The sequence below is a fragment of the Drosophila bipectinata genome, chromosome XL (assembly GCF_030179905.1).
Source record: "Drosophila bipectinata strain 14024-0381.07 chromosome XL, DbipHiC1v2, whole genome shotgun sequence".
Classification (NCBI taxonomy): Eukaryota; Metazoa; Arthropoda; class Insecta; order Diptera; family Drosophilidae; genus Drosophila; species Drosophila bipectinata.
In genome coordinates this window covers 11,836,951-11,907,195 of record NC_091734.1, presented here as the reverse complement: position 1 = coordinate 11,907,195, position 70,245 = coordinate 11,836,951, and the positions used below count along the sequence as shown (strand labels likewise).

Here is a 70,245-nt window from a genome sequence, read left to right as displayed (position 1 = left end):
TAAAATCCCTCTTTTTAGGGGAATCTTGTAAAAAATGTTAAAAAGGTTAACAAAGCTTCTATATTATGTTCTGGGTCCTAAATTTCATTATGCTATGGATACCGATTACTAACGATTCTTTTCATACTTGACTCTCTTTATAAACTACTTCTAAATTGCTAAATATATCTTTCAAATGCTAATCTTATTGTATTTTATTATAAAAAGCTTGCATATTTTTTTTCAAGGTAATCCTGAAAAAAAATAAAATGGAATAAATATAATAATGCTGATGATAAGATATCGGGTACTAACGATGTTTCTCCTACCATGCTTTCTCTTTAAATAATACTCAGAATAGGTTTTCTATATCTTAAAAATGTATATATTATTGTATAATATCATAAAATACAATAATCTTATTTTATATCATATTTAATAGGATATACCCTAAACCTACCCCATACCCTATGTCCTATCTAGGACATACAATAAATGCCTATATTGGCATTGCAAAAAAACTATGTTAATTCAGAACCTATATGTTAAAATAGTTTTCTCTTCTAAATTATCTTTATCTTTATAAAAATCCTCAGAATCAGCTTACTATATCTTAATATATATATCTTCTTTTATATCATATATCTTATCTATTACATGACCCTAAATAATCCTTGTTTCAGGACACTGTCTTTAGGTTTGAATGGCGCAAGGACTGCTGTGACGGTGATGCCCTCTCGTCTAGGTATTGAAGCTTGCAAAAATTGCATGGCGCTGCAATGCCGTTCAAGTACCGTTACCCTAACTACCCCATTCCCTCCTCCCAACCCTTAAGTCGGGTGGCAGGACCCTACCCGGCTCCACCACCGCCTCTGGCTGCGGCAGCCATCTTAGCCAAGAGTCTAAAGGCTGAAGGTTTATTCTCGGCCTGTTTTTCCCTCGAATCTGCCAGTCATTCACATGCATTCAAGTGGCCTAAGCCCCCCCTGTAACCCCCTTGTTTGTCATCACCCCAGCATCCCCCTTTCCACCCGCCCTCTTGGAAAAGTGGCCCCCCTTTTTACGCCGCCTCTTGGTTCTGTCAACAAATAGCATTCATGACATTTTCTTGCATTGACTGGGCCGATCTTAATGGGGCGGGTAGAAAAGGGGGTTTTCGAGAGAGGGGGTAGGGGATTGTTGGGGACTGTTGTTGTTGTTGCTGTTGTCGCTGGGACCGCCATTTGCCTTTTTAGCCGCTCCGAAGGGTTGCTTGCCTCAGATTTGTAATGAGCCGCAGTATTTTTTGGGGTAAAATCAAAAAGGAGGGGCGGGGGGAGTGCCACAGAATCCACTGGATGAAAAGGGGGGTTTCGGGATGGGGTCGGTGGCTATATCCAGGAAATGTCTAAGGGCTGGCAGTGGGGGGCTTTGGCTTTGGCGCACTTGACGCGTTTTATAATTTCCGCAAATAACAAACGGCTTAATTTGCGCATATTTCCGTTTGGATTTTCACGACTCGAGTGCCGTTGGCGGCGGGTTTTCCTTCCATTTTTTTCCCTTTTTTTCGATCCATACCCCTGGAAATGTCAGGGGACTGTCAGAGGTGGGCGTGGCCAAGAGGAGGCGGTGTCAAGGCATTTTTTTGCTGCATCCCAAGCGCAATATGCGTAATTAAAAACGAGCAAGATTTGAAAAAAGAGAAAACCAATTATCAGGCTCTTCGCAAGTTTCACGAAAAATCCTAAATACTTAACTTTGACGGTTCTTTAAGATTAAATAAATGTTAAAGTGAAGTTCTTAAACTGTTCTAGATTGTGATGATTTTTGGATGTTTGGACATAGCTTTGATAAAATTTATTTTTTAATGGTTTCAAGATTTGAAATAGGAAACAGTTCTTTGAATTTTACAAATATATACACAAACAATAGCTTCACTGTAAGGACATACATATGTACATACTGTTGATGTCTTTATTTATTTTTTTTACAACTTATAACTATTATAAAAAATAATAAAAAAATAATTTTCGTACATGAAATAACCTTATTTTGTCTATGACTTAAAATTAAGATCAATAATTATAAGTTGTGTTTCTAAAGCTTTAAATTTAAATTTTTATAAAGACGATAGTTTTATTTAATATATATTCTATAAAATTCTTAAAGAAGAGGTTTGGAATATTTTTTGATGTTGTTTGAAGAAAATTCTTTAATAATCTATTTAAATCTCAATTAACATCTATGAAATCTATGCAAAGTGAGTGAAATCTATGACTCTATTTAAATCTATGAAAAGTTAAAAAGTTTGAATTAAATATAATTTACATTTATTTTTAGAATTTGTAAGACTCCTTTTAGGCAAATACACATAAGTTCATGATATTCTATTGTTAAAATACAATATATGTACTTATATTTTCAGAAGTTACATTAAATTACATTATTATTATTATTACTAAACTGATAAAACTACAATATTATATTAATAATACAAAACTTCATAATCTAGTCTTAAGGTTTTTCAAAATAGGACTTTTTTGTTTTCTCCAAAAAATCAGCTAGTTTTGAATATTTTAAAGATTCAAATAATCATAGGCACATATGTATATAATTAATATTACACCAAAATCCCTTAAACCAAACAAATCGATTGTGTAAATAAGAACTCTTATTTGATAAACCATGTGTGATGAACATCCATTCTCATCCTTTTTTCGCCTTGTTGTTGTTGTCGTTCCTGTTTTTCGTCCTTTGGATGCTTATGACAAAAAGCTTTTCAACGTCGTTAGCTTAATAACTGTCAAGTTGATGTACGAGGATGTCATATGTGGGCGTGGTATAGGTGCTTAGGCAAAAGGGGCGTGGCCTGTACACAGTCTTTTTTTTTCCCCTTTTCATTCTTTTTTTTTGTTTTGCAGATATCCTTTAGCTCCTACAGCTTTCGAGCCACATAATTACAGCCACATGAGGAGACGGCTATGGAGAGAGGAGGAGGCAGGCGGGGGAAGTGGTTATCCATTCAAAGGACATGTGCCAATATGACGAATTGCGGTTGCAAGAGACAGGACCGTGCAAAAAGGATATTGAAAAAGGAGTTGACATTTTCCATACCGTGTTTTTTCTATTTTGAGGAGGATTTTTATTGAGTTCGCATAATATATATTTTCGTAAAGAAGGTCCTTCATAAAATCATATAATATTTATAAATTCTTAAGACATCTTAAAAAAAAACAGGAGCGAAGGATAACTCTCTTCCTATAAGTTACATCTATGGAATACTAGTTAGTTGTAAAGATAGTTGTATATCTTTTACGTTAGTAACTCTTATTTTCAAATAAACTAAATAATTCCTAAACATACCTCCTCTAAACTATTTCCAGAGGTACCACAAAATAAAAAGAAGACGTCGGAAAAATTTCCAGCCAGTCACTAGGAATGTGTGAGTGTCATTGATGTTGTTCCTGGGTCTTTGTGGGTGGGTCTTAGACCCACTCAGACCGCCGCCCCTTGTCCCACCTAATCCTGACGCTGCCACCACACCCCACCCCCTGGGGCAATCGACGGGGCGACCTCGACGTGCTCATTTCCTCGAGTGGCAGGCCGAAACAAAAGATTTCTACTTGCTGCACCTTATCATCTGGCTTGCACTTTATTAAACCCACATCAACGAAGCAGAAAAGTCAAATGCACTGATGATTAGCCTTGTGGTTAGTCAGGGAAGGGGGAAAGGACTCGGTACTGAAAAGGACCGAAGCTTGACTAAGGACTTTGGTCCTTGCGGTCGAAATTGTGTTGAAATTGGCGCTTCAGAGCGGGCTTCTTGTAAAACATCTAACGACATTATCTCGACACTTTTAATTTCTGAATAAATTGGTGAAGAATATTTCGAAATTTAAGGACATTTTAAAGTCTCGCCTGGAAAAGAGAACCAAAGATCCTGTCCCAAAGTTCTGGTAAATTACGAAATGATTTCGCCAACCGAAAAAAAACCAACAAACAAACAAACAGAAAATGGAGCAAGCAAGAGTAAACAAAAATAGATAGAGATTCGGAAAAAAAAATTTGGAGGATTGGTGTGGATAAAATGTCGCAGGACCAGGCAGGACAACTGAAACAGCAACGATAAGGACCCGGACCCGGTCCAGGGCCAGGACCAGGCCACACCAGAAACCCAACAGCCGTTGTATATAAGTCATACCATCCAGTTTCTATGTACTTCTCCGAAAGCCTCGCCAAAAAAACCCCAAAAAAATATAAATGAAGGAACTTTGGATAAAGATGAAGTTTAAATACTCTTTTTTAAGTAATATTATAAATAAATACTAAATAAAAAATATCCAGACTTAGAAACTTTTAAAAACTTGATCATATAGTAACCATGAATAACTATAGTTTTAATTTCAAAAATATGAAATTATAATGCTTTCTAATATTCTTTTATTGAGAATTATTTCAAAATTGAATAATATTGAATCTGCTATATACTTTCTATATAAGAGGGCCTTTAAATCTACATTACTTAATCAATTAAGTTACAGATCATTTCAAATATACCTTTTATATACCTCTATTTAAGAAAACCTAAAAAATATATCTATACCTTTGACATCTATAAGATATAGACACTTAACCATTGGGACTTTACCATCTTGTAAAAGACTTTACCTAATTGTTAAAACCATATTATGAGCCATATTTCAGATTTATTTAAAACTAAAAAATCGGTTTAAAAATTTCCGACGGTCAGGCAAAATAACAAGGATCTTCAAATCATAAAGTAATAAATATCAGAGTATGTAATCCATTTAAGTACCGAAATATCCTTTCCAGAAAGTGTACAAAAGTAAATAAAACAGTTGTAGAAGGGCTTTTTGGGATTTTTGGATGGAGGCAGGGCTGGGGCGAAAAGTTACCCAAGAGCAGAGTAGCGGCAGACAGGTGAGCACAACAACACCTGAAGGATCCCAGCGGAGGACGAGAACAGGAGGCGGCAGGCGACAGGACACGACACAGAGGAGGCAGGACGCGACAGGACAGGACAACAGATGACACTAAGGCGAAAATAAAACAAGGACATACCAGTCGCTACACAGAAAGAAATACCATAATTAATGAAAAAGTAAAGTAATATTTACAAATTAGTTTCTAATAATTTGAGAGAAGCTAATAGTAAAAATCATTTAAATAAAAAAGTTCTTAATATTTTTCAATATTTTCTATAATTTTCCAATTTATAAAAAGCAAGAAAAAAAGTTTAATATTTTTATTAAAAATATTTAAGACAAACTAAAAGATTTTCTTTGTGTTTTTGGGCTGAAGAGTTTTCGCTTCAGGTTCGGGCCAAAAATTCAGTGGCAGATCCACGGCCATGGCCAAAAAGCAGCAGGCCAAGGACCAAAGGACGAGGGGCAGGCTGATAAGGACGATGATGGCTGAAAAGGTTGGGAGTAGCGTGACAAAGGGACGCCCCGCAGCCACCCCAGACATGTACGCTATATATGTATTACAATATACAAGCTCATCTATATATAGAGTATATAACGGTAAAGGAGGGTTGATATATAGGGGAGGGTTTTCTGGCAAAAAGCGAGGAAAAGTAAAGCGCTATAAGAGCAAATATGGCTGCCAACACCCGAATTCGACACGTAAAGTGACGCGTTATCCTGCGTTGCTATGACAACCCTGCTACGTCCGTGCCGGTGTCCGTTCCACCAGCCATAACCCAGTCTGAATATCCTGCCATATCCAGTCATACCCTGGCATATCCTGCCAATCCTCTGCCCCACCGAAAACCAAGGCAAAAAAAAAAAGGAAGCCTGCCTTTTCCTTTGAACTGCGTCCAAGGAAAATCTATATTGCTGGGTCAGTGCAATGTTACGCCTGGAATCATCGGATTTCGTTTAATGAGATTTTTTCTTAGACATGCACGGAAAACACACAGAGAAAAAAATATACGAGGGAGTGAGAATCCTTGGCGGAAGGGGGCAATGCTATGACTACGGGAAATTCCCGGGAGAAAGTTTCTGTTAACCTCCAGGGAAATCGGAAATATAAGTTAATTAACACACACTTCATTGGAATTACACAAAAGATATACAGATACCTTTCATGGCTTCTTTGGATGAAGATTTTGATTAAAGATTATTATCTGAAAGATTTAATTGAAAGAAAATAATACCAGGGGATCTATCCTGGAAAAATACAAAAACAAATGAGATAATTTTATTTAGTAGCATATCGAGCCCTATTTGCAAAAATACCGTAAGAGCTATTTTTTGGAAGAATTTTCTTTTATGCAAATGTGTATATAATCACCAACCGCAGTCGTTTCCAAAATATTAAGAACTAATTGCATATATTTACTAAGATATCAACTTGTCAAGCGACAAACGCCTATGTTAGTAGACGAAAAACTAACTCGAAAAAAAAGGACTCGACATAGTGAAATAGCTAAAGCTCTTAAACTATATTTTAAATTCATGTTGCTTAGTACAATATGCATCCTTTTGCAGGTTGTCTATATACGACAGCTTACAACATCTATATTTTCTCAAAATGTGAACCGATTCTCCAAGCTATTTGTGGATCGATATTCCATCCTTCTGTATCAAAACCTTAAAACAACTTGTGTTTTTTTGGAATTTTTCTTATTGTTGAGGGAGATTTTCAAGTTGCTTCTTACTATTTCTATATCTTTTCTAATTTTCATCCTATCCAAAAGCAAAATAGCTTAAATGATTTTAAGCTATATTCTCCAATACAGTCCCTTAAAATCTTGCTACAAAATATTTTTAAAACTTTTTATCATATTTTCTAGAGGGTACCATATAAATTATGAAAAAAGGTACGAAACCTCTATTGGACCCACAGAGAATGCTTTATCTTTGTCAAAAATGTGATATTTTTATTTTTCAAACAATTTTTTTATTGGTCTATCTATATCCTGAGCACAAACCTACCTTTTTTATCCATAAATATTTTATATTCACGCTTCAATCATAGTCCTGGAAGTAACCCAATTTGTTGAATCCAGGATAATTGGTGGATATTTTTGGTTGCAGTTCAGTGCCCTCGTCGGATTTACTTTCTCCCTTTATTATTGTTTATTTATTCCGCTTTTTTTTGTTGTTACCATTTCGGTTTCGGTGTCGGCTCCCTTATACATGTATATATGTACATTTTTTTTTTATCAGCTATCATCTGTCTATTTGGTTGAATTGAAATCGAGGCAGGACTCACAGGACTCGCAGGACTCGTCGGTGCTTTCAATCTCCCTCGAACACAATTGTTTCGATTGCGCAAAAACGTGAAACGTGAATTTCGTTAGCGATCCAGCCAGCGGCAGGATAATAGCTCAAGGCTGTATGGCTCTATTGTTCTGCAGGATGCAGGGACCTGGAGGCCTCGATTTCGATCTGGTTCTGGATCCTTGAATAAACAGTTTGTCGGCTAAGCAAACAAAGTAATTGGGTTGCCAAATATTGCGCAGGATCTCATTGGGCTCCTTGGGCTCACTCCCTCGCATTTCTACAAAGAATCATCCTTCGATGATTTCAAGATTTCCGATAATGAGCTGAAGGTGCTTCCTTTTCTTCTCATTTTTTTTGTGTGAGTCGGCGGAAACAGACAATTGGCTTCGTTTCGGGGGAGGGGGGGAATGCTAGACAAGGGATTCCGATTGCCGACGTCGACGCCGATGCCGAGAGTTGATATCCTTGCCGAAAGGATGTTTAGGCCACCATTTAAGTCTAAGCCGAGAAGCTAAGTAGCTGCGATTGCCGCTCTTAGATAGACGCACTTACAGATACAAGATACGAAAGAGTTGTCCCCGGATTACCCGCAAATCCTCCAGGATCAATCGCCTCAAATTGTGCGTGCAGCCAGCTGTCGAGGATCCCGCATACAAAAAAATAAACAATAAACAAAAACAAGGACTAAGTACTAAGGAGTAAGGAGCAACGACCAACCCGCCGGAATTCGTCCAAGAAGTTGGACAAAAGCTTGGGCTCCGACTTTTTGAAGTGGCCGACGACTTTGTCATAAAAAACATTCATACAGCCAGGGAGAAATATTACTAATAGGTTGTATATTTATTGGATACAATTTTATATTATTTAATAAATTGGGTTTTATGTTTTTGCAAATTTAAAGTACATTTCAAGAAAGTAATTTTTTTTAATAAAGTTCATAGATTCTTCTTTGAATTCGTTTAATAACAAAACTTATACTTAAAAAAATCTAACAAATTGAAATTCATTTGTTAAAAATAACCTTTAGCTTCGTAACAAAAGTTCTCTCATTTAAAAATACAACAATTCATTGCTTATATAATTTCTAAGTTTTCTTAATATTTACTTCCAAATTACTTTTTAAGAAAAATCCCCTTTTATATCCCCTAAAAACCTGTTAAAAATTAAAATACTTTCGTCACAAATAAGGTATAAAAAGCTTTTTAAATATCCACAATTTCTTGAAAAATAAAACCAAAATATAAACGATGATATTCCTCCACCCTTCGAGCTATAAAAACCCTCTCGCGTTTTCAAGCACTTTCTGGAAATAAATTAGCATATCCTGCTAATATCCGATTGGCCTATTCAGAGCCATAATCCCAGCGAACATTTTCCCTTGGGTGTGTTTTATTGTGGAAAGGATCCTGCCGGCTAAAAGGGGGACGCCTGTCATAACTGCACAATGGGATCACAGGACTCGCGGGCAGCGGCTGGCAACTTCCCAACTTCCAACTTCCTTCCTTTGTTCATTCCTTGCCGGTCCCCGGATTCCCCATATAGATTTCATTCCATTTTGTCGGCGGTAACCGATACGGATGGCTGGCTGGATGCTTGTTCTTTTAATTGCTCGCAAACGTTCCAAAATGACAGGCAATCATCATCGGCAAGTCTGGAATCAGGACATGGATATGGATATGGATATGGTGCTGCGAGGAGGGCATGAGCAGGGGGAGCAGGGCCAGTGCGGCGTCCATTTGGCGGTCGGACGGTCTCGGCGGCATTTTGATTGTCGGCTTTTGCGGCCAACACAGAACTATATCGAATTACATATCCAGCTAGCACATTGACTGACTGACTGACTGACTGGATATCGGACAATATGTACACACATTTAATATATATATCACCCTCATTTTAGCCACTTGAAACGAGACAGCACCAAGGCCAGGAGAAAGAGATAGAAAAAGCAACAGGGTCTGCACAAAACTCCACAAGTTGCAGTTAACCAAATAATTTAAATAAATATTTAAATTCTTGGTCTAGCATTTAAGCCGCAAATAAATAATAAATAAAAGTCCTCACCAAACCTATTTATAATTTAATTTTGAAATTTAAAATTAAACAACATATAAACAAAATATATACACAAAATCTTAAAAAGAAGTCCATATTAAAAACAAAAACTTAATGATTATACAATATCTTTCAAATTAAAAACAACAAATTAAAAAAACTAACAAGGTTTGTTCTTAAATATTTAATAATTCTAAAAGATAACATTAATATTTTCAACAAATAAATTTCAGATAGTCATAAATACTAAACAGAAAACTAATTAAATAACAATTTGGCGCAAAAATTCAAAAAAATTTGGGACAAACGATTCTGTCTTTGGACAACTAGCGCCCTCAAGCGCTAGGTAGCACTACTAAAAGATGTCCTGGCTACAAAAGAATCCTGTAACAAAACCAGCAACAAAGTTTCAAACCCTAAATAAGCCTAAAACGCTACTCTTTTTAAAGGACAAGAAAAGTGCTGTGAAATATTCTGAAAAATAAAAGGATTACATTTAAAAAATTATTGATTGATTATTGTTTCAGTTATTAATATTTAAAAAAATAAAATTGTTTCGAAATTAAAGCCCAGCAGAAAATCAGTGCTTGAAAACGCTTCGCTTTATAACTGTATTGCAAAACACCGAAAAACAAGGTTGGTAAATGTCGTGCGAGCCAAAAAAAGCTAAAAGGTTCGCCCCAACGGAAATCGCAGAAACGCAGGACGCGAGCCAAAAAGGACACAAAATATAGACGGAGCAAAAAATAATTATAAAAATAGTGTCCCCGCCCCGTCCGTAAATTCAATTAAACGAAAAAAAATAACGAAAAGTCCGGAAAACTAAATTCCCTTTGTTTGTGCCCAAAATTTTGTTATTTTTTTCGAAGAACAAAGGATATTCCCCTTCGTCCCTGGTCCCCCTTTAGCCCCCGGAAACGGAAATATCACAAAACACCTCTCCAAGACATATATATATACGCATATATAGAGTCGCCAAAATCGAACAAAGAGCGACTGGGAGAAGTGAATTAAAAAAAAAGTCGGATAGCTATATTCGGAATATATAGCTTACGTCTCCGATTCGTGGTGGGATATCCTTTTCGTCCTGTGAGTTGTGTTGTTATTGTATTATTATTATGTAAGCCTGTGTTTTTTTTTTTGTTGTGTGTGATTTTGTGCCCCGCAATGAACTCCGTATTGTCAAAGGCAATTGAACGTCGTTGTCGTTGTCGTCGTCGTCCTGCCGCCCCCTCCGCCACCCCTCTCGCCAGCCACTATCCCTGCAGCACTTGAGCTACCCTTCTGGTATCCTTATGCCACCCTTCACCAACACAAGCGAACAAAAAAGGCAAAAGGACTTTGTCTACGGGCCGTGTTGTTGCTGTTGCATTTATTTGATTTGATGACTAAGTGCCAGGGTCCTGGGAGGTGGCATCTGGCAGGTAGCAGGTGGCATGTGGCAGGGGGCATGTAACACAGAGAGGGGCAGGGGTCTAGGGTCAGGGGCGAGCTTATCGATCGCCGCACAGGCAATTCTCGATAAGTTGCATGACGTGAGCTGCAAAATTCAGTTCAAGGCAACGCCTCTGTCTTCTTGTCTCTTGTCTCCTTTCAATTTTCTCTTGTTCTCCTGCCTCACCTCCCCTCCCCTCCACTCCCCACCCCACCACAAATTGGCCTTTTCGTCCTTTATTATCCTGCGACAAAGAAATTCAATTAAATTAAAGCCGATCTCATCTCGGAATTTAATTATGAAAGCTATTAAGTCAATTAATTTAATTTTTATTTAAAATTTAGTCCTTGGTTGGGTTAAGTTTTTATTTTGATTATTTTTTAGGAAATAATTTGATGAGCTATTCAAGGTTTTTTATGTTTTTTTTAATCTTTTTTGTTTATTTCTTTCGTTTTTTTAAAGAAACTTCTTTCAAAAGATGAGCCTCTGCGTTAGAATTTAAAGATATAAGTTCTTAAAACATATGTTTATTTAAAGATAATGTTTAATAGTTAAATACTCCCTTAAACAAAAAAAAATTATTTAAATGTAAAGGATAAACTTTATTCACATTTTTTTATATTATTTTAACTAATAAATGGGTATTATTTATATACTTTTTAACCTAAAATATATATTTAACTTAATTTAGAATTTATATTATATTTTATTATTATTAAAATTATATCCCTTTTTAGAATCCTGGCCAAGATGCTGTCGCTGCTGCTGCCCTTGCTCCTCTGCCTCGTCAGGAACGGAGGCGCCACGGCGAACTCCAGTTACGCGGCGTCGGAGAATGTGACGTTGGCGGCGCTGCCAGCATCGGCGTTTAACGCATCGGCGGCATCGGTGGCGGCTCCGTTTCCCGTTAGCTTCAGCACAGCTGCCTCGGCGCCGACGGCCTCCGACCTGGAGAATCTCACCCTGAGCAGCAACAACGAAGCCAGCGACGAGGTGGCCAGCAGCAGCAACACCAACGCGAACCACAGCACCATCAGCATCAGCAACTTCAACAGCAACCTGAGCAGCAACTACAACGCGAGCTACAACAGCAACATGCAACAACCAACCAGCAGCAGCAGCAGCAGCAGCCCCTCAACAACGGCAACATCTGCTGGGGCGGAGGAGTCGTCCGGCGGAGTGCAGGGTATCCTGGCCACGGCCACAGCGCCCAACGGGACTCATGAGCCGCAGATCATAGGACCTGCCCCGCCCACCAAGGGGGAGCAGGAGGCGATACTCCGGGCTCTGGACTGGCTGAAGGAGAAACGCGCCTCGGACTACGGCTGGGGAAACGATACCCACGTGGTGATCCTGGCCAAGGAGCTGTCCGGCGGCAGGGACCCCAACGACAGTGTCGACGGGCATGTGCAGATCATCCAGGAGCTGGAGGACACGCTGTCCGTGAAGGAGATGGAGATCGAGATCCTGGCCATGCTGGATCGCCATCACACGCTGCCTAAGCCCCTGGACCTGGACAAGCTGGCGCGGTATGTCCTGGCCCTTGGCTCTCTGTGCAAGGATCCGAAGCACTTTCACGGCCACGACCTGGTGGCCACTCTGCAGCATCACGAGCCGGCCCAGGACCTGGAGTTCGCCCTCACCACGCTCTCCGCCTGCAGCTCGGCGGCCCATGTCCGCAAGCGCCAGATCCGGCGGCTGCTGGACATCGCCAGTGGGGTGACGGACCAGAGTGTGGACGCCATTGCCATGGTGATCCTGGCCCTGAGGTGCATCGTCACCGATCACCGACATCGGCACCTGCAGCACTTCGTTCGCCGGCCTGCCCGGGGACTGGCCAGTCTGCAGGATCAGCGTGGCAGCTTCGGCTCCCTGCGCAGCACCGCCCTGGCCATGCAGGCTCTCCAGGATCTGGAGTACGACCCCGCCGGCCACTGGAACAGGACGGCCGCCTCCCGTTACATCCTCAGTCGCCAGCGGGCGGACGGGGGCTGGAGCGAGGAGCCCCTTCAGGATGGCCAGGAGCCGGACATCGGTGTCGGACTCACGGCGGACATTATCCTGGCCCTCGGCTGGAAGGGATTGGGCGCCGTACGTGCCCTACAGTGCGACCATGTGATACGCGAAAGCAGCGACCCCACGGGTGAGCTTTAAATCCTAGTGTTTTCTTTCCAATCTGTAATGCTCCTCTTCCCACAGAGAACGGCGAACCAAAGTTGGCCTTGCCCTTCGGCCTGACCTTCTCCGCCGAGGAGTCGGATGGCAAGAACATCTCCTACACGTACACCTTGTGGGTGGGCTCCAACGTCACCGAGGCCTTCTCCCTCTCGCTGGTCTCGCCCAAGAACACCAGCTTCTTCAAGGCCATGACCCAGGCGGCCGAAATGGATCCCAGGTGAGTTTCATACGAAGGGTATGTTATAACTTATCAACTATACGATACCCAATACTTTTTAATTTAAAAATATTTTCAATATTTTATCTATAAGTTATAATTTTAAATATAGAACTCATATAATCCTTTAAAACTCATAGATATGCATGAAATTCATAGAGGATCAATTTTTATTTCAATGTTTGATACCCGATACTTTTCGGTTACAAATGTTTCGAAGCTTTTAAAAATAAATCGATATTTTAGGATGGAAAAGATAACTTGCTCAACTTGATTATGCTTACATAAATACTTAATATCTAATAATTAATTCTAATATTAAAAATATCCATCGCATCCCTTTCAGATTCATTTTCGAGGCTCGTGAATGGCCAAACGGACACTATGTGCACACTCTCTACGGCAAAAAGGAGGAGCCACGAGGGTTTGTATTACCTTCTTATGTCCTTTAGTATCCTTCAGTAAATATATTTATTTAAATTTGTTCAGGTATCATTACTGGCTACTCTATCGTCTGCCAGAGCTGCCCGATCCCAACAATACGCCTGGGAATCAGCTTATTGCGCCTGTTGGTAAGTTTTAAGAGGTTTTCGAATAATTTGGAAGTAACTTGGAAGTTTCGTCATTGATCGAATATTTCCTAGAAATCATAAAGATAAAGATAAAGATCCTAGAAATCAATCGTACTCCTAATTTTATTTTAGTGTCCTTTTTTGGATATTGTAAAGGGTTTCTCACCATTCTGTTCTTTCTGTTGTTAGTATTAGTATTGTAGTAGTGCTACCAAGTTTTGTTTTTTTTTCAAGTGCTGCCAAGTTTGTCAATTTTCAAAAAAACAAGAGCGTACAACACCAGTACAGGACACAGTACGGGAGTCTTCTATAGATATTCTTTATTGGATTTTATAAGGTTTTTCTAAAATTTCTAAAAAAAAAGCTTTCCATCAAAAGTGCTACCAAGCTTTGGCTACTTTTGTCAAGTGCTGCCAAGTTGTTTCGTTTTCCGAATATTTGAAAATAATGTAATCAAATAAATAGCAAATATGTGGATCATAGAGATACTATCCTAAGGATTCTTATTACAATCCCCACCTATTTTTGATTCGTTAATTTTAATAATGCTAGTCATGTTGTTCTTTTTCTGTGCTTCTTTTAAGAAGTGTTACCAAGTTGTGCCTAGTCTGTTCGAGTGCTGCCAAGTTTTGTTGAATCTTTGATATTACATAAATTCTATAAAGATCCCTATTAAACTTTCTTTCCAGGTGTGGACGAACTAATGGTCGAGGACGGCGAGCACTATCTGTACTGGTACAAGAAGCTCTAAGCACGCGGCCTTAGACGGAGCTGCAGTTGAACCCGCTAAGCAAAGTCGATAAACACCTAGGGCTATAGGACCACAATATATTATTAAATAAATATATATATATATTTGGACATATAGCCAAGACACACACACACAGACACAAACACGACAAGCACACCGGCACAAAAACAAACACAAACGCACACACCTGCACATGAACACCTGAGGGTTTACGGGTGTTCATGTGTGCTTGTGTGATGATCACTTTCTATATAATATATATAGACATATAGATATATATATATATATTGCATATATATGTAACTGCATGATAATGGCGTAATCAAAAAAAAAAAAAGAAAAAGGGAAAGGAAGTAAGTCACCCACAGGAAGACACACACAGAAAAGGGGGTAAGAAAAAAAAACCACACAAAAAATACTGATCTCGATTAGGAGGAGCACCTCAGGCCATTACTTATGCATAACGATAACGATAGCGATAACGATAACAAAACGATAACGATAACGAAATGAGAAACAAAAACACAGAAAAACACTAAAAACAAGAACAGGCATCGAACGGTTAACCGTTACACCTAACGGTACCAATCCGTCCGTTTTAGGCTCCCCCGTTTTGCTCCGCTCTCAGTGCTTCGCTTGCCGCTAACGGTTATCGATTATCGATTATCGATTATTACGGCCATCGCCAGAATCGGCAAAGTTGTGCGATAAGTTTTCGTTGCTCATTTGAACACAGAAACCCGAAGAAAAAACCCCAAAAAACCGAAAGATAAAACCCAAAATGCTTTATATATATATATATATATGTTAACCAGATAAGGGGAGTGTAGACAAAGAAGGTTAGATTAAAGGAGGAGAATACTAAATGGAGAAACGGAGAAAGCCAAGAAAGTAACGGCCATCGAGCTAGTCCAAGCGAAGCATGTTATACCAAACACCGTACGTAACAATAAGTGATTGAAAATCATCCTTAGACATACACACCATACCGCATAAATCAATATATACATAAATAATACATGCATATACATTTAAAAACGAAACAAAAAACTAAGAAATCCAAAAAAAAAAACTAGTTTTATATGAAGTTAAGCAAAGCAGAAGGCCGTGGCATATTATATAACGATTATACAGGATAACGAGGAGAGGAGATAACGATACTACCCCAGGACACTACTAGATATATACATATATACAACAGCTCTATGCCTCTCATATTTACTCAAATCCCCCCATACATAATACTAGATATACATACATACAAGCATACGAGTTCCAAGCCTCGGAGGTCCTTCGACCTCCGATCCCTATCTGCATACATACCCCATATACAACATGCTATCTATATTCCATATGAGCATACTATTCATCCAACTATTAGTCATCTGACAACGATCATGCCCTCTCGCCTATTTCTTCACTTATCACTCGGAACCGCCGCTATCGGAACTTTCAAGCCGTTGATCTTAAACGAAAAAAAATCGATATCGATAACGATATCGGTATCGATATCGAACACCTAGCCTAACCTTAACCTACAAACTACTAAACTACTAAACTTGAATCAAAGCAATGAGATTTTTAAGTGCAGCAGCTGCGAATCCAAAACTAAACTAAACATTTACTAACCTAGCGATCTAAAACTAAATCGTTTATATGATAAGCATGAAATTGAGCTTTTTAATTGTGCAGAACCCCAAAAAAACCAAAAAAAAATTTAGTACACCTTAAAAAACACACACAGAAACACCTCTTACACCCGACACAATGACACAAAAACAGTGAAAAAAAATCAGCGTAGGATTTGAGGAATGTGTTATGTATGTTCTACCCAAATGTATGTCCCTTCTATACAATTCTCCCCTTTATTTCTAAATTGTCCCCAAAAGTTTCGGGCAACAGCAGAGTGATGGGCAAAAAATTACAAAAATTTGAAGAAAGGACATTGTGTCACACTTTGCTGTTGCCAACTTCTTGTATTCTGTTTGGTGAGTGGAGAAAGTAAGAACAACAAGCGTGAATAAACATCAAAATAATTGAGAACTAAAGAAAAGTTTCTTTTTATCAAGGAAGTCTGGTCGAACTTTACAAATAAATAGGGAAAATTTAGTTTAAATAACTCTTTTCTTTGAATTATTTCCTAAACTCCTTTGGTAAGTATTAAAAGTAAAAAGTTTAAAGCTAATATTATTATTTTTTTATTAAATTTAAATCCAGATTGTGAGTAATCTAAATAGTGAAGTGAAGATTCTAGATTCCGAAATTAAGTAGAGTGAAAATCAATATAAATAAAGCTTTCCTTAAAATATAAACCTCTGCAAGGGTATAATTAAATCGAAATCTTTTAAGATATCTTTTAGTTCCGTACTCATATAAAGAGGGAGTAAGTCCCTATTATTTATGGAACATATGGATTCAATTTTAGAAAAGCACGATAAGGAAAGGTATTGGGTTGTTAGTATAAGTAAGAGATAGGGGGAATTCTTTTTAAGGAATAAATATGGAATTTATAATGAAGTGAAGAACCCTTCGACCTCCGAGGCTCAACCCTTTAAGATTCTCGAGGACCATGATGCGTCCTGATCCATCGATTCAGAGGAGACTTTGTTTGAACTTCGCAATATGTGAGGTCGTGCACGCTTTATAATCGATCCAATTACGATCCAAGAGGCAAGCATCAGGGAGAGAGAAGGGAGCTTTCCAGGACCCACCCATTAGCCGACGAGACCTGGCCGGCAACCACGGTTAATCCCGATTCTCGCTCGATAACCCAGAGATGCCACCTCCGTACGTTAGCTCTTCATTACAAAGAAGAGTCTTCTATTTAAAAATACATTTTTATAACCAATTCTGACTTTAATCTGATCTTTAAGGGGAACATGTCAAGGATGTTACGAGCTTTGAAGCTTAAAAAAAAACGAAGATATGAAAAACTCTTATGAAACTCTATACATTTCTAAAGGGTCCAAAGGTGCATTGACAGGGCAAAGGCCACTCTCGAACGGTACGAACTTATGGCCTAGTACTGCCAATAGCCCTTTTTCACTATTTTTAGTCAATATTTCTACGTGGGCTCTTATCAAATATTTGAAACATTCCACATGATAAAGAATTTAAAGTTCCTTTAAAAGATACCATATATATACTTTCTGTTTTATTTGGAGGACTTTCTATGGGCTTTTGGAATAAAAATATTTTCACGATAAAAACAATAAAAGCGTCCTCACGAGTATCATAGATTGAGTCGTCCATAACAGTCCTCGTCTTCTGGAGGTTCACACCAGCACTCCATCCTATCGAATGGATAAACCTACTTACGTATGTCTCTGTTTTAGTTTCCAGATATCCTTCAGCTGACAATATAGCGAAGCTCTAGCTTTCTTGAAGAAAGAGTGCTGCTCGACTCGTTCTCCAGCAGTGGCAGATTTAAGGAAAAAGGCCCAGTGGGCAAAATTTTTTCAGGGTACATTGAAGGGTATTTTTAAGGGGACAGCCCAGAAAATTTGACAAAAAATCTTAAAAATATTTTGTTCCCAGATTTTGATGAAGATTTATGGAAAATCGATCCACAAATCGTTTAAAGTATTCCGCTCAAGAATCGGATGAATATTTCCTAAGATATGGCCTACGCAGTGGGTCATACGGGGCTCCCCATGCATTCTGCACATTTTGAAGGGGACAGCACAGAAAATTTGTCAAAAATTCTAAAAATATTTTTTTCCCAGATTTTGATGCAGATTTATGGAGAATCGATCCACAAATCGCTTAAAGTATTCCGCTCAAGAATCGGATGAATATTTCCTAAGATATGGCCTACGCAGTGGGTCATACGGGGCTCCCCATGCATTCTGCACATTTTGAAGGGGACAGCCCAGAAAATTTGACAAAAAATCTTAAAAATATTTTGTTCCCAGATTTTGATGCAGATTTATGAAGAATCGATCCACAAATCGTTTAAGGTATTCCGTTCAAGAATCGGATGAATATTTCCTAAGATATGGCCTTCGCAGTGGGTCATATGGGGCTCCCCATGCATTCTGCACATTTTGAAGGGGACAGCCCAGAAAATTTGACAAAAAATCTTAAAAATATTTTGTTCCCAGATTTTGATGAAGATTTATGGAAAATCGATCCACAAATCGTTTAAAGTATTCCGCTCAAGAATCGGATGAATATTTCCTAAGATATGGCCTACGCAGTGGGTCATACGGGGCTCCCCATGCATTCTGCACATTTTGAAGGGGACAGCACAGAAAATTTGACAAAAAATCTTAAAAATATTTTGTTCCCAGATTTTGATGCAGATTTATGGAGAATCGATCCACAAATCGCTTAAAGTATTCCGCTCAAGAATCGGATGAATATTTCCTAAGATATGGCCTACGCAGTGGGTCATACGGGGCTCCCCATGCATTCTGCACATTTTGAAGGGGACAGCCCAGAAAATTTGACAAAAAATCTTAAAAATATTTTGTTCCCAGATTTTGATGCAGATTTATGAAGAATCGATCCACAAATCGTTTAAGGTATTCCGTTCAAGAATCGGATGAATATTTCCTAAGATATGGCCTTCGCAGTGGGTCATATGGGGCTCCCCATGCATTCTGCACATTTTGAAGGGGACAGCCCAGAAAATTTGACAAAAAATCTTAAAAATATTTTGTTCCCAGATTTTGATGCAGATTTATGGAGAATCGATCCACAAATCGTTTAAGGTATTCCGTTCAAGAATCGGATGAATATTTCCTAAGATATGGCCTTCGCAGTGGGTCATATGGGGCTCCATATGCATTCTGCACATTTTGAAGGGGACAGCCCAGAAAATTTGACAAAAAATCTTAAAAATATTTTGTTCCCAGATTTTGATGCAGATTTATGGAGAATCGATCCACAAATCGTTTAAGGTATTCCGTTCAAGAATCGGATGAATATTTCCTAAGATATGGCCTACGCAGTGGGTCATACGGGGCTCCCCATGCATTCTGCACATTTTGAAGGGGACAGCCCAGAAAATTTGACAAAAAATCTTAAAAATATTTGATGCAGATTTATGAAGAATCGATCCACAAATCGTTTAAGGTATTCCGTTCAAGAATCGGATGAATATTTCCTAAGATATGGCCTTCGCAGTGGGTCAAATGGGGCTCCCCATGCATTCTGCACATTTTGAAGGGGACAGCCCAGAAAATTTGACAAAAAATCTTAAAAATATTTTGTTTCCAGATTTTGATGCAGATTTATGGAGAATCGATCCACAAATCGTTTAAGGTATTCCGTTCAAGAATCGGATGAATATTTCCTAAGATATGGCCTACGCAGTGGGTCATACGGGGCTCCCCATGCATTCTGCACATTTTGAAGGGGACAGCCCAGAAAATTTGACAAAAAATCTTAAAAATATTTTGTTCCCAGATTTTGATGCAGATTTATGAAGAATCGATCCACAAATCGTTAAAGGTATTCCGTTCAAGAATCGGATGAATATTTCCTAAGATATGGCCTTCGCAGTGGGTCAAATGGGGCTCCCCATGCATTCTGCACATTTTGAAGGGGACAGCCCAGAAAATTTGACAAAAAATCTTAAAAATATTTTGTTCCCAGATTTTGATGCAGATTTATGAAGAATCGATCCACAAATCGTTTAAGGTATTCCGTTCAAGAATCGGATGAATATTTCCTAAGATATGGCCTTCGCAGTGGGTCAAATGGGGCTCCCCATGCATTCTGCACATTTTGAAGGGGACAGCCCAGAAAATTTGACAAAAAATCTTAAAAATATTTTGTTTCCAGATTTTGATGCAGATTTATGGAGAATCGATCCACAAATCGTTTAAGGTATTCCGTTCAAGAATCGGATGAATATTTCCTAAGATATGGCCTACGCAGTGGGTCATACGGGGCTCCCCATGCATTCTGCACATTTTGAAGGGGACAGCCCAGAAAATTTGACAAAAAATCTTAAAAATATTTTGTTCCCAGATTTTGATGCAGATTTATGAAGAATCGATCCACAAATCGTTAAAGGTATTCCGTTCAAGAATCGGATGAATATTTCCTAAGATATGGCCTTCGCAGTGGGTCAAATGGGGCTCCCCATGCATTCTGCACATTTTGAAGGGGACAGCCCAGAAAATTTGACAAAAAATCTTAAAAATATTTTGTTCCCAGATTTTGATGAAGATTTATGGAAAATCGATCCACAAATCGTTTAAGGTATTCCGTTCAAGAATCGGATGAATATTTCCTAAGATATGGCCTTCGCAGTGGGTCATACGGGGCTCCCCATGCATTCTGCACATTTTGAAGGGGACAGCCCAGAAAATTTGACAAAAAATCTTAAAAATATTTTGTTTCCAGATTTTGATGCAGATTTATGGAGAATCGATCCACAAATCGTTTAAGGTATTCCGTTCAAGAATCGGATGAATATTTCCTAAGATATGGCCTTCGCAGTGGGTCAAATGGGGCTCCCCATGCATTCTGCACATTTTGAAGGGGACAGCCCAGAAAATTTGACAAAAAATCTTAAAAATATTTTGTTCCCAGATTTTGATGAAGATTTATGGAAAATCGATCCACAAATCGTTTAAGGTATTCCGTTCAAGAATCGGATGAATATTTCCTAAGATATGGCCTACGCAGTGGGTCATACGGGGCTCCCCATGCATTCTGCACATTTTGAAGGGGACAGCCCAGAAAATTTGACAAAAAATCTTAAAAATATTTTGTTCCCAGATTTTGATGCAGATTTATGGAGAATCGATCCACAAATCGTTTAAGGTATTCCGTTCAAGAATCGGATGAATATTTCCTAAGATATGGCCTTCGAAGTGGGTCATATGGGGCTCCCCATGCATTCTGCACATTTTGAAGGGGACAGCCCAGAAAATTTGACAAAAAATCTTAAAAATATTTTGTTCCCAGATTTTGATGCAGATTTATGAAGAATCGATCCACAAATCGCTTAAAGTATTCCGCTCAAGAATCGGATGAATATTTCCTAAGATATGGCTTTCGCAGTGGGTCATATGGGGCTCCCCATGCATTCTGCACATTTTGAAGGGGACAGCCCAGAAAATTTGACAAAAAATCTTAAAAATATTTTGTTCCCAGATTTTGATGCAGATTTATGAAGAATCGATCCACAAATCGTTTAAGGTATTCCGTTCAAGAATCGGATGAATATTTCCTAAGATATGGCCTTCGCAGTGGGTCAAATGGGGCTCCCCATGCATTCTGCACATTTTGAAGGGGACAGCCCAGAAAATTTGACAAAAAATCTTAAAAATATTTTGTTCCCAGATTTTGATGCAGATTTATGAAGAATCGATCCACAAATCGTTTAAGGTATTCCGTTCAAGAATCGGATGAATATTTCCTAAGATATGGCCTTCGCAGTGGGTCAAATGGGGCTCCCCATGCATTCTGCACATTTTGAAGGGGACAGCCCAGAAAATTTGACAAAAAATCTTAAAAATATTTTGTTCCCAGATTTTGATGCAGATTTATGGAGAATCGATCCACAAATCGTTTAAGGTATTCCGTTCAAGAATCGGATGAATATTTCCTAAGATATGGCCTTCGCAGTGGGTCATATGGGGCTCCCCATGCATTCTGCACATTTTGAAGGGGACAGCCCAGAAAATTTGACAAAAAATCTTAAAAATATTTTGTTCCCAGATTTTGATGCAGATTTATGAAGAATCGATCCACAAATCGTTTGAGGTATTCCGTTCAAGAATCGGATGAATATTTCCTAAGATATGGCCTTCGCAGTGGGTCATATGGGGCTCCCCATGCATTCTGCACATTTTGAAGGGGACAGCCCAGAAAATTTGACAAAAAATCTTAAAAATATTTTGTTCCCAGATTTTGATGCAGATTTATGAAGAATCGATCCACAAATCGTTTAAGGTATTCCGTTCAAGAATCGGATGAATATTTCCTAAGATATGGCCTACGCAGTGGGTCATACGGGGCTCCCCATGCATTCTGCACATTTTGAAGGGGACAGCCCAGAAAATTTGACAAAAAATCTTAAAAATATTTTGTTCCCAGATTTTGATGCAGATTTATGAAGAATCGATCCACAAATCGTTTAAGGTATTCCGTTCAAGAATCGGATGAATATTTCCTAAGATATGGCCTTCGCAGTGGGTCAAATGGGGCTCCCCATGCTTTCTGCACATTTTGAAGGGGACAGCCCAGAAAATTTGAAAAAAAAATCTAAAAAATATTTTGTTGCCAGATTTTGATGCAGATTTGTGGAAAAGAAATCGAAGGTGTAACTTTCAGCACGAGGGGCCCTGAAAGCCTTTCGTCGGGGGGGGCCCAGTGGGCAGGCGCGCCTTTGCCCACCTGTTAAATCCGCCACTGTTCTCCAGCAACACAACCTCTCAAGCACGTAACTGGTTGGCTTAATTTCTTGTATCGTAACTTTTTTTTCTTGGAGAACTACTCAGGGGTTTTGCAATAAAGATATCTTAAAAATAAATGAAAAAATTCCCTTAAATTTCCTTTCATATAACGTTTATTGGAGTTGCCTTATAAGTGGTCGCAACTTGGGTTGGAAAATTCGAAAGCTTTTCTCTTCAAAATTTTAAGCAGGAAAGCCTTTCTGTGAGATTAGAAAGGTTTGGAACTGGCAATGCTGGAGTTCTAGTGGTTGGTATTTCGCCTCTCGATGCAGGAAGGGAATTTTGAAGAACTTCTAAAGGAAAAAACCATCCTGTAAGTTTTGGAAGGTTTTTGAACTTGTAATACTTACAGTTACGACTTCAAGAAGACCTGAATTCTACTCCCCGGCAAGACATCTCAAGACTCTTCGGACAAGAAAACTTCAACTGGAAATTGAAAAAATGTTAGTTCGAAAATCATCCTGATTATGAACTTGTAATACTTGCCAGAAAATAGCTTCCAATGTACAACTTGCAGTTACAACAAGGGCATGAGATTCGCACACTCTTCGAAACTAGACAGCTTTTGAAAAAACGGTGGATAATGATGTACAATTTCCCTGATGAAGTTGACGCTATCTTCGGTAGACTGGGAGTCGGGTAGTTCTTTCCTGAGGACCATTTGAACGGTGATTACTAGCATCTGCTCCAGATACGGCTCAACGGCAGGTCGTGCCTTGACGAAGAGTACCCGGAACGCCTTTTGGACCGAGAGGTACTCGCGCGTCTCCACGCGTAGCGGCAAGTAGGACATGAACGCTGGGAGGACATCAACTAGGGGCACACCTTCCATGTGGGTGACCAATAGCCGGGCGAGAGCTGCTATAATGTGGTCCAGGGCAGCGGGGTCCCTCTCCGTGGCAATGGCATTCGAGAGGGCTTGCAGGATAATCGGATACGAAGCGAAAGACCTTCTTTCTGAATGCAAGACCAGCTCTCCCAGGCCGTAGTATGCCTTTTTGCGGGTGTTCCCTTCCGGATGAGCTGTTCCCTGGATGAACAAGAAGCATAGGTGGTCGAAGTATTCGACGATCCAGGTGCCCAGGCTCTGAAGGCAGTCGGTCAAGGCACCGTAAATGATGTAGCAGTAGTCAGTGGCACTGGGATCTCTCGGGATGTGCTCCACATACTGAAGATGCAGTTGTGCGAAGTACACGGAGAACTCCTTGGGCTCCAAGGCAAGGCCCAAGAGCGGCAGCAATCGGGCCGCATGCTCCATGACCACGTTCTCGCCTTCCACCTCGTCGTTGTCGTCGTCGCCATTCCCATCACCGTCTGGGCAAGCTGCCTTGTTGGTCATCAAGTCCTTGATGAGTTCACAGATAATCCCTCGCAACTCGATTGTGGGCACCACGCCACCTTTTACTTCCTGAAACAGTTCTCCGAGTGTTGCCAGTGCGGCAATTATTACCGACTGCTCCTGGTCGTCGCGAGCGACTTGGGCCAACATGGGTACGACCACCAGGCTGGCGCGAGCAACTCCCTCTGCATCCCCGATCCTGTAGAGAGCGATAACGAACTGGGTCAGAGCCTCCAACGCGGCCTTGCGAATGGAGACGTAGGGGCTGTCGACTACCTTGAGGACGCAGTCGAACGACGGCTGAAGATACGGAGCGAAAGCAGCGCCGGAGTTGGCAGCGAACTCCCTCAGCGCCACAATGGCCTGCTCCTTCTCGAAGAGGTCATCGTCCTCCGTCTGCGATTCGTTGAGTTCGGAACTCTCCCGCATCTCTTCATCGTCCTTGGTCCTCGGGTGGACCGATTCCAAAATGCGGTTCATGATCTTGGGGAAAACAGCACCCATTTCCTCGTTGGCCACGGTTGAGAGGGCTCCCATTAGGATGTACGCGTGCCTGCGCAGATCCTTGTCATCGGCCTTGTGCTCCAAAATCGACAGACAGAATAGCATAGTTTCCTTAGCCAGCGGCAGGAAGTTCTCCCTCCCGACGACGCGGGCAATGACCGCCAGGAGTTTCATGGACTCGAGCCGGATCTGTCGATAGTTCTCTGGTATTTCCAAAACTATGTACCGTGAAATGACGTTGTGCACCATTGGGAAATATGGCAAAAAGTCCATTTTGGCAGCAGCAGCCACTGACGCTATGGTGGACAAGGCCAGTTTACAGAGCCGGGGAGTGGTTTGGCCTACCAAGGCGTTGGAGAGACGCTCCATCAGGAGAACCAAGTGCGGCTTCACCTCGTCCTTCAGGTGTCTGATAAAGGTGTCCAGGGCGTAGAACATTCGGTCGAAGTAGACCTCGTCGTCGTCGCTCGTGGAGCAGCACATCACCTCCAACGTAATGTTAAGGACTGGCTCTAGTAGCTCCTCTTTAATCACCGTCTCCTTTTTAATTAGTACTATGCCCAGGACACAGGTAATTGCCTCGCAGCGGATGGCATCCTCCAAATCTTTGCTGCTGGCCACTATCAGGCAGCACTCCAAAGCGGGCTTCACATCGTTTAACAGCCTGGGGATGTGGTCCGAGACGCTCTCTAGGATCTGTGATACTGCCAGGAATTCTGATAAGTCATGCGACCAGGCGTAAGCTATCACGGTGTTGTAGATGTGGGGCATCAGTGCGGCCAGGGTCTTCTCCGCATCTTCGTTCCCCTTAATAATATGCATCAGATGGGTCATACAGCTTATGAGATTAGTAACCGTTGTAGTGACGAGGTTTCCCTGATTTGTCGCCTCAACCATGACCTTGGAAAACATGTGGCATACCTTATCCACTAAGTGGATGAACTGGTCGGGTGCCGTGTCGGCGAGGGTGCATAATATTGACGATCCGAGCTCGCTCTCTCTTGGATCCTGTACTGTGCACTTTTGCAAAACAAAGTCAAACAGTTCCGACACCCAAGAGTCGGTCTTGTCCGCCTCGTGGCGTACCAGAGTGCCCACTACCTGGCCGATGCCACTCCTCACAATCTTCTCCTCCTCGGCGATTAGAGCTTTCAGCATCATGTGCTTGATCTGGCCCTGCATATCCTGGCCCAGGAGCTGCCAATGTCGCGGCTTCGACAGTCGCTTGTTGAGGATCACCGCAGCGTACTGGCGGATGTCAGTCAGCATGGGGGAGACCACGATGTTGCAGAAGCCCAGCATCACCTCGGGATTCTCCATGGCCTGCGCCAAGGCTGCAGTAGCCGTTCGAATATTATTGGTCGCGGAGCTCAAAAGTCCATTTATTATATTCACTAAATCCGCTTCCATGTCGATTCTCTTTTTTTTTCTTGCTTTCTCGTTCGAGTTTCAAAATCAGAGTGAGCTCTACACCACTTCCAGACAGGTTAGTTTCAAGACGAATTGGAGCCTACTGGGATGGATATATTTATGAATATTTTGTTTTCACAAATATTGGCCTACTATATCCGATATTGGAGAATTATAACCGATCTTTAACTCCAAGGGTGTATCAATTTCAGCTCCGTCCGAAGTAATATGGTATTTATTTTCTTGTTTTATATGCTTCTCTCTTGGACATAAATATAAAGCTAAAGCTTAAAATATTGAACAAAATATAAACATGATTTATAAATTTAGGATATTATTAAATCATTAAAATTTATTAAAACCCCATCTCTAAGATAAAAAAGGGCAAATAAAGCTTAAATCCTAGAAGTTTAAAGATTCATGAAATTTAAAAAAATGTTTTAAAAGTCAAACAATAAAATTATAGAACAAAACTATAATACGATCTTATCACTTAATATAAATAATATGATTTAACAAGAAACAAGAAAACGATTAAAAATAAAAAAGTAAATTTTAAAACAATTATATTTTGTGATTTCATCTCTGAGATACCCATATAGATGAAATATATAGAGGAGGCATCCACTGGATGTACTAAATTAACTTTTAAGATTCATAACTTGTATTTATCGAACTCCTATTTTCAAGGTTCACTTAAAAAATTTAATTATTGTCCCTGAGGACAGATTGTAAATAAAACGTTCAAAAGATTAAAAAAAAAAAAAATCTTTGAGATACCCATATAGATGAACAACTTTACATTTTAAAACGTAAACTTTATATCTTTTGAGCATATTTTGCTTCTTTAAAAAAAAAATAAAGCTAGAGATTTATAAAAATTAAATTTTCTAACTCTTTCTGAGATATTCAAGATTTAAAATCAAGCTTTATTTACCCTTTTCTTCATAAATATCTTTTTTGAAAAACCATACGAGTACATCTAAAGCTCTTAAGATTCATCAAAAAAAATTATCGTGGATATAAAATATATAAATATAATATATATAAAAATATGGTTTTAAATCAAGCTTTAAAATCAATCAAGAAAAGGGTAAATTTCTTCCTATATTTCTTTCTTGAAAAACCTTTTAGACTTAATCTAAAGCTCTTAAGATTCATCAAAAAAATTAATGTAGAGAGCAAAAATAACATACAATCTATGATCTCAGCTCTAAAACACCCACAAAAAATAATCAATTTTACAATTTAAAATTCAAGCTTTATTTCTTCTTTTTTTTTGCATAATTTCTTAGTTGGGGGAAAATCGATTGCGACATGGATCTCCCTTTGTTCTTGATTCTGGCAGAAGAATGCATTATCATTTTGCGCTGTATATTATATGAACATAGTATATACATATGTGTATATATATATATAGATTCGATATTCGTTTGTCTTTGCTACGATTTGAAGAAGGCCGCATAGAGCACGAAGGCAACAGATTTACAACATCAAACACTTTACAAATTACACGTTACGTACGATTTCCACTCCAGAGTGTTACAAATATATAGTGCGGGCACTCATACATATACACACACCATCATAACTAACTAGGAAGGATTGGATTTGGAGTTGGAATTGGAATTGGATTGGAGTAGGATCAATTTCAGCTTTGTATAGGAATAGTAAAAGCGATAGAATCATGATTCATGTATATTTTGGAGGAGGCGACCGGAGATCCCTGGGCCTGGCGAATTAAATTCAAGGATCTTGTAGTGCCCGAAGCCCCCAAGGATCCCCATCGCTCTGTCCTTTACAGTATATAGTTAATGTCTATGGGTCAATGCTTAGTTTTACGTAGTGAGGCGGCTTCGCTTTTCCCTTCGGACTGTCTCTAGTGGACTCGCCATCTGCCATCTCGCTTGGTTTCACATTGGGTCGCTTCACATCGCGAAGCTGAGCTGCAGGGCGTTCCTCAGCTCGTTGAGCACCATGGAGCCGATCACCATCTTCTCGCAGTTGACCAGCAGGGTGAGGGCGTCCTCCGTCTGCCACTGCAGCGTGAGCAGCACCAGGCTCTTCGAGCTGAGCGTCTGGCCGGCGAAGCAGTGCAGCTGCCCGTTCGGAGAGCTGTGCGTGTGCGCCACATTGATGCACTCGACGACCTTCTGGCGCAGGGCGGACACGTCGATGAGGTCGCTCCTCAGGCCGCGCAGCTCGCACTGGTGCTCGTTCATGCCGCGCAGCTTGGCCCGCTCCTCGCGGTGACAGCTCTCCCCGATCTGGACGGACCGCACCAGCTCGCCCACCGGCGGCTTCAGCTGCACCCGCGAACTGCCCGCACTGGAGACCACCTCCAGGTCCACGGCATGCGTGGAGTCGTTAAAGTCCAGGCCCAGGATCCCGCTGGCCGTCTGCTGCGGCTGCAGTGCCGCAACCGGCGCAAACTCGTTCAGCTGCATGCCCGCCGGCAAGGTGGTCTGACCCAGACGGACGTTGGTGATCTCCTGCTCACCGCGGTTCTGGAACTGCAGCTCGATGGAGCACATGCTCGAGGAGAAGAGGTGGGGGGCGCGGGTGAAGCGGTAGCCCAGCTGGAGTCCGTGGCCGCTCACTTTATTCAGCAGCTCCTTGTGCTTGAACTCGATGTGCGATGGCCCGACCAGCTCCACCCGGTTCCTGGCGTGCTGCGGCTGCAGTGGAGCTGCCTGGCCACCAATTAAGGGAGTACCTGTTCCTGGATACGTGATAATGAATCTATTTTGGGAGAATCTCTGTCTGGGGCTTACCGGGCGTTAGGAATCCTCCTAGCGAGGGCGTCATCACAGGACCAATGGGCGGAATATCATCCAGATCGAGTAACAGATCCAGATTGCTCTTCGAGGGCTGCTTCTCTTGCTTCTCCTTCGGCTTCGACTTGGTCTCCACCTCCGGCTTTTTGGCTTCCTTCTGCTCGGCTTCGTTGTCGCTTCCCGAGTCGCTGTCCTCGCTACTGCTGCTCCCGCTGTACGACGAGGAGTCGCCGCTCTCCGAGGTTCCGGAGTAACCGGCAGCGTTGCTGTTATTGTTGGTGGCGGCTTTTTCCGGCGCGGTGGCCACGACCTCGTTGCTTCCAGCATCGATTAGATCGCCCGAGGGCTGTGGCTCTTTTTTCGTGGAAACCTTGGCGGGCTGTACCGCCTTCCCCTTCGCCTGCGCCTCCTCCTCCTCGCTGCTGGCGGTGTCGTCGCTGTCCGACTCGCTGTCGCTGGTGCCGCTACCGCTGCTGCTGCCGGAATCCGAGTAGGCAGACGACTTGTCCTCCGACTCCGAGAGGAATCCCTTTTCGCGTCCGGCACTCTTGTTCTTGCCGGCACCGCCGCCGGAGGCTTCCTTGGAGCGCCCTGCCGGCGACTCCTCGCCCGGCAGCTTCTCCTGCATGAAACCGGCAATGTTGCGCACCGAAGAGTCCGGCGCAATGGCCGGGAAGGGCGGCAGCTCCTTGTAGCAGGCCGCCGGCATGTTCAGGTAGTGGGACAGGGACCCCAGTTGGAAGTTGTTACCACCCCGGTACTTGCTCTCCGGCACCGGAGCCGGCTTGCTGGCGAGAAACACCTGCCGGGCGTTCTGGCTGAGAACGCTGCTATTGCCGCTGGCCGGGAAGATGATCTGGCGCAGGAAACGGGCGCGGTCGCGCACATCGTAGTTGGGATCGTAGCGGGCCAGCGTGAACACGTACTGGCAGAGCAGCGAGGTCTGCTGCGGATTGGTCAGGTAGAGCTTAACGCCGAGGTTCAGCACCTGCAGCTTGACCACGTCCTGCTCGTCCACGAAGGATTTGGCCATCTTGCGCAGCACGTCCGGGGCTATCAGCGGCACCTTCTCGTTGTACTCGCCAATCAGCCAGATGATAGCCGCCCGGGCAGCCGGCACGTTGATGTAATCGATCAGCTTCGCCATCTGGGTGATGATCTCGAAGTGCTCGGCGGCCTTGGTTTGCAGCAGACGCTTGATCACCACAACGCTCTCCGCCACAACGTGCTCTGGAAGGGGGTTCGTATTACAAAGGGTTGCAAACATGCGCGTAGAATACCCACCATCATGATTCGATAAGAGATGAACCAGGCCGCTGAGGCAGGTCTCGGTTACCTCCTTGATGCTGGAGGCGCAGCGTCCGATGGCCTGGATGGTGGCTGCCACAAAGGAACGGTCGCTGCTGGATATATAGGTCTGGAACTCGCGCAAAATCAGCGAGATGCTGCCCGCCGAGGCCAGATTGGTGAGGATGTCCAGCTTGAGGAGCTTCAGGTGCGTCGGATCGCTGGTGCGCACAAAGAACGACTTGAGATGGGGCTCGAAGATGGCCTTGCGCTTGGTGGACATCGAGGCGATGCAGTTGAGCACCACGCTCTGCACCTCCTTGTGCGAACGCAGCAGCCGGATCAGGGCCTTGGCTATCAGCTGCACCTCGTTCTTGGGCGCCACATGGTGGTACAACTGCGCCACTGCCATCACCACCGAGGCATTGCGGGACTGCAAGAGGGGCTTCGTTTGCCGCAGGAGCAGCCGGTGGTCAACGTCGATGTGGTAACTGCTTCCAGGGGAACTGGGGGTACGACTGCCGCCGTTATTGTTGTTGCTGTTGCTGCCGCCGCCGTTTTTGGGACGAGACTTGGTCTTGGCCTCGTCGTCGCTGCTGCCGTCGTCGCTATTCGAGGAGGAGGAGTGCGAGGACTCGTCGTAGAAACGCTCGTTGGTCGGCGTTTCGGCCACACCATCGGCCAGATCATCGTCCGCATTGGGATCCACGAACTGGGTGCGGGCGTAGCGGGTCAGCATGTTGATGATGATCACCTGGCCCCACTCGTCCACATCCACCAACAGGTTGCACAGCTTGCGGTAGTTCTTGTGGATGAGATCCACCCGCTCCGGGCAGACCTGAAACAAAGTTTTTAGAAAAAATGAAAGATAAGTAGAATGAGAAAACCCACCTCGTCGAAGGCCATGACAGCAGAGCCCACCACCAAGGTGGTCCTGTCCGACAACAGTTTCTCAATCACCATCACCAGCTCGTCCTTCTGGTCCGCGTCCAGCGAGTACAGCTTGGGAATGGCATGGGCTGCCGTCTTGCGCACATAGGGACTTAAGTCGGCGGCGCTGTCCCGGATCGCCAGCATCACAATCGGCACAATCATGCTGACCCGAATGGAGGAGAGTACGCGCAGGGCAGAGGCGCGAATCAACTGATTGGGATCCTTAAGGGCGCGCTGGAACGTGGAGATGGAGAGCAGGGCCAGGTCCTGCTGCTCCTCGGCATAGCGAACCAGGTAGACATACACTAGTTTCTTCACCTCGATGTTCTTGGACACGACATTCTTGACCACGGCCGGAAACAGATCGCTGGCATCCCGACCCCGGGCAATCATTCCGATGATGCGCTTCATGGCCTCCAGCTTCAGGCCGTCCTTGTTGCTGTCCAACATCTGCTTGAGGTCGTCGTGCTTGCGGCCGTCGCTCTGGAAGAAGGCGGCTCCACTAGATGGGTCCTGTCCAAACTCCACGTCCAGACCCATTTGGGGTCGCTCCACGTACGTGGACATCGAGAACGGATTGCTGGCCGCGTTCTGTTGCATCCTGTCCCACTGGCGACTGCTCCCTGTTCGTATCCGTTGTTACGGGTGCGTGGGCGTGCAATGAAGTCCGAAGTTGGCACACAAAAAAATCCAAGTTGGCAGCCGTGGCAAAAGCGTCTGCGTTGAAACCTGCTGCTCTCTCGCTGTCCTGGAATGTGGAATCTCTGGAGGAAGTCTTCCGCCACGCTTCGTGCAATTTTAAACGGGGAACTACGGTTCTGCGATGAAAAAACAGCCGTAAATTATTTCATTTTACTTTTTTTTTTAGCTTTCATGAAGTGTCAGAGTGGTGAGCAGCTTTCGATAGACGTCGGCGATGACTACTTTCTCCGATGACAATCAACCGTTATTCTTTCGTTCTTACAACAATTAATATTATTGTTTTTCTTTTTTAACTGCTTTTAATGGCAGTGCCTATTATTAATATCCCTTATAAAAAAAATAACTCATTTCCATAGTCAATTGCTTAAAAGTTTATTATTTGTGCAATCTGGTATTTTTCTATCGATTTTGAAGTGACAGTCTTTGGCGTTGCCACTATAAAAGAAAAATGTTAAAAAAGGTTGCCACCTTGACTAATAATTTGAATTACTTTAATATTTTATCCATGCATATTTTTACTCAATCCGTTGTTATTTAAAATATAAATCACAATTGTAACATTTTTAATATTTTTTTTTTATTTATTTACAACATTAATTTTTCTGGTTATAGGAAGTTTGTCTATTTCTTAGACTTTTATATTAAAAATAACACTGTTAAAAACTCACACATTCTTTAAAAATTTTAAAATTCTTAAAACAAAACAATATTCTGGCTTACAATTTGAGTTGTATAATCTTTTTTTCCATTAATCAAATAGAGAACATTACATTTAACGATTCGAAGACTTTTTAAGTTAAAATTAAAGAACAAAGGACTTTATAAAAAAAAGCTATAATCTATACAAAGTCTAGTATTAGTATCAAAATACATTCCATGGACTAGATAGGACTGATTCAAGGAATATTAAGTATTCTATAAGACTTGCCACAGAAACCAATTTTTTCCTGAATTAGTGACAAATATTTTCGATGTTATTTCGAATTTTTTAAATAAATACAAATAAAGTTTTAAATCAAAAACATCAGCTAAAAAATGCTTTAAAAATTAAGTAATCTTTTAAGTTGAAACTACCTTGACATTTCTGTGGCATCCCCACCTGCCTTGCAACTCATCCGGAGGTTCTTAGGGCTTCCAGAACTGCGGAATGTCCCCCTCGTTCCGCATAATCCCACGGCGTCAGACCGAGCATGTCCTTCTCATTGGGATTCTCGTAATACGGGAGGACATAGAGGATGACTTCCGGGTGGCCGTGCAAGGCAGCAACATGTAGAGCCGTCCTGCCAGAGGGATCGGCCTGGGAGAGATCGGCGCCAGCCAGTTGATAGGACTTGATCCGCACAATGGATCCCCTGGCCGCCGCGGCGCACAGCTGCTCCCCCACCGCCCGCGAGGAACCGGTGAGATGGGCGCCACAGTTCATCAGCAGCTGGATGATCTCGTGGTTGTCGGTGGAGACCGCCTCCAGCAGGGGCGTGCGGTCGTACCGATCACGAACATGGACCGAGACTCCATTGTTTAGCAGGAACTTGACGATTTCGATACTGCCCAGTTGGCAGGCCAGATGGAGTGCCGTTCTCTGGTCGTGATTAATGCCGGAGAGGTCAGCTCCGTAGGCTTTCAGGTTGTTGATCTTCTTGAGGTCGCTCTCGGCCACGGCGGCGTTTATCATGGCCGGGAAGAGGGTGGCGCCCAGCTGGTCCAGCTCCTGTGGCGAGGACAGGTGCAGCGATCGAGCCACTGCGTCTACCAGATCGTAGTCCTCTATCTTAGCCGCCTTCACCGAGGTCAGTTCACCGCGCAGGTTCGACTGCATCATCTGGGGATTGGATTAGTAAACCGGTTATGTCACAAATCAAGGGAATCTTTCTTCGATGGTCCTTCTACGACTCACCTGCTTTTTGACCTCCAGAGACCACTCCGTCTTGCCAATGACATAGGCCAGCTTGGAGAGCGCCGCCTCCGGGGTCATGTCGTAGCCGGGAATGACACCCACATCGCACAGGACCTTGCCCGTGTCGTATATCTCGGCCACAGTGCCGTTGGGGCACTGGGTGCAGTTGATGATGATCACACCCCGTTCATCGGCGGCCCGCAGCTCCTCAATCAGGTCCTTGCGATTGGATGGGATGTTGCCAGAGCCGAAGGACTGAAGCACCACGCCGCGGATCGGTGGCGCTAGGAAGGCACGGAACGTGGAGTGCGAAATGCTCGGGAAGATGCGCAGCAGACCCACGTTCTCGTCGAGATTCAGATGGACGCAGAACCGCTCGATGCTGCACGGCCGGAAGATGAGGCGGTAGTCCACGTTCACGTCGATGCCGATCCTCGCCAGGGGCGGCACATTCGGCGAGTCGAAGGCGTCCAGGGCGTTCGAGCTCACCTTCACCGTCCGGTTGCCGCGCATCAGCTTGTGGCCGAAGAAGATGCACACCTCCGGGATGATGTAGTTGCCCGCTATGATCAGGGCGGAGGTGAAGTTGTCCTTGCCGTCGGTGCGCGTCTCAAAGATGGGTATCTGGGAGCCAGTGATGATCACCGTCTTGCCGAGATTCTCCAGCATGAACGAGAGGGCCGAGGCGGTGTAGGAGAGGGTGTCTGTTCCATGGAGGACCACGAATCCGTCAAAGAACTCGTAGGATTGCTATAAAGAATGAGATATAGATATATATAGATCTTTACAGAAAGTAAAAGTTTTTTAAACAAAAATCGGACATTCAACTCAAGACTGAATTAAAAATAAAATCAAGCCACTTATTGTGGATTAAATATAACAATACTCTTTGGGGGAAGAAAGAGGAGACAATCAGTGACATTAAAATCGGATTAGGGGCACTAAATTATTCATAAAGTTTATGCAGATTCGTGGTTTCGAGTTCACAGTGTCATGCCAACCTGAATGTCGCTGGCGATGCGGGCCCAGTCGTTCATGGTCATGTTGCTGCTGTCCAGCAGAGGTGTGTACTCCGTGATCTGGTAAAGAATCCTGCGGTCCACGCCCTGGACCAGGGGCAGGACCAGCGGAGCCATCGAGGCGGAAGCCCCGAACCGTTGCAGGGCATACTCCTCGTCGTGGATGTTGGGGTATTTGCGGATGTGCCGGACCAGGGCATTGGGAATGGGTGCCAGAACTAAAAAAAAGATAATACCAGACTTGATCGATTTTTCTAAAAATATAATTTTTAAGATTGCATATCTCGTTAATTAAATATTTGCTTAAATGCTTATCGAACTTGAAAAATGATTGGCAAAAATTAAAGTCTATTGAAAGTATTTCTTTACTAAAATAATTAATCTTTAAACTATATGTACTTATTATAGTATAAGTTTATTTGTTTTATACCATAAATATTCTTAATTATATGTTAAAATTCCAAAAACAAAACCCCATCTATGGAAATGTCAATATTTATGTATTCTTCGTAATATTTGTTTACAATCATCAGTGTATTGTGACTTTTGGGTCAACTATTTGCCAATCACGACTTCGTAAATAAATAAAAACTATTTACCTACGATAACCTTTTTCCCACTTGGGAAAATTGACTCTACTAATCAGCTATTGTAAATCAATGTTTATAGACACACTTCCAAACACAAAGGTGCAGACAGACTCCAACAAATAAATAGTTTTTAATTTTAAAAGCTTAACTATTTCATATCTTATCATTCTTTAAATGTATAAAGTCAGGAATTACTATCGTATCTAAGGCCGGAAAAAGGAACTAAGTTTCAAGATATGAATATTTAGTATCTATGCTTAATAAAAGTATAGTAAGTATATAAAAACTATTTTGTTTTTTTTCTATTTTCCTAACTATACGATACCCCACACTTCTCAAAGCTAAAGAGCTTTTATTTTATTATTCAGTAACTAATGTATAATTATTTCTATTATTGTATCTTGTATTATAAGGTATAAGTTCCATAAAGAGTTCTATAGAAACATACTTTAAAGAATATTATTTGAGAACTTTAAAACAAAAGGTATTTTAAGTTCCTACGGGACATTTAAGGAACCTTATCTCCTGGAACTGGTTTATAACTTAATAAATCTCATAGAGTTCTTAATTTTTATGATTTAGTAACGTACTAAAATATTAAATGGTATACTGTATAATAAGTTACATATTCCATTAATAATTATACGTTTAAAGAACTTAATTTTGTAAAAAAAACAAACTATAGTTGCAATTTTCGTTTAAAAATTATCAAGTTCTCCCTAAGGGCTGTGATACAATCAAGCTGAAAACCATATCTCATACTATAACTATTTACCTAACAGAGTCTACTCCAACCACTCTGGGACCAACCCACTCCAAACCTGCACTCACCACTCCGCTCGTTCCGCATCATGCCGATGGTGCCGCCGGTATAGATGACCTTAACCCGGGCCTCTTTGATGTCCTGGGCCATCAGCTTGCCGTCGCTCTTGTTCCGCCGGATGGTGGGACTGGGCAGGGTGGGCGACGCTGGTGGTATGCCCTTGTCCAAGGAGGTGAGGCGCTCGTGGAGCGACGGCAGCCGGACACTGATGTCAATGGGTTTCGAGGCAAGGGTTTCTGGCGGCGGAGGTGCCGGCGCCTCTTTTCCATTCGCCGACATGGCTGGCTGTTAAATAAACCGCAAAAAATCCGGAACGCCGTGAGATTCGCACTAAATGATTCAGATCGCTCGCTTATCGCTGCAGCTGCCGGAATGGAATTGAACTGGGCGCCGACGACGTAATCGGCAAATCCATTAACCCGTGCGGGAGCTGTTTATTTGGGCAACTCGTTATCGGGCAAATCCGAACACAATTTCAATTCCAAATCCCAAGTTCGCGGGGGGCAGCGAAATATCAAAAAAAGGAGCACGTGGTGCGGGTGTTGCAAACAAATTGCTTCTGGAGGAAATTAAATTAGAAAGCGAAAAGACAAAAATTACTGAAGAGACTGAAAAGCACAATCACCTCGAGGCACTCGTTTATCTAAGAGATAGCTCCACGACAGACATGACTAATATAATGAAATTCAAATGCACTCCTATTTCGAGCAATGTTTTTTTTCATTTGCCATAAATAAACATTTATCAGCTGGTTGTCTATCGATAGATGCGTTTTTTACTTCAATAGTCGCTTATTGTGTCTATTTGTTTTCTAAATTTACCCTATTAGCTATCAGAATTTCAAGCTAAACGTTGTTTTTGTTTCTCTCTCGTGTAGATATAGGAAATCTTTGTTTGACTTGTATTGATTTGTTTACAAATGCAAGCTTTTTCCAGCCATCTGGCTGCTCTGTTTATCAACCAATGTTGGCCAGATCGGTTTAAAAAGTATATACAGAGTTAAAATATAACAAATATACATATTTTTAATTAATAAACTTATAAAAAACTTAATCATTAAAAATAACAACGAAAAATGTTCTCAGTTTTATAATATGAAGAATAAAAATGGTTTTAGTTTATTTCAAAAATAATAAAAGAATTCAAGAATTAACATATATTTGTAATTTCTTCTAAATAAACCTATACAAAAAAGAGAAAAAACATAAGGAAAAACCTTAAAAGATTCAAATGCGTATTTATAAGCGTTTTTATATAAACTTACTTTTTTCAACGAGCTGGCAGCACTAAAGCTTTCCATTGTGGCATTACCGCCGTTAAAGGAAAAGCCTCTTTAAAATGTATTTCTTTGATTTAATATTTTTCTGCTTGGTGTACTTCCATTCACCGATGAAATAATACAGATTGAAAAAAAATAATAATAATACATTAGCGTCTTGGGACTACAGTTCATTGTGGACGTGGCTGGCGGGCAAATGGGGCTTCAAGTCGCGCCAAAAATCAACGCGCTGCTGCATTAATTCGTTTTCTAGCCTGAACAGCGACGCCTTGGTGGCGGCCACCTGGTCATCCGCCTTGGTGCCTAGTCGAACGTACTCCACTGGGTAGCTGGAAGCAGGATTCCACACGGGCAGGCTAGTGGTCACATTCGTGGGATTCGGATTGCTGGAAAAGCGATTCTTAATGAGTTTACCATCTTAATGAGGTTTTTATTTCAGATGTTTCTCACCCAGTTGTGGCGAAGCTAACCCACAGTTGGAGCATCAGTTCCCGCAGCTGTAGATCCTGTTTTGTGGGCACGGCACTTACAAAAAGCTCGCGGCCAATGGGGAAGAGGTACTGCAGTTCCTCTGCATGACAAGCGCCGTAGAACTCGTTTCGTTCGCCCTTGAAGATCTCCGAAAAGCTGGCGGCACCTTTATGGTCAAACAGGTAAACATATGTGGGGGCCACATCCTCTTGGGACATGCGAAGGCGGAGGTACTCGTCAATGCCGGCCACAAACCATCCATCCGAGATGAGCTGACAGGATAATATTGATAAATTATTAGTTTTTAAGCTTAAGAGGGGTGTCATAAGTTATTAGGTATCTCTGGTTTTTATTATGGTTATCCTAGGGCTCTATGTTCTTATATTCCTCTAGTACTTATATATATTTTCCCACTTACATCTGTAAGATTTTGGTGATTGGCCTTGTCGTAGTCGTGACCCGCTTTGAAGTAGAAGCTTTCGATCCGCTGCGTTATACTCTGTTTCACTGAATCCTCGTGGTGGTCGTAGTTCAGGACTACTGGAAGCACCTGGTCGAACTGCGACTTAAACTCCGCCATGAGATGTGGCAGATTGAGCAGAGCGGCTGTTTTAAGGAGACCCTCCTCGGCGGTGGCGCCCACCATCAGTGGCAGCTGGAGGCCGTGTGGTGGCGGGGCCTGGCGAGGCGGTACGGTCAAGAAGGCGTCCTCGTGTTCCGGCTCAATGACCGGCGGGAAGGGAATCATCGGATCAAAGTCCCAGACCTAAGACGAAGCTTATGGTTTTCACTGTTTCTAGAATCTTCACCTTGAACTTACAAACATATCGTACAAGGAGGCGACAATGTCCTCCGCTGGCTTCTCCCGCAGGCACTGCAGCTTTTCTGGCCATCCTCCGAGGGAACCGCAACCCACCAACTCGGCCAACTTGGTTGCCCGACCGACAGCCACGCCCTTGTGGGCAGGTTGGGCCCACGGATTGAAATACGTTCCCGACTGGGCGATGCCACGATGCAGCAGACCCCTGGATTTTGGCGACAACATGTGGTAGGTGACACTGGCTCCCCCCGCGGACTCGCCAAACACCGTAACACTCTTCGGATCGCCGCCAAAAGAAGCGATGTTGGCGCTAACCCAGCGAAGAACCTCCAGTTGATCCTTCAGGCCGTTGTTCCCTGGACAATCCAAGGTCTCCGTGCTGAGGAATCCCAATGGGCCGAGCCTGAAGTTGGCCGAGACCAAAACCACATCGTGATCCAGCAGGAAATCGGGACCGTAAAAGCTACTAATGCCGGCGCCGCACTGCCATCCGCCGCCATGGAACCAGACCATAACGGGCAGGGAACCATTTACTTTCGGCGATTCCGGAGTGTAGACATTGAGGTACAGGCAGTCCTCGGAGCCCTCGATGATCATATCACGGCGGAAGGGATCGCGCTGCAGGCAGATGGGGGCATCCTTCACAGCCAACCGTTCGCCCTCCCAGGCCGCCTTGGGCACTGGCGGACGGAAACGGAGATCGCCCAGCGGAGGCTCGGCATAGGGAACGCCCATAAATGCTTGCATGTGCCGGCCATTGTGGGTGGTTAGGTGGCGACCGATCAGCCAGCCACCATGTGGCAAACGCACGTGCAGGCTCTGGGAGTTACGGGCATCAATCCACCGAATGGCCAAAAAAAGCACGAGAAGCACCGACGACACCACCGCCGAATGGAAACCACCGCGACCTGCGTTTGTCATTGCGTCCGAATCGAGACTGATTAAGTGGGTCCGAAGCTGTGGCGGTTTTAAGATTACAAAATCATCGGTAGTGCTGCTGTCCACCAAGCTTCCGAAACGAAGTGTCCGTCCGTCCAACCTGCAGCGAACTTGTTTACCAAATTTTTTCGCAGCCCGTCTCTTAGCTCATTAATTCTGCTTATTTTTTATCTGTATGTTTCTTGAACCAACGGGGGGTACTCTAAAAAAAGCATCAAAAGTCACTATCATTGTCTATGAATTGTTTTTTGTTTTAAAAACAATTAATAATTTGTATATATCATTTAGGTAAAGTAAGTACATTGAGATGAACAGGTTTATAAAAAAAGTTTGATTTAAATATGTTTCTACTTATAGGTTTCTTAAAGATGGAAAGTATTTTTTAAAACAAGGCTTTGTATAGCAGTATCTCTACATATCTTGTAAATTTAATTACTAAATGACATTTTAAAATTTACAGATTCAAGCATCATAACCTAAAGAGTATGTAAACTTCTGGGGATTTGCATCGTTCAACATTTTTTGCCACTTAGCATCGTAATCACCATTAACATCAAGCATCGACATCAATGTTTCACATGTTTAGAGTTTCGTTTTGAGACACTGCGCAAATTTGGTGAGGTTTAAGGTAAATACAGTGGTTTCAGGTGTGTCTTCTAGGCTATTATGTAGTATTTTTTAATTGAAAGTCATGTATCTATTTTATTTTATAAAATAACGGGATGAGATCATAGAAATTATATAGGATCTATTCTGTAGAAGAGGAAAAATAATAATCCCTCCTTAGTAGTTCACTGTCTTAGACTTTAATTACATTTATTTATTTTTAGTACGTAGTTTTAAGTTCTTTATAAATGATATAAAAGCTTCCTTTTTTAAGATGTTATTGTAACTTTTATTATAACTATTTTTAGAACTATATATCTTAAATCTATAATTCTTTTATAATATTCTTTAAAAGCCATTATAAGCCATATATGGTATATACCGCCAATTAATCTAACTTAGACTGATTAATGAGTTTATTTTAGGTTTTCCCGTTTAAGCCACTTCCAGCCACTGTCTCTGGGCACTGCCAGTCTAATAATTTCATTTGGCCTGGCACTTGTTGACGTTTCAGATCCAATGACAAGGCACATTAAATCGAGTTAAATCAAGCCGATCCCCTGGTCGAGCCACCAGAACATAACGACACATAATTTATCAAAAGTTATTTTAAGCAGATGCAGATATCTACAAATATATGTATGTTTTAGCCAATTACTGAAGAATCTTAACGGCATGACCTTGGTATCGGGCGTTTAGGCCTAGGATCACAACTGGTATATTGGTATTGGGCCAAGGTTCCAACAGAATACCTATAAATGAGTGTGTGGAGAGTGGAAGGGAACGTGTGGACCCGATTAAGTAATATGTTAATTTAAATTTTATGAATTTGCCCGGCCCGTAGTTTATGCATTCATGATGAGAAATATTTTCGGCCTGTTCGAGCCGACGAGCCCCGAAAAAAGACCAAAACAAAAAGCTGAAACCGAAACCAAAACTTGAAAGTTGGAAAACAAAATATATGCGCAAAAACATTTTTTAATTTATGTTAAGGGCCAAGACGAAGCTGGGATTCTCTTATAAATAGGGGTTACCAATGTTGACTCCAATATGTTGTGGCTTGTTAAAGAGTACTTAAGTTATAGGAGAACAATTAAATTAAATAAGATATATATTATCTTCCTAGATCCTTTGAGGCAGTAATAGTTTTTCATATGATGAGGTATTCTCCAAAACGGACATAATGGTTTCTGAAAATGATTCCCACCATGAATCTAGAATTATAGTACCTCTCTGATAGAGTATACAATTTTGGATGGTAAGAGTAAGGCACTAAAATCTGAAACCAAAAACGGAACCCACCTATACTGACCCGAGATGAAATTAAATAAAATAAATGAGATGAGATGAGATGAACGGCTCTTAAAAAATGCCTTTGCTTTTTGCCTTTGCCCTTTGCCTTTTGCTGCCAAAAAATGCCGTCGAGCTAATAACTGTCTGAGGTGCCCTTTGAACTCTCGAGCTGCCGATGAGCCAGGAGCAGGAGCTGGAGAGGAATACTTCGGCAAAAATCCGGGCAAGTGGGGAATTTCTAATAGAGCGAGTGCCTCATAACTTTTCATTTGCGGAGGAAGCGCATTTTTTTCATCTCTCTTTTATTTTCATAACTTGACTTGAAGTTACCTTTATGACAGAGCCACTAATATGCGACAGAAAAGGACACTGACGGTACACAGAGAAAAAAATATTGATTTAAATATTATATAAAAAATATAGATTAACTTTAATAGATTTAAATGGTTTTAAAAAGTCTAGGGTTTCAAGTTTTAAATATTAAAGATTAAAGATTAAAGATTAAAGAAGTATTATTGAAAGGGATGTATGGTAAGAGTTCTTTATCTTTGTCTTTAAAATAAGAGTCTTTTAAGTGTAGATTCGTTGAAATTAATTAGTTATGAGAAGAATATAGTATATTGTATAACTTTCAGTATAACTAGTATAGCATAACTTTCAAAATTTCTTCTTTAAATTTAAAAAGTCGATAAAGGTCTATACATATAAATATAAATAAAAAGCTATTTTTCTGTCTCTAAAAGTACCTTTAAATTATGATTATAATTGTATATGAAATATAACGAAATATTCTTTAGGACCTGAAACTATTATTTTCGGTGTCCTTGCACCATTACATAATTTTTTTGTTGGTTGGCCAGGCCAGACAAATGTCCGGCCGAGGACGTAGATTTATTTAACTGCAAACAATTTTAATCCACTTGAGTGCCAATTTATCAGATCGGACGGCAAAAAAAGGAAGTAATGGCCAAACAAATTGATGTGTGGAGATACATTATATAATAGTTATTCTTCGGACACATACTAAATTATATTTAATAGACGGAAAGAGATCAGTGGCTGAGGAAAAAATGTTGAATACTTGAACTTAAACCTTTAATTTTTATTCATATTTAAACATTTTTTTGATTATTTTTGTAGGAAAATGCAAAGCTCTTGGGGTTGACAAGAAACCCTTTTTTCCGGCAAGGGTTTGGTTTTGTTTTTGTTTTTTTTTTCTGTTGGAGGTGTAAAAGGGGATTTTCTGGCCAACAGCGAAAAATGTAAAATGATTTATTGAAGGTGAAATATTTATTGTTGGCTCGTATTTTTATTTATTTTTTGTTTTGTGGGGCCGATGCTTCGGGTTTTTGTTTCTACAGTAAACAATGGCTATGCGGCAATGGCATCTTTTGAATTCTTTCCACCTCCTTCGGACGGAAAAAGTGAAATAATTATTAACAAAAACAAGCGGCGAACATGGAACAACAGATGCTCAGCCTCCAACCTCCTTTAAAATATTTATTTATTCTGCGTTTTGGGTCAATTCCTCTGGTTTCATTTAATTAAAAAGAAAAGCGACCTCGCGAGACACAACAACCAAAAAGGGAGTATAAATTTATATAAAATATATGTATATATTTATGTATATAGGAGAGGAGTTGGTATGGCCCAGTCACACGCATGGCGGCATGTCCTTGTATTTACTTAGGATCAGGTGGATGGGATCCGCGGCTCATCCGTGGTGCGGCGCTCGTCCTTTTCCCTTGACTTTTCCACCGGATTTTTCCACAACAACAATGCAAAGAAGCCGCGGCGACTGGCGAAGCCAAAATTTCAATTTCGCGGTTGCTGCATATTTTCCCAGCCTTTTTTTTTGTATTTCTCTCCACTTTCCTTTGACTTTTTTTTTGGCCCGCCAAGGGAGAAAGCCACTTTCGGCAATGGAATTTAAACGAATTTTTAAACAGGCCCCAAAGTCAGTCCCTTTTATTATTTTCTCTCAACTTTAAAAGGCCTAAAACCAAAACAGAAAAAAATCCAAAAGCTTAAGCGATAATTGGCCACTAGGAAATCATGTCGATGATGTCGAATCGACGGAAAATTTCATGAAAATTCATGGAAGCTCTTGGCAGAGGAAATATTCGGGGAAATGCAAATTGCCAATGTCCGGAACGGGCTTAGCCGCCTAAGTCCAAGTCCAATAACCCAGAGAGAAAAACTTGTTGGCCAGCAGAATGCACAAGGATGCCAGAACTTGTTTTTTTTTTTGGCTTTCTGTTTTTGTATTTCAATGGGCTTATGTCCTGGCGACCTGACATGGATCAGGTTAAGCGTTCAGCGTTCGAAGGACACAAATTGATATGCAGCAGATGTTGCGAGGTTTACATCCATAATAGTAATAATAATCAGAGTCTTTCGGGGGTTTGGTTTTATTCAAGGCGGATTTTGAATACTCTATAATTAAGAAATATAATTTTGCATAAGTGTATGAGAGGTGTAAGCCTTTGTATCTTTAGATTTGGTTCATTTTTAAGAACTATTTTGAATTTCCATTACAAATAATTTAGATAAATAAATAAATAAATAAATAACATTAAATTTAAACACTCTAAAGATGTTTTTAAAAAGCTTATCTAAATTATGTTTATTAATAATTTAATTATACTTTTTCTTAAATTAAAAGAAACTATTAGATACATATGTGTACGAAACCTTCCTGTTTTACCTTGTAGTCATTAAGTTTTTAATGATATGCGTTAGTATTGTTCACTTTTGAGTGTAAAATTATGGGAAATTATTTATAGAATTGTATTAAATATTTTAATTTAAATTAAATCCTGGTTTATTATGTATATTTATATCCCTCCGTGTCTGTTACAATGCTTTTTATACATATTTCTAATGATACAATATTCTAATAATTTTCTGCTACTCCCACACATTGAACTCCAAGCTCTACAGACCCTATCACTGGTAAGGGTATTGGCATGAAAATATCAAAATAAATAGCGATGAGGAAATAGTCCAAAGTCAAAATGAAAGTGGCAGGCCGGGAGAGAGGCCGAAGGATGAGCCGGCCAGGAGGAGGCGGGGTAGTGTCGAAGCCTGTCAGAGGGATTAGCTCGCCTGATTGGACACGATGTGATTAACTTGTCGTCAACGCGGTTACTCCACTGTGCAGGATCTGGATCAGAATCAGAAGCAGAATCTGAATCCGACTTTGACTGTGACGTCGACACGTTCCACGGGAGCTTCAACCACCCAGACCCCCCCGAAACCATCTCAAACCCATCCAAATCCACCCAAAACCACCCATTTGCCTTCTGTCCTTTTGCTAAACAAAAGTGCAAACATTGACAGACGGATATAAGGATGGAGGCGGTGGTGAAGGTGGAGGAGGTGTAGGAGGAGTGGCAGGATCAGGACGTGGGCGAAGCGAGCGTCATTCCCGGGCCCAAAATTAACCCATTACGCACTCCATTAACGCAGTTCGCCTATGCATGTGGGCCCGGCTAATTAGTTGTGGCAGCTGAGGCTCACACACACCCATCCACTGTACTTGTGTAGTTAATACAATTACCAACGACTGACGGGGAAGAGCCAGTTGGCAAATTTAGTTATTCAGCACGATTTAATACAAATCGCACACTCTACATACTCCTCCATTTCCAAAAAAGAAAAATCCCAAAGGGTAATGGTTATTTTTTTAACTTTACAAGGAAATAAGAGAGCATAGTTTTAAAGGGGTTATTTTTAAAATATCTCTCGCATATTTATATAAAGTTAGTTTTATTTTTTGTATTCAAGTTTTAAAACTATTCGATTTTAAATTCAATATCCCATTATTGTTGATAGGTAATTTAAAATTTTGCTAGGCTGCGAATCCTTTTTAAAATTTGGAATAAAGAGATTTGTGAAAACTTAAGAAAGTAATAAACAATGAGTTATCATTACGTCAAACTCCCCAATTAAAACATTTAATTAATTTGCAACGCAATTTATTTTTTAAATTTTTCACTTTTGTTATAAAGGTTGATTCATTTTTGGCCATAAAAAGCTATCTGATTATACTATTTATGAATCAGAAAATAATTTTTCATCCAACCTGAAGATTCAAAAAATAAGCCTATTAGCCTATTTTTTCACCAACATCATGATGTTGCCGCATAGAAAATTTGGAAATTAATTTTTTTTTTATTCCTTTATTATAACTACAAATGTATGTTATAAAAATGATTATAAAATGACAATGATATTTGAATCGAAGTTAGGTGGTTTTGGTCTTCTCTGCTGTAGTATAATAACGTGTGCCTCATAATCAAGAATAAATCCAAATTATATTTTAAATAATTTTAAATTAAATATATTTTAAATTATTTATTTCCGTATCCGTTCGTATTGAAGCCCAAAAATCGTCTTGGAGCGCCGGTGATCTTCGGAACTTGCAGTACACGGGATGGAGTCTAAATAAATGAGATAAATATATGGGAATTTTATATAAATATATATTATATAACAAAAACAAGGTACAACCTTTGTTCAATTTATCTTTGTGATTTCGCTTATTGGCTGCCATCTGGACATCCTCTTCCGTTTTCTTTGAATTTGAGTTGTAGGGTTTTTAATTTCAGCTTGTTTATTTTCTGGTTGGTTGTTAGATATTAGTCCTGAGGTACGTCGTTGGATGTGTGTTCGTCCATCGGGGCGAGGTAAATGCAGGTAGATGCAATCCACATCCTGGCAGATTCCCATCAGATCGAAGGGACACATGATGGCGTGGGGATCAAGGTCGCTGTTGTAGTTGCGTGACATGGGCGATTGGTAGGTTAAGAAAATTTGGTTCTTGAGTGATCCCACCTTTTTAGCCGTCTTCTTCCTTAGCTCCCGCATCCTGATCACAAAGAAGGGTCCCGGTTCGGTGAGGCTCTGCCCCGGATTATCCTGAGGCATTGGTTTCCGCCCGGTGCCAGATTTGTTTGCATCCGAAGCTTCCAATTCCGGGGGCTTTTTTCCAGAAGGCTCTTCTTCCTGTTCAATCACAGATTTTGGCTGAGGATCTCCAGCAGTCAGATTCTTCAGGTCATCGTACTTCACGATGGAATTGTAGAGACGAATTTCCTTGGATAATTGAGTGGATTTTTCCGTGATAGTCGCCTTACTCTCGTCGAGTAACTTGTAGTCATCGCCCCCTAAGTCACGGCCCAGAACCATGGCCCTGGTGTGGAGTTTGTGGCGTTCCTGATTCAGAGATATGATTGTCTCGCGGTTGGTCTGAATCTCTGGCTCAATCTGAGACAGCTTCAATTCTTCCTGCTTGCCCACCTCCTTCACAGACTGCATTTCCGCATACAATTCCCTTAGACGCTGCGAACATTCCAGTTGGATCGTCTTTGACTTCGTGGCTTCCTCCACCAGATTCAGTGACTTGTCCAGATTGGTTATCATGTTGCCTCCGACTTTTTTAACCGCATTCTCGAATGCCTTTAGCCGGCTTTCTGATGGTGCATTTGGGTTGGGATTCGGCATTGGTACTTTGGCATCTGGAGGCTTATCCCCAGCAGGGTTTGGCCCCGATTTAGTGGAAGAACTAGCTTTAGCTTCCAATTGTTTCTTCTTTTCCAGAACTTGCATTCGCTCGATCAAACGCAGGTACTCCTTCTGGGAAGCCACCGGCAAATGCTTCACAGCCCCGGGCGAAATTTTTGTAGGACGCATCGGAGAGGAAAGCGAAACTTTTCGCTTTCCGGCCACCTTTGGTTTCTCGGGCATTTTCTTAAGAGTCGTCTTCGGCGAACTGGTCGCAGGTGCCTGGGATCTGGCTTGTTTTAGGTAGTCATTAATCTTTTGATTAAAATGATCGTTGATGACAGTTCTCGTCAGGTTGGTATTGGGTGCGGGATTCGTATTCCCAATCTCGGACAAGGGAGTGTTGGATCGGATGGTTGAACCACTAGCACTTTCCGTGGCCAGGCTCAGCGGACCGGCTGTATTTCCGCAACTGGTGTAGGCAATGGAGTTCAGCTCCAAATCGTCGTCGCTGGCTGCCGATTCTTCTGCCAAGCTGATGACCAATTTCTTCACCTTGATGGTAGCTGGATCCATGTTTTTAATAAGGCGGGTGCTGGACGCAGTTTTCCAACTACTGTGAAGTGGAGCGTTAGGTTCTTTGACCATAAGCGTTGACGGACGTTTGGTTCTTGATCTTGTATATAACGCCTTATTTACTGGCATTTTTCTTTTTGCAGTTGCCTTTCTATTTATCACCTTATTCTTTTTTACGATTCTGATGATTTTCGGAGAGAGTGAAGTTTGATTTATGAATTTATAAGTCACAGGCTTGTCAAAGGTTGCTGCGATTGAAGTTGGTGGGGGTTCTGAGACACTTTCGATAGGCGATTCTTTCTGGTTATCAGATTTTTTTATGACAGGGGGAATGAGATGCTGTTTCCTTGCCGGATCGTCTTTTTTTTTGGAGGGGAAGGCGCCAAAATTGCAACGAGCTTTGACAGCTTTCCTCGTTGCTATGCTGGAGAGAAGAAATGAACGCAGTTCTTCTGGGTCATCCGACTCATAGCTTGCGTTCAAACCTTCTCTGAGAAGATTAATGGCGGATGGCGGAAGGGTCGAAGGTCGGAAAATCTTAGGTGGCGGAGGGGCTTGTCTTACAGGTGTGGGTCGAGGAGGCTGAGAGGGTTTATTTGAACGCAAGCTGGAGAGGAGAAAAGATCGCAGAGCATCCGCTTCTTCGTCACTAGACTCGGTATGTGATCGCATACGTGTCTGCCTGTTTTCCATGGAAACTGACTGCATAACAGTTATATAGCTATGATTTGGATAATGATCGACCATATGCATAGCATTTCGAGCATCTTCGTCTTCCAGATGCATTTGTGGAATGTGAAATGGAGGGGGTGGAGGTTCTTCATAATCATAGAAAACGCTTTCTACTCTGCCTCTCTGGACATGTGCTCTCATATCGTCTTCATCTATCACTATGGGCATAGGGACAGGTGGCAGGGAGTTGGGCGCAAAGGACCGCCACCAGCCACCAACAGTTTCTAGGCTATTCCAATTGTTGGCCCACATATTCCAATTTCCATATGCCCTATTCTGATTATCGCTCTCCGTTTCAGCTAGCTTGGTGTCCTCCACATCCGCCAGAGAGTATTGTGGTGGAGATTCCTTTTATTACTTATTATATATTACTTACTTAACTCCATGAGGTCGTCGATTTCGTCAATTTTAGAATGATGAGTCTCTGAGTTTTAGGATCTAAAAGTTATACAATTTTCTAATCTCCCAAATATATGTCGAGCTATGAACATTTTTCAGAAAATTGAGCTGATAACAAGGTTTTGACGTTTTGTATTGTTTCAAAATATTTATTTTTGATAGACGTTTGTAAATATTTTACCTGTTTACCTAACAAACTAAAAATGGATTAATCATTTATGGTGTTTTAAAATATAGCAAATATCAACCAATTAAAAATTTGTCTCATTTTTGGTGAAAATCATTATGATACCCCTTTAAAAATTGCAAAAAAAAGTGTCAAAATATTCATTACCAGGTTTTGATTAAGAATGATTATATAAGAATCTTATAGTTATAAGATCAGGGTGGAATAACCCTTCTACATCTGTCAAATATCAGTCAAGTTATACGCATTTTTATTTAAATATTATATAAATAAATAAATAAATAAACTATATTTTGTCCAAAAGTGTACATTAAGGGTAATGGGGTACTTAAGATTTCAGTTTCGTTTTAAGGTTTTTTGGGGAAAAAAGGGAGATGTAGTACCATGCGGTACAAATACTCTGCTAAAGCAGAGTATTGTTTACCCCAGGTAGTATATTTTTGTTTCATTATATTATTTAAATAAATATTTCAATTATTTTTCAGATGCAGACTATGAGATGCAGAAACCGCGCCCACTCTTTTTTCCAAACCGTTCCGAGTGATTTTCATTGTTATTTTGTGGGGTAAGTTGGGTGGACTGGCCACCCCTCGGGCTTCTTGGTGCACCCACCCACTGGGATATATATTTTTTTTCGTTGTGCTCTTTTCAGATTCTTTCATTTCGAGTCAAGTGCATTCTCAAGTCAAGTCTTTCGATTGCCGGCTGCGGATTACGCGCGAGTGCATCCGAATGCCAGGCATTTGCATGGCCAACAATAACAACAATGGACTAAAAAAACAGAACCGGAGCAGCAACAACAACATTCTCCGGCCATATGGCAGGCGGTATGCGGTATACGGATTGCGGTATGCGGATTACGGATTGCGGTCTGGGCTCCAGATCCTAAAGCTTCGCCCTGTTGGCTGCCCAACAAGTCGCTAACAATCAAGTGCACAATTGCCATAAGGCCCCATTTTTTTTCTGCAAGGACGATGGAGCAGGATGAGGATAAGGTTGAGGAGTTAACAGGACTGTCTGAGAAGGAGGAGAAGGAGGAGAAGGTGGAGATTGGGCCAAATGGCCGGGAATGCCATTAAATTGCCATTTTATGAGCCGCAATTCGGTTTGATTTACCATCTCATATTCCTACGCATCCCGAATTTATGAGCTAGTATTTAAGGACCTTTTAATTGCTTCTGATAATTAAGGAAAAAAGACTGTGATTGTTGCATGATACTTCTGAGCAAGGGCTTTGTTTTAAAGCTTTTAGATAATATTTTTATACAATGAGATGTCCTGTTTAGGAATGCTAATGCCCAGATTCAAGGACATTTCCTTTAAAAGCTGTTGAATTTCAATCTGGAGCTGTGCTTCTCGGACGGGACACGTCCGCTTCTTTATCCAATTATGAATTTTTTGTCATTACCATGGTCATGGCTATGGCAATGGCACTGGCCCTGTCACTGGCTCTGGCAATTGCTGCTTCCGCAGATTGACTCCCCCCCTTGGAAAAAAGAAGCCATGCTTCCCCCCTCTAACAATATCTCATTTAAACATTTCCAATCCCAGTCCCTTCGGTTCAAAATTTCTCTCCTCTGCGGCGACAAAAAACGAACGCAAAAATCTCATTATGATTTCATTTCGTTCAAATGAAGCTCTCGTGCTGGGACTCCGCATCCACATCCACATCCTCATCCGCACTCGCCGCCACATCCGCAGTCGTGACGGTATCGGTGTCCTTGTCCAGCTGCCAGCGGGTGGCAGTTTGCTTTGCCACTCCCCCAACCACTTTTCCACCTACAAGTCTACTTCCATTTCCACCTCCAAGTCCGAGTCCCACCTCCTGGGCTCATGTGTTCCACGGCTGTCCGGCAATTGCCGCTATGGGGCATCCTGCATCCTGTAAACCAAAACATAACGAAAAGTATTCAAGAAAAAATCTAAAGATGTTTTTAAGAATATTTAAAAAATACTCTTTCATAAGATATTTTTTTGAAGTATTGTTTGAAAAAGTGGTTAAGGGTTTTTGTTATTAAATCAATGATGTTTTTGGAATATTTCTTTGAAATATATAACCTAAAATATTTAATATTTAAGGAACTAATAGCTAGTTTTCGATTAATGCTTATTTATTTAAGATTATATATATTCAATATAAGTACTGTAATGTTAAAAAATATACCTACAAACCTTGTTAGAAAGAGTATCTACCTTTTCGGCTAGCAAGGGAAGTGAAAGCAGAAGGAGAAGGTCCTGCTTCTGGTCCTGGGCCTGTTTCAGGAGCTGTTCCTGTGCCGCGGCTGCCGTGGACAACGGATAAGGCGATAAATTTATTTTAAAATAAAATTTACTTCCCCACTGTTGACTGCGTCTTCCCACCCCTCATCCCACTTTTTTCCGGCTACTTTCTCCCACTTTCACCCACACACACACACTCATGCACCCTCCATGTTTCGCTGTTTAATTTTGTTTGCTTCTCAGCCTAGATCCTGTTTAAATATGTATTTTTTTTCTACCTTTCTCAGCTTTTTTTCTTGTTGTAGCTGGCCGCTGTCCTTGTTGTCCTTGTCGTCCTGGCTGTCCCTCCCCCCAAATCGTTGTTATTGTACCTTCTGCTTACCTTAACGGCAAAAAAATATTGTTTTGTCCTGCCGTATTTAAATTAAAATGTTATTTATGTCAGCTGTTTGATTTCTTAACTTGTCCGGCCACCACCGACTGCGCCACTGAACCACCACTCCGCACCACTCGCCCACCACCACCATCCATTCTACACCCCCCTCTCCATGGGACAGCGCATTATTTTTCCCGATTTTTCCTTTTTTTGTCGTGTCTTCCCTGGACTGGCTTTCCTTTTGTTGTTGCATTAGAGAGTCGGAGAGAAAGTAAGCGGCTTAGTTAGTGTTAAACGGCTGGTAGCCATGCCCCAAGAGGCCGGAGCAGTGGCAGTATAAGGAAGAGGGGGTGGCTGCCACAATTGCCACACATTTCATTGTTATTTCTTCAAGTGGCTATGAAAATGGTTCAATCGTCGCCTAAAATCACAAGCTCAAATACTAGTCTATCAAGTGTAAGTGGCTTACAAAATTGTCATTTTTAAATTTTCCAGGAGGGCATCTGCTTGTAAAATTTATCTGATTTTATTTTTAATTGTTTTTATTTTTATTTATAATAATTATGCCAGCAATTTCTAGCCAAAGAAAGAATATTTAAGAGGCTTATTTGTTTATTATTGCTGTACTGTTATATAGTTTATAAACTTTTAACTTGTATAAACTTTTTAATGTATATAAAACATTTCCCAAAACATTTCCCAATTTCCACACTTTTCCTCCTTCCGATGGCCATAGCTCTGCCAATTTGCATCCGATCAGGAAAGAAAGTACTATTTAGTAATCAGCGAACCCAAAAGCAACTTTCCTTATTCAAAACATTGCTTAAATATCGTTTTTGAATTTTTCGAATTTTTTCCAAGGGGTTACCCTACAATATTGTGGGTTTTCCCAATTTCCACACTTTTCCTCCTTCCGATGGCCATAGCTCTGCCAATTTGTATCCGATCAGGAAAGAAAGTACCATTTAGTAATCAGCGAACCCAAAAGCAACTTTCCTTATTTAAAACATTGCTTTAATATCGTTTTTAAATTTTTCGAATTTTTTCCAAGGGGTTCCCCTACAATATTGTGGGTTTTCCAAATTTCCACACTTTTCCTCCTTCCGATGGCCATAGCTCTGCCAATTTGCATCCGATCAGGAAAGAAAGTACTATTTAGTAATCAGCGAACCCAAAAGCAACTTTCCTTATTCAAAACATTGCTTAAATATCGTTTTTGAATTTTTCGAATTTTTTCCAAGGGGTTACCCTACAATATTGTGGGTTTTCCCAATTTCCACACTTTTCCTCCTTCCGATGGCCATAGCTCTGCCAATTTGTATCCGATCAGGAAAGAAAGTACCATTTAGTAATCAGCGAACCCGAAAGCGACTTTCCTCATTCAAAACATTGCTTAAATATCGTTTTTAAATTTTTCGAATTTTTTCCAAGGGGTTCCCCTACAATATTGTGGGTTTTCCCAATTTCCACACTTTTCCTCCTTCCGATGGCCATAGCTCTGCCAATTTGTATCCGATCAGGAAAAAAAGTACCACTTAGTAATCAGCGAACCCAAAAGCGACTTTCCTTATTCAAAACATTGCTTAAATATTGTTTTTGAATTTTTCGAATTTTTTCCAAGGGGTTCCCCTACAATATTGTGGGTTTTCCCAATTTCCACACTTTTCCTCCTTCCGATGGCCATAGCTCTGCCAATTTGTATCCGATCGGGAAACAATGTACTATTTTGTAATCAGCGAACCCATAAGCAACTTTCCTCATTCAAAACATTGCCTAAATATCGTTTTGAAATTTTTCGAAATTTTTTCTAGGGGTACCCCTGCAAAAATGTGGATTTTCGCAATTTCCCACTTTTGCTCCTTCCGATGGCCATAGCTCAGCTAATTTGTATCCGATCGGGAAACAATGTACCATTTTGTAATCAGCGAACCCATAAGCAACTTTCCTCATTCAAAACATTGCCTAAATATCGTTTTGAAATTTTTCGAAATTTTTCCTAGGGGTACCCCTGCAAAAATGTGGATTTTCGCAATTTCCCACTTTTGCTCCTTCCGATGGCCATAGCTCAGCTAATTTGTATCCGATCGGGAAACAATGTACCATTTTGTAATCAGCGAATCCATAAGCAACTTTCCTCATTCAAAACATTGCCTAAATATCGTTTTGAAATTTTTCGAAATTTTTCCTAATGGTTCCCCTACAATATTGTGGGTTTTCCCAATTTCCACACTTTTCCTCCTTCCGATTGCCATAGCTCTGCCAATTTGTATCCGATCAGGAAAGAAAGTACCATTTAGGAATCATTGCTTAAATATCGTTTTTAAATTTTTCGAATTTTTTCCAAGGGGTTCCCCTACAATATTGTGGGTTTTCCCAATTTCCACACTTTTCCTCCTTCCGATGGCCATAGCTCTGCCAATTTGTATCCGATCAAGAAAGAAAGTACCATTTAGTAATCAGCGAACCCGAAAGCGACTTTCCTCATTCAAAACATTGCTTAAATATCGTTTTTAAATTTTTTGAAATTTTCCAAGGGGTTCCCCTACAATATTGTGGGTTTTCCAAATATCCACACTTTTCCTCCTTCCGATTGCCATAGCTCTGCCAATTTGTATCCGATCAGGAAAGAAAGTACTATTTAGTAATCAGCGAACCCAAAAGCAACTTTCCTTATTCAAAACATTGCTTAAATATCGTTTTTGAATTTTTCGAATTTTTTCCAAGGGGTTCCCCTACAATATTGTGGGTTTTCCAAATATCCACACTTTTCCTCCTTCCGATTGCCATAGCTCAGCTAATTTGTATCCGATCGGGAAACAATGTACCATTTTGTAATCAGCGAACCCATAAGCAACTTTCCTCATTCAAAACATTGCCTAAATATCGTTTTGAAATTTTTCGAAATTTTTCCTAGGGGTACCCCTGCAAAAATGTGGATTTTCGCAATTTCCCACTTTTGCTCCTTCCGATGGCCATAGCTCAGCTAATTTGTATCCGATCGGGAAACAATGTACCATTTTGTAATCAGCGAATCCATAAGCAACTTTCCTCATTCAAAACATTGCCTAAATATCGTTTTGAAATTTTTCGAAATTTTTCCTAATGGTTCCCCTACAATATTGTGGGTTTTCCCAATTTCCACACTTTTCCTCCTTCCGATTGCCATAGCTCTGCCAATTTGTATCCGATCAGGAAAGAAAGTACCATTTAGGAATCATTGCTTAAATATCGTTTTTAAATTTTTCGAATTTTTTCCAAGGGGTTCCCCTACAATATTGTGGGTTTTCCCAATTTCCACACTTTTCCTCCTTCCGATGGCCATAGCTCTGCCAATTTGTATCCGATCAAGAAAGAAAGTACCATTTAGTAATCAGCGAACCCGAAAGCGACTTTCCTCATTCAAAACATTGCTTAAATATCGTTTTTAAATTTTTTGAAATTTTCCAAGGGGTTCCCCTACAATATTGTGGGTTTTCCAAATATCCACACTTTTCCTCCTTCCGATTGCCATAGCTCTGCCAATTTGTATCCGATCAGGAAAGAAAGTACTATTTAGTAATCAGCGAACCCAAAAGCAACTTTCCTTATTCAAAACATTGCTTAAATATCGTTTTTGAATTTTTCGAATTTTTTCCAAGGGGTTCCCCTACAATATTGTGGGTTTTCCAAATATCCACACTTTTCCTCCTTCCGATTGCCATAGCTCTGCCAATTTGTATCCGATCAGGAAAGAAAGTACCATTTTGTAATCAGCGAACCCATAAGCAACTTTCCTCATTCAAAACATTGCCTAAATATCGTTTTGAAATTTTTCGAAATTTTTCCTAGGGGTACCCCTGCAAAAATGTGGATTTTCGCAATTTCCCACTTTTGCTCCTTCCGATGGCCATAGCTCAGCTAATTTGTATCCGATCGGGAAACAATGTACCATTTTGTAATCAGCGAACCCATAAGCAACTTTCCTCATTCAAAACATTGCCTAAATATCGTTTTGAAATTTTTCGAAATTTTTCCTAATGGTTCCCCTACAATATTGTGGGTTTTCCCAATTTCCACACTTTTCCTCCTTCCGATTGCCATAGCTCTGCCAATTTGTATCCGATCAAGAAAGAAAGTACCATTTAGTAATCAGCGAACCCGAAAGCGACTTTCCTCATTCAAAACATTGCTTAAATATCGTTTTTAAATTTTTTGAAATTTTCCAAGGGGTTCCCCTACAATATTGTGGGTTTTCCAAATATCCACACTTTTCCTCCTTCCGATTGCCATAGCTCTGCCAATTTGTATCCGATCAGGAAAGAAAGTACTATTTAGTAATCAGCGAACCCAAAAGCAACTTTCCTTATTCAAAACATTGCTTAAATATCGTTTTTGAATTTTTCGAATTTTTTCCAAGGGGTTCCCCTACAATATTGTGGGTTTTCCAAATATCCACACTTTTCCTCCTTCCGATTGCCATAGCTCTGCCAATTTGTATCCGATCAGGAAAGAAAGTACCATTTTGTAATCAGCGAACCCATAAGCAACTTTCCTCATTCAAAACATTGCCTAAATATCGTTTTGAAATTTTTCGAAATTTTTCCTAGGGGTACCCCTGCAAAAATGTGGATTTTCGCAATTTCCCACTTTTGCTCCTTCCGATGGCCATAGCTCAGCTAATTTGTATCCGATCGGGAAACAATGTACCATTTTGTAATCAGCGAACCCATAAGCAACTTTCCTCATTCAAAACATTGCCTAAATATCGTTTTGAAATTTTTCGAAATTTTTCCTAGGGGTACCCCTGCAAAAATGTGGATTTTCGCAATTTCCCACTTTTGCTCCTTCCGATGGCCATAGCTCAGCTAATTTGTATCCGATCGGGAAACAATGTACCATTTTGTAATCAGCGAATCCATAAGCAACTTTCCTCATTCAAAACATTGCCTAAATATCGTTTTGAAATTTTTCGAAATTTTTCCTAATGGTTCCCCTACAATATTGTGGGTTTTCCCAATTTCCACACTTTTCCTCCTTCCGATTGCCATAGCTCTGCCAATTTGTATCCGATCAGGAAAGAAAGTACCATTTAGTAATCATTGCTTAAATATCGTTTTTAAATTTTTCGAATTTTTTCCAAGGGGTTCCCCTACAATATTGTGGGTTTTCCCAATTTCCACACTTTTCCTCCTTCCGATGGCCATAGCTCTGCCAATTTGTATCCGATCAAGAAAGAAAGTACCATTTAGTAATCAGCGAACCCGAAAGCGACTTTCCTCATTCAAAACATTGCTTAAATATCGTTTTTAAATTTTTTGAAATTTTCCAAGGGGTTCCCCTACAATATTGTGGGTTTTCCAAATATCCACACTTTTCCTCCTTCCGATTGCCATAGCTCTGCCAATTTGTATCCGATCAGGAAAGAAAGTACTATTTAGTAATCAGCGAACCCAAAAGCAACTTTCCTTATTCAAAACATTGCCTTAATATCGTTTTTAAATTTTTCGAAATTTTTCCTAGGGGTACCCCTGCAAAAATGTGGATTTTCGCAATTTCCACACTTTTCCTCCTTCCGATGGCCATAGCTCTGCCAATTTGTATCCGATCAGGAAAGAAAGTACCATTTAGTAATCAGCGAACCCAAAAGCAACTTTCCTTATTCAAAACATTGCTTTAATATCGTTTTTAAATTTTTCGAATTTTTTCCAAGGGGTTCCCCTACAATATTGTGGGTTTTCCCAATTTCCACACTTTTCCTCCTTCCGATGGCCATAGCTCTGCCAATTTGTATCCGATCAAGAAAGAAAGTACCATTTAGTAATCAGCGAACCCGAAAGCGACTTTCCTCATTCAAAACATTGCTTAAATATCGTTTTTAAATTTTTTGAAATTTTCCAAGGGGTTCCCCTACAATATTGTGGGTTTTCCAAATATCCACACTTTTCCTCCTTCCGATTGCCATAGCTCTGCCAATTTGTATCCGATCAGGAAAGAAAGTACTATTTAGTAATCAGCGAACCCAAAAGCAACTTTCCTCATTCAAAACATTGCTTTAATATCGTTTTTAAATTTTTCGAATTTTTTCCAAGGGGTTCCCCTACAATATTGTGGGTTTTCCAAATTTCCACACTTTTCCTCCTTCCGATTGCCATAGCTCTGCCAATTTGTATCCGATCAAGAAAGAAAGTACTATTTAGTAATCAGCGAACCCAAAAGCAACTTTCCTTATTCAAAACATTGCCTTAATATCGTTTTTAAATTTTTCGAATTTTTTCCAAGGGGTTCCCCTACAATATTGTGGGTTTTCCCAATTTCCACACTTTTCCTCCTTCCGATGGCCATAGCTCTGCCAATTTGTATCCGATCAGGAAAGAAAGTACCATTTAGTAATCAGCGAACCCAAAAGCAACTTTCCTTATTCAAAACATTGCTTTAATATCGTTTTTAAATTTTTCGAATTTTTTCCAAGGGGTTCCCCTACAATATTGTGGGTTTTCCAAATTTCCACACTTTTCTTCCTTCCGATTGCCATAGCTCTGCCAATTTGTATCCGATCAGGAAAGAAAGTACTATTTAGTAATCAGCGAACCCAAAAGCAACTTTCCTTATTCAAAACATTGCTTTAATATCGTTTTTGAATTTTTCGAATTTTTTCCAAGGGGTTCCCCTACAATATTGTGGGTTTTCCCAATTTCCACACATTTCCTCCTTCCGATGGCCATAGCACTGCCAATTTGTATCCGATCAGGAAAGAAAGTACCATTTAGTAATCAGCGAACCCAAAAGCAAGTTTCCTTATTCAAAACATTGCTTTAATATCGTTTTTAAATTTTTCGAATTTTTTCCAAGGGGTTCCCCTACAATATTGTGGGTTTTCCCAATTTCCACACTTTTCCTCCTTCCGATGGCCATAGCTCTGCCAATTTGTATCCGATCCGGAAAGAAATTACCATTTAGTAATCAGCGAACCCAAAAGCAACTTTCCTTATTCAAAACATTGCTTTAATATCGTTTTTGAATTTTTCGAATTTTTTCCAAGGGGTTCCCCTACAATATTGTGGGTTTTCCCAATTTCCACATATTTCCTCCTTCCGATGGCCATAGCTCTGCCAATTTGTATCCGATCAGGAAATAAAGTACCATTTAGTAATCAGCGAACCCAAAAGCAACTTTCCTCATTCAAAACATTGCTTGAATATCGTTTTTGAATTTTTCGAATTTTTTCCAAGGGGTTCCCCTACAATATTGTGGGTTTTCCCAATTTCCAAACATTTCCTCCTTCCGATTGCCATAGCTCTGCCAATTTGTATCCGATCAGGAAAGAAAGTACCATTTAGTAATCAGCGAACCCAAAAGCAACTTTCCTCATTCAAAACATTGCTTGAATATCGTTTTTGAATTTTTCGAATTTTTTCCAAGGGGTTCCCCTACAATATTGTGGGTTTTCCCAATTTCCACACATTTCCTCCTTCCGATTGCCATAGCTCTGCCAATTTGTATCCGATCAGGAAAGAAAGTACCATTTAGTTATCAGCGAACCTAAAAGCGACTTTCCTCATTCAAAACATTGCTTAAATATCGTTTTTAAATTTTTCGAATTTTTTCCAAGGGGTTCCCCTACAATATTGTGGGTTTTCCCAATTTCCACACTTTTCCTCCTTCCGATGGCCATAGCTCTGCCAATTTGTATCCGATCAGGAAAGAAAGTACCATTTAGTAATCAGCGAACCCAAAAGCAACTTTCTTCATTCAAAACATTGCTTGAATATCGTTTTTGAATTTTTCGAATTTTTTCCAAGGGGTTCCCCTACAATATTGTGGGTTTTCCAAATATCCACACTTTTCCTCCTTCCGATTGCCATAGCTCTGCCAATTTGTATCCGATCAGGAAAGAAAGTACTATTTAGTAATCAGCGAACCCAAAAGCAACTTTCCTCATTCAAAACATTGCTTAAATATCGTTTTTAAATTTTTCGAATTTTTTCCAAGGGGTTCCCCTACAATATTGTGGGTTTTCCCAATTTCCACACTTTTCCTCCTTCCGATGGCCATAGCTCTGCCAATTTGTATCCGATCAGGAAAGCAAGTACCATTTAGTTATCAGCGAACCTAAAAGCGACTTTCCTCATTCAAAACATTGCTTTAATATCGTTTTTGAATTTTTCGAATTTTTTCCAAGGGGTTCCCCTACAATATTGTGGGTTTTCCCAATTTCCACACATTTCCTCCTTCCGATTGCCATAGCTCTGCCAATTTGTATTCGATCAGGAAAGCAAGTACCATTTAGTTATCAGCGAACCTAAAAGCGACTTTCCTCATTCAAAACATTGCTTAAATATCGTTTTTGAATTTTTCGAATTTTTTCCAAGGGGTTCCCCTACAATATTGTGGGTTTTCCCGATTTCCACACTTTTCCTCCTTCCGATGGCCATAGCTCTGCCAATTTGTATCCGATCAAGAAAGAAAGTACCATTTAGTAATCAGCGAATCCAAAAGCAACTATCCTCATTCAAAACATTGCTTTAATATCGTTTTTGAATTTTTCGAATTTTTTCTAAGGGGTTCCCCTACAATATTGTGGGTTTTCCCAATTTCCACTATTTTCCTCCTTCCGATGGCCATAGCTCTGCCAATTTGTATCCGATCAGGAAAGCAAGTACCATTTAGTTATCAGCGAACCTAAAAGCGACTTTCCTCATTCAAAACATTGCTTTAATATCGTTTTTGAATTTTTCGAATTTTTTCCAAGGGGTTCCCCTACAATATTGTGGGTTTTCCCAATTTCCACACATTTCCTCCTTCCGATTGCCATAGCTCTGCCAATTTGTATCCGATCAGGAAAGCAAGTACCATTTAGTTATCAGCGAACCTAAAAGCGACTTTCCTCATTCAAAACATTGCTTTAATATCGTTTTTAAATTTTTCGAATTTTTTCCAAGGGGTTCCCCTACAATATTGTGGGTTTTCCCAATAAAAACCTAAAAGCGACTTTCCTCATTCAAAACATTGCTTTAATATCGTTTTTAAATTTTTCGAATTTTTTCCAAGGGGTTCCCCTACAATATTGTGGGTTTTCCCAATTTCCACACTTTTCCTCCTTCCGATGGCCATAGCTCTGCCAATTTGTATCCGATCCGGAAAGAAATTACCATTTAGTAATCAGCGAACCCAAAAGCAACTTTCCTTATTCAAAACATTGCTTTAATATCGTTTTTGAATTTTTCGAATTTTTTCCAAGGGGTTCCCCTACAATATTGTGGGTTTTCCCAATTTCCACATATTTCCTCCTTCCGATGGCCATAGCTCTGCCAATTTGTATCCGATCAGGAAATAAAGTACCATTTAGTAATCAGCGAACCCAAAAGCAACTTTCCTCATTCAAAACATTGCTTGAATATCGTTTTTGAATTTTTCGAATTTTTTCCAAGGGGTTCCCCTACAATATTGTGGGTTTTCCCAATTTCCAAACATTTCCTCCTTCCGATTGCCATAGCTCTGCCAATTTGTATCCGATCAGGAAAGAAAGTACCATTTAGTAATCAGCGAACCCAAAAGCAACTTTCCTCATTCAAAACATTGCTTGAATATCGTTTTTGAATTTTTCGAATTTTTTCCAAGGGGTTCCCCTACAATATTGTGGGTTTTCCCAATTTCCACACATTTCCTCCTTCCGATTGCCATAGCTCTGCCAATTTGTATCCGATCAGGAAAGAAGCTCTGCCAATTTGTATCCGATCAGGAAAGAAAGTACCATTTAGTAATCAGCGAACCCAAAAGCAACTTTCTTCATTCAAAACATTGCTTGAATATCGTTTTTGAATTTTTCGAATTTTTTCCAAGGGGTTCCCCTACAATATTGTGGGTTTTCCCAATTTCCACACATTTCCTCCTTCCGATTGCCATAGCTCTGCCAATTTGTATCCGATCAGGAAAGAAAGTACTATTTAGTAATCAGCGAACCCAAAAGCAACTTTCCTCATTCAAAACATTGCTTAAATATCGTTTTTAAATTTTTCGAATTTTTTCCAAGGGGTTCCCCTACAATATTGTGGGTTTTCCCAATTTTCACACTTTTCCTCCTTCCGATGGCCATAGCTCTGCCAATTTGTATCCGATCAGGAAAGCAAGTACCATTTAGTTATCAGCGAACCTAAAAGCGACTTTCCTCATTCAAAACATTGCTTTAATATCGTTTTTGAATTTTTCGAATTTTTTCCAAGGGGTTCCCCTACAATATTGTGGGTTTTCCCAATTTCCACACATTTCCTCCTTCCGATTGCCATAGCTCTGCCAATTTGTATTCGATCAGGAAAGCAAGTACCATTTAGTTATCAGCGAACCTAAAAGCGACTTTCCTCATTCAAAACATTGCTTAAATATCGTTTTTGAATTTTTCGAATTTTTTCCAAGGGGTTCCCCTACAATATTGTGGGTTTTCCCGATTTCCACACTTTTCCTCCTTCCGATGGCCATAGCTCTGCCAATTTGTATCCGATCAAGAAAGAAAGTACCATTTAGTAATCAGCGAATCCAAAAGCAACTATCCTCATTCAAAACATTGCTTTAATATCGTTTTTGAATTTTTCGAATTTTTTCTAAGGGGTTCCCCTACAATATTGTGGGTTTTCCCAATTTCCACTATTTTCCTCCTTCCGATGGCCATAGCTCTGCCAATTTGTATCCGATCAGGAAAGCAAGTACCATTTAGTTATCAGCGAACCTAAAAGCGACTTTCCTCATTCAAAACATTGCTTTAATATCGTTTTTGAATTTTTCGAATTTTTTCCAAGGGGTTCCCCTACAATATTGTGGGTTTTCCCAATTTCCACACATTTCCTCCTTCCGATTGCCATAGCTCTGCCAATTTGTATCCGATCAGGAAAGCAAGTACCATTTAGTTATCAGCGAACCTAAAAGCGACTTTCCTCATTCAAAACATTGCTTTAATATCGTTTTTAAATTTTTCGAATTTTTTCCAAGGGGTTCCCCTACAATATTGTGGGTTTTCCCAATAAAAACCTAAAAGCGACTTTCCTCATTCAAAACATTGCTTTAATATCGTTTTTAAATTTTTCGAATTTTTTCCAAGGGGTTCCCCTTCAATATTGTGGGTTTTCCCAATTTCCACACTTTTCCTCCTTCCGATGGCCATAGCTCTGCCAATTTGTATCCGATCAGGAAAGAAAGTACCATTTAGTAATCAGCGAACCCAAAAGCAACTTTCCTCATTCAAAACATTGCTTAAATATCGTTTTTAAATTTTTCGAATTTTTTCCAAGGGGTTCCCCTACAATATTGTGGGTTTTCCCAATTTCCACACTTTTCCTCCTTCCGATGGCCATAGCTCTGCCAATTTGTATCCGATCAGGAAAGCAAGTACCATTTAGTTATCAGCGAACCTAAAAGCGACTTTCCTCATTCAAAACATTGCTTTAATATCGTTTTTGAATTTTTCGAATTTTTTCCAAGGGGTTCCCCTACAATATTGTGGGTTTTCCCAATTTCCACACATTTCCTCCTTCCGATTGCCATAGCTCTGCCAATTTGTATCCGATCAGGAAAGCAAGTACCATTTAGTTATCAGCGAACCTAAAAGCGACTTTCCTCATTCAAAACATTGCTTAAATATCGTTTTTGAATTTTTCGAATTTTTTCCAAGGGGTTCCCCTACAATATTGTGGGTTTTCCCGATTTCCACACTTTTCCTCCTTCCGATGGCCATAGCTCTGCCAATTTGTATCCGATCAAGAAAGAAAGTACCATTTAGTAATCAGCGAATCCAAAAGCAACTATCCTCATTCAAAACATTGCTTTAATATCGTTTTTGAATTTTTCGAATTTTTTCCAAGGGGTTCCCCTACAATATTGTGGGTTTTCCCAATTTCCACACTTTTCCTCCTTCCGATGGCCATAGCTCTGCCAATTTGTATCCGATCAGGAAAGCAAGTACCATTTAGTTATCAGCGAACCTAAAAGCGACTTTCCTCATTCAAAACATTGCTTTAATATCGTTTTTGAATTTTTCGAATTTTTTCCAAGGGGTTCCCCTACAATATTGTGGGTTTTCCCAATTTCCACACATTTCCTCCTTCCGATTGCCATAGCTCTGCCAATTTGTATCCGATCAGGAAAGCAAGTACCATTTAGTTATCAGCGAACCTAAAAGCGACTTTCCTCATTCAAAACATTGCTTTAATATCGTTTTTAAATTTTTCGAATTTTTTCCAAGGGGTTCCCCTACAATATTGTGGGTTTTCCCAATTTCCACACTTTTCCTCCTTCCGATGGCCATAGCTCTGCCAATTTGTATCCGATCAGGAAAGCAAGTACCATTTAGTTATCAGCGAACCTAAAAGCGACTTTCCTCATTCAAAACATTGCTTTAATATCGTTTTTGAATTTTTCGAATTTTTTCCAAGGGGTTCCCCTACAATATTGTGGGTTTTTCCAATTTCCACACATTTCCTCCTTCCGATTGCCATAGCTCTGCCAATTTGTATCCGATCAGGAAAGCAAGTACCATTTAGTTATCAGCGAACCTAAAAGCGACTTTCCTCATTCAAAACATTGCTTAAATATCGTTTTTGAATTTTTCGAATTTTTTCCAAGGGGTTCCCCTACAATATTGTGGGTTTTCCCGATTTCCACACTTTTCCTCCTTCCGATGGCCATAGCTCTGCCAATTTGTATCCGATCAAGAAAGAAAGTACCATTTAGTAATCAGCGAATCCAAAAGCAACTATCCTCATTCAAAACATTGCTTTAATATCGTTTTTGAATTTTTCGAATTTTTTCCAAGGGGTTCCCCTACAATATTGTGGGTTTTCCCAATTTCCACACTTTTCCTCCTTCCGATGGCCATAGCTCTGCCAATTTGTATCCGATCAGGAAAGCAAGTACCATTTAGTTATCAGCGAACCTAAAAGCGACTTTCCTCATTCAAAACATTGCTTTAATATCGTTTTTGAATTTTTCGAATTTTTTCCAAGGGGTTCCCCTACAATATTGTGGGTTTTCCCAATTTCCACACATTTCCTCCTTCCGATTGCCATAGCTCTGCCAATTTGTATCCGATCAGGAAAGCAAGTACCATTTAGTTATCAGCGAACCTAAAAGCGACTTTCCTCATTCAAAACATTGCTTTAATATCGTTTTTAAATTTTTCGAATTTTTTCCAAGGGGTTCCCCTACAATATTGTGGGTTTTCCCAATTTCCACACTTTTCCTCCTTCCGATGGCCATAGCTCTGCCAATTTGTATCCGATCAGGAAAGAAAGTACCATTTAGTAATCAGCGAACCCAAAAGCAACTTTCCTCATTCAAAACATTGCTTAAATATCGTTTTTAAATTTTTCGAATTTTTTCCAAGGGGTTCCCCTACAATATTGTGGGTTTTCCCAATTTCCACACTTTTCCTCCTTCCGATGGCCATAGCTCTGCCAATTTGTATCCGATCAGGAAAGCAAGTACCATTTAGTTATCAGCGAACCTAAAAGCGACTTTCCTCATTCAAAACATTGCTTTAATATCGTTTTTGAATTTTTCGAATTTTTTCCAAGGGGTTCCCCTACAATATTGTGGGTTTTCCCAATTTCCACACTTTTCCTCCTTCCGATGGCCATAGCTCTGCCAATTTGTATCCGATCAGGAAAGAAAGTACCATTTAGTAATCAGCGAACCCAAAAGCAACTTTCCTCATTCAAAACATTGCTTGAATATCGTTTTTGAATTTTTCGAATTTTTTCCAAGGGGTTCCCCTACAATATTGTGGGTTTTCCCAATTTCCACACTTTTCCTCCTTCCGATGGCCATAGCTCTGCCAATTTGTATCCGATCAGGAAAGAAAGTACTATTTAGTAATCAGCGAACCCAAAAGCAACTTTCCTCATTCAAAACATTGCTTGAATATCGTTTTTGAATTTTTCGAATTTTTTCTAAGGGGTTCCCCTACAATATTGTGGGTTTTCCCAATTTCCACACTTTTCCTCCTTCCGATGGCCATAGCTCTGCCAATTTGTATCCGATCAGGAAAGAAAGTACCATTTAGTAATCAGCGAACCCAAAAGCAACTTTCCTCATTCAAAACATTGCTTAAATATCGTTTTTAAATTTTTCGAATTTTTTCCAAGGGGTTTTTTTATTTAATTTATTATGATTAACAATGAACTGTTATTTCTATATTATTATAACTAAGAGTAAGGATAAATTAAGTTAAAAGATATTCCATAATTTTGGATTTAATTACAACTAGGGATAGTTCAGGGGACATTAAATGGGATAACGAGTTATAATTTTTACAAATAACGCGGAATGGATCGTGTTCCGCAAAATTAGATCTATAAATTGGTAACCAAAGGGGTCGGAATGATCTAGTTACTCTATTAGGCACAGAAAACAATAATTTTTCAAGAAGTACTTGTGAGTCAACCTGTCCAAGAATAAGCACATGAAGCAGCATAACCCCAGCACAAGTACGGCGCTCTTTTAAAGGAGGTAGGTTTAGTAATTTTAACCGGCAATTATACGACGGGAGGGAAGTGGCAGTATCCCAGTTTAAGCCTTTTAACGCAAATAGCAGATCCCCTACAATATTGTGGGTTTTCCCAATTTCCACACTTTTCCTCCTTCCGATGGCCATAGCTCTGCCAATTTGTATCCGATCAGGAAAGAAAGTACCATTTAGTTATCAGCGAACCTAAAAGCGACTTTCCTCATTCAAAACATTGCTTGAATATCGTTTTTGAATTTTTCGAATTTTTTCCAAGGGGTTCCCCTACAATATTGTGGGTTTTCCCAATTTCCACACTTTTCCTCCTTCCGATAGCCATAGCTCTGCCAATTTGTATCCGATCAGGAAAGAAAGTACCATTTAGTAATCAGCGAACCCAAAAGCAACTTTCCTTATTCAAAACATTGCTTTAATATCGTTTTTAAATTTTTCGAATTTTTTCCAAGGGCTTCCCCTACAATATTGTGGGTTTTCCCAATTTCCACACTTTTCCTCCTTCCGATGGCCATAGCTCTGCCAATTTGTATCCGATCAGGAAAGCAAGTACCATTTAGTAATCAGCGAACCCAAAAGCAACTTTCCTTATTCAAAACATTGCTTAAATATCGTTTTTAAATTTTTCGAATTTTTTCCAAGGGCTTCCCCTACAATATTGTGGGTTTTCCCAATTTCCACACTTTTCCTCCTTCCGATGGCCATAGCTCTGCCAATTTGTATCCGATCAGGAAAGAAAGTACCACTTAGTAATCAGCGAATCCAAAAGCAACTTTCCTCATTCAAAACATTGCATGAATATAGTTTTTGAATTTTTCGAATTTTTTCCAAGGGGTTCCCCTACAATATTGTGGGTTTTCCCAATTTCCACACTTTTCCTCCTTCCGATAGCCATAGCTCTGCCAATTTATATCCGATCAGGAAAGAAAGTACCATTTAGTAATCAGCGAACCCAAAAGAAACTTTCCTTATTCAAAACATTGCTTAAATATCGTTTTTAAATTTTTCGAACTTTTTCCAAGGGGTTCCCCTACAATATTGTGGGTTTTCCCAATTTCCACACTTTTCCTCCTTCCGATGGCCATAGCTCTGCCAATTTGTATCCGATCAGGAAAGAAAGTACCATTTAGTAATCAGCGAACCCAAAAGCGACTTTCCTCATTCAAAACATTGCTTAAATATCGTTTTTAAATTTTTCGAATTTTTTCCAAGGGGTTCCCCTACAATATTGTGGGTTTTCCCAATTTCCACACTTTTCCTCCTTCCGATGGCCATAGCTCTGCCAATTTGTATCCGATCAGGAAAAAAAGTACCATTTAGTAATCAGCGAACCCAAAAGCAACTTTCCTTATTCAAAACATTGCTTTAATATCGTTTTTAAATTTTTCGAATTTTTTCCAAGGGCTTCCCCTACAATATTGTGGGTTTTCCCAATTTCCACACTTTTCCTCCCTCCGATGGCCATAGCTCTGCCAATTTGTATCCGATCAGGAAAGAAAGTACCATTTAGTAATCAGCGAACCCAAAAGCGACTTTCCTCATTCAAAACATTGCTTAAATATCGTTTTTAAACTTTCGAATTTTTTCCAAGGGGTTCCCCTACAATATTGTGGGTTTTCCCAATTTCCACACTTTTCCTCCTTCCGATGGCCATAGCTCTGCCAATTTGTATCCGATCAGGAAAGAAAGTACCATTTAGTTATCAGCGAACCTAAAAGCGACTTTCCTCATTCAAAACATTGCTTGAATATCGTTTTTGAATTTTTCGAATTTTTTCCAAGGGGTTCCCCTACAATATTGTGGGTTTTCCCAATTTCCACACTTTTCCTCCTTCCGATAGCCATAGCTCTGCCAATTTGTATCCGATCAGGAAAGAAAGTACCATTTAGTAATCAGCGAACCCAAAAGCAACTTTCCTTATTCAAAACATTGCTTTAATATCGTTTTTAAATTTTTCGAATTTTTTCCAAGGGCTTCCCCTACAATACTGTGGGTTTTCCCAATTTCCACACTTTTCCTCCTTCCGATGGCCATAGCTCTGCCAATTTGTATCCGATCAGGAAAAAAAAGTACCATTTAGTAATCAGCGAACCCAAAAGCAACTTTCCTTATTCAAAACATTGCTTTAATATCGTTTTTAAATTTTTCGAATTTTTTCCAAGGGCTTCCCCTACAATATTGTGGGTTTTCCCAATTTCCACACTTTTCCTCCTTTCGATAGCCATAGCTCTGCCAATTTGTATCCGATCAGGAAAAAAAAGTACCATTTAGTAATCAGCGAACCCAAAAGTAACTTTCCTTATTCAAAACATTGCTTTAATATCGTTTTTAAATTTTTCGAATTTTTTCCAAGGGCTTCCCCTACAATATTGTGGGTTTTCCCAATTTCCACACTTTTCCTCCTTTCGATAGCCATAGCTCTGCCAATTTGTATCCGATCAGGAAAGAAAGTACCATTTAGTAATCTGCGAACCCAAAAGCAACTTTCCTTATTCAAAACATTGCTTTAATATCGTTTTTAAATTTTTCGAATTTTTTCCAAGGGCTTCCCCTACAATATTGTGGGTTTTCCCAATTTCCACACTTTTCCTCCTTCCGATGGCCATAGCTCTGCCAATTTGTATCCGATCAGGAAAGAAAGTACCATTTAGTAATCAGCGAATCCAAAAGCAACTTTCCTCATTCAAAACATTGCTTGAATATCGTTTTTGAATTTTTCGAATTTTTTCCAAGGGGTTCCCCTACAATATTGTGGGTTTTCCCAATTTCCACACTTTTCTTCCCTCAGATGGCCATAGCTCTGCCAATTTGTATCCGATCAGGAAAGAAAGTACCATTTAGTAATCAGCGAACCCAAAAGCGACTTTCCTCATTCAAAACATTGCTTGAATATCGTTTTTAAATTTTTCGAATTTTTTCCAAGGGGTTCCCCTACAATATTGTGGGTTTTCCCAATTTCCACACTTTTCCTCCTTCCGATGGCCATAGCTCTGCCAATTTGTATCCGATCAGGAAAGAAAGTACCATTTAGTAATCAGCGAACCCAAAAGCGACTTTCCTCATTCAAAACATTGCTTTAATATCGTTTTTAAATTTTTCGAATTTTTTCCAAGGGCTTCCCCTACAATATTGTGGGTTTTCCCAATTTCAACACTTTTCCTCCTTCCGATGGCCATAGCTCTGCCAATTTGTATCCGATCAGGAAAGAAAGTAATATTTAGTAATCAGCGAACCCAAAAGCAACTTTCCTTATTCAAAACATTGCTTAAATATCGTTTTTAAATTTTTCGAATTTTTTCCAAGGGGTTCCCCTACAATATTATGGGTTTTCCCAATTTCCACACTTTTCCTCCTTCCGATGGCCATAGCTCTGCCAATTTGTATCCGATCAGGAAAGAAAGTACCATTTAGTTATCAGCGAACCCAAAAGCGACTTTCCTCATTCAAAACATTGCTTTAATATCGTTTTTAAATTTTTCGATTTTTTTCGAAGGGGTTCCCCTACAATATTGCGGGTTTTCCCAATTTCCACACTTTTCCTCCTTCCGATGGCCATAGCTCTGCCAATTTGTATCCGATCAGGAAAGAAAGTACCATTTAGTAATCAGCGAACCCAAAAGCAACTATCCTCATTCAAAACATTGCTTTAATATCGTTTTTAAATTTTTCGAATTTTTTCCAAGGGCTTCCCCTACAATATTGTGGGTTTTCCCAATTTCCACACTTTTCCTCCTTCCGATGGCCATAGCTCTGCCAATTTGTATCCGATCAGGAAAGAAAGTACCATTTAGTAATCATCGAACCCAAAAGCAACTTTCCTTATTCAAAACATTGCTTAAATATCGTTTTTAAATTTTTCGAATTTTTTCCAAGGGGTTCCCCTACAATATTATGGGTTTTCCCAATTTCCACACTTTTCCTCCTTCCGATTGCCATAGCTCTGCCAATTTGTATCCGATCAGGAAAGAAAGTACCATTTAGTTATCAGCGAACCTAAAAGCGACTTTCCTCATTCAAAACATTGCTTTAATATCGTTTTTGAATTTTTCGAATTTTTTCCAAGGGGTTCCCCTACAATATTGTGGGTTTTCCCAATTTCCACACTTTTCCTCCTTCCAATTGCCATAGCTCTGCCAATTTGTATCCGATCAGGAAAGAAAGTACCATTTAGTTATCAGCGAACCTAAAAGCGACTTTCCTCATTCAAAACATTGCTTTAATATCGTTTTTAAATTTTTCGAAT

General features: G+C 40.5%; 6 protein-coding genes across 9 annotated transcripts; 1 reads left to right on the top strand and 5 right to left on the bottom strand.

Moving 5' to 3' along the window:
* Positions 1–9,933: 9,933 nt before the first annotated feature.
* LOC108132174 (uncharacterized protein CG3556) lies at positions 9,934–15,654 on the top strand. 2 transcript variants are annotated; one of them, XM_043210028.1, is made up of 6 exons: positions 9,934–10,355; positions 11,439–12,844; positions 12,901–13,096; positions 13,443–13,520; positions 13,586–13,668; positions 14,358–15,654. In XM_043210028.1, exons 2-6 carry the CDS (start codon positions 11,452–11,454, stop codon positions 14,417–14,419), a joined length of 1,812 nt encoding a protein of 603 aa, XP_043065963.1. In that variant the 5' UTR covers positions 9,934–10,355; positions 11,439–11,451; the 3' UTR covers positions 14,420–15,654. The 2 variants fall into 2 exon arrangements, 1 of the variants encoding a protein (XP_043065963.1); XR_011443009.1 differs by lacking the exon at positions 14,358–15,654 and having other exon boundaries at positions 12,903–13,096; positions 13,586–13,664.
* A 7,699-nt stretch (positions 15,655–23,353) lies between these two features.
* Positions 23,354–26,089, bottom strand: LOC108132168 (importin-4-like). Its single transcript, XM_017251485.2, has one exon. It carries the CDS (start codon positions 26,087–26,089, stop codon positions 23,354–23,356), a length of 2,736 nt encoding a protein of 911 aa, XP_017106974.2.
* Positions 26,090–27,774: 1,685 nt separating this feature from the next.
* Positions 27,775–31,988, bottom strand: rb (adaptor related protein complex 3 subunit ruby). Of its 2 annotated transcripts, none has more exons than XM_017233713.3 (4): positions 31,045–31,988; positions 30,151–30,991; positions 28,864–30,096; positions 27,775–28,811 (listed from the first exon to the last, which is right to left on the bottom strand). In XM_017233713.3, the coding sequence occupies exons 1-4, from the start codon at positions 31,684–31,686 to the stop codon at positions 28,018–28,020; spliced, it is 3,510 nt and encodes a 1,169-aa protein (XP_017089202.2). In that variant the 5' UTR covers positions 31,687–31,988; the 3' UTR covers positions 27,775–28,017. The 2 variants fall into 2 exon arrangements, with proteins under 2 accessions (XP_017089202.2, XP_017089203.2); XM_017233714.3 differs by having other exon boundaries at positions 27,775–28,805; positions 31,045–31,987.
* Positions 31,989–32,501: 513 nt separating this feature from the next.
* Positions 32,502–37,006, bottom strand: LOC108120178 (L-asparaginase). 2 transcript variants are annotated; one of them, XM_017233715.3, is made up of 5 exons: positions 36,740–37,006; positions 36,123–36,673; positions 34,684–34,919; positions 33,683–34,432; positions 32,502–33,607 (listed from the first exon to the last, which is right to left on the bottom strand). In XM_017233715.3, the coding sequence occupies exons 2-5, from the start codon at positions 36,391–36,393 to the stop codon at positions 32,900–32,902; spliced, it is 1,965 nt and encodes a 654-aa protein (XP_017089204.2). In that variant the 5' UTR covers positions 36,394–36,673; positions 36,740–37,006; the 3' UTR covers positions 32,502–32,899. The 2 variants fall into 2 exon arrangements, with proteins under 2 accessions (XP_017089204.2, XP_017089205.2); XM_017233716.3 differs by having other exon boundaries at positions 36,123–36,670.
* A 520-nt stretch (positions 37,007–37,526) lies between these two features.
* On the bottom strand, positions 37,527–39,635 carry LOC108120179 (venom carboxylesterase-6). The gene is made up of 4 exons (XM_017233717.3): positions 38,685–39,635; positions 38,283–38,630; positions 37,844–38,136; positions 37,527–37,779 (listed from the first exon to the last, which is right to left on the bottom strand). Exons 1-4 carry the CDS (start codon positions 39,603–39,605, stop codon positions 37,557–37,559), a joined length of 1,785 nt encoding a protein of 594 aa, XP_017089206.2. The 5' UTR covers positions 39,606–39,635; the 3' UTR covers positions 37,527–37,556.
* A 6,114-nt stretch (positions 39,636–45,749) lies between these two features.
* Positions 45,750–49,475, bottom strand: LOC108120176 (uncharacterized). Its single transcript, XM_070277448.1, has 3 exons — positions 49,443–49,475; positions 46,038–48,686; positions 45,750–45,967 (listed from the first exon to the last, which is right to left on the bottom strand). The coding sequence occupies exons 1-2, from the start codon at positions 49,473–49,475 to the stop codon at positions 46,044–46,046; spliced, it is 2,676 nt and encodes an 891-aa protein (XP_070133549.1). The 3' UTR covers positions 45,750–45,967; positions 46,038–46,043.
* Positions 49,476–70,245: the final 20,770 nt, after the last annotated feature.

Bases quoted from the DNA above. Each gene is read 5' to 3' on its own strand.
- LOC108132174 (XM_043210028.1), top strand. From the start codon at position 11,452: ATGCTGTCGCTGCTGCTGCCCTTGCTCCTCTGCCTCGTCAGGAACGGA. The intron at 13,097-13,442 runs GTGAGTTTCATA...CATCCCTTTCAG, and splicing joins GCGGCCGAAATGGATCCCAG to ATTCATTTTCGAGGCTCGTG. The intron at 13,521-13,585 runs GTTTGTATTACC...AAATTTGTTCAG, and splicing joins AAAAAGGAGGAGCCACGAGG to GTATCATTACTGGCTACTCT.
- LOC108132168 (XM_017251485.2), bottom strand. From the start codon at position 26,089: ATGGAAGCGGATTTAGTGAATATAATAAATGGACTTTTGAGCTCCGCG.
- rb (XM_017233713.3), bottom strand. From the start codon at position 31,686: ATGCAACAGAACGCGGCCAGCAATCCGTTCTCGATGTCCACGTACGTG. The intron at 30,097-30,150 runs GTGGGTATTCTA...ACCCCCTTCCAG, and splicing joins TCTCTTATCGAATCATGATG to AGCACGTTGTGGCGGAGAGC. The intron at 28,812-28,863 runs GTAAGCCCCAGA...TCACGTATCCAG, and splicing joins AGGAGGATTCCTAACGCCCG to GAACAGGTACTCCCTTAATT.
- LOC108120178 (XM_017233715.3), bottom strand. From the start codon at position 36,393: ATGTCGGCGAATGGAAAAGAGGCGCCGGCACCTCCGCCGCCAGAAACC. The intron at 34,920-36,122 runs GTGAGTGCAGGT...TCTTTTTTTTAG, and splicing joins GATGCGGAACGAGCGGAGTG to TTCTGGCACCCATTCCCAAT. The intron at 34,433-34,683 runs GTTGGCATGACA...CATTCTTTATAG, and splicing joins GCATCGCCAGCGACATTCAG to CAATCCTACGAGTTCTTTGA.
- LOC108120179 (XM_017233717.3), bottom strand. From the start codon at position 39,605: ATGACAAACGCAGGTCGCGGTGGTTTCCATTCGGCGGTGGTGTCGTCG. The intron at 38,631-38,684 runs GTAAGTTCAAGG...GCTTCGTCTTAG, and splicing joins CCTCCTTGTACGATATGTTT to GTCTGGGACTTTGATCCGAT. The intron at 38,137-38,282 runs GTAAGTGGGAAA...TTATCCTGTCAG, and splicing joins ATCACCAAAATCTTACAGAT to CTCATCTCGGATGGATGGTT.
- LOC108120176 (XM_070277448.1), bottom strand. From the start codon at position 49,475: ATGAAAATCACTCGGAACGGTTTGGAAAAAAGA. The intron at 48,687-49,442 runs GTGGGCGCGGTT...AAGTAATAAAAG, and splicing joins GGAACGGTTTGGAAAAAAGA to GAATCTCCACCACAATACTC.